The sequence below is a fragment of the Ambystoma mexicanum genome, chromosome 12 (genome assembly GCF_040938575.1).
Source record: "Ambystoma mexicanum isolate Mex_15411 chromosome 12, UKY_AmexF1_1, whole genome shotgun sequence".
NCBI lineage: Eukaryota > Metazoa > Chordata > Amphibia > Caudata > Ambystomatidae > Ambystoma > Ambystoma mexicanum.
The window spans coordinates 569750471-569822559 of NC_090936.1; the positions used below are offsets into that span (position 1 = coordinate 569750471).

Consider the following 72089-nt stretch of genomic DNA (forward strand, 5'->3'; position numbering starts at 1 on the left):
TATTAACATTTTCTGATGATGCTGTTTCCTTCTTCATTACTTTAGTTTCCCTTTATGTGCCTTTGATTTGTATGCATTGTGGATCTTCATATGTATTGTTTGTACTAGCACAAGTGTGTAGTAAGTCTTGAATTGTTAGCTAATTATTACATGTTTAACATTACTCAAAACTCTGATAAGGCAGCATTCATTATTTTACTATCCAAAATTACAAGATTATACATATTGTACTTCTATGTTGCATGCTGCAGCCATTGCCTATGTTTATGTATGATTAGGTTTCTGTATTAAAAACAACACTCCAATACAATGTTGATTAGATGAGTACATTCTTTAATAGATTAAGTATTTCATGATAGGTCTTCCGATCATCCCTGACATCTTGTAACCAACATTATAAACACAACCCCTTGTAGGGACTTTTCATCAAAATTAATTTCATATGTGATGTCATCTTTGATGTCCTAGGTGTTAGTCTTAGCAGTACATGGTGGTGGTGCGATTTATGGTTGCTTAGCTTACCATAACTAGTGAATTTCTGAGGTTTTCTGGTTTTACTTGTAACTATAACGTCCCTTTAACAATGTTTTTTCATTGAATTTTATAGGTTTTTATTAGTGCAACTTAACCATAACACCCCTTTAACAAAGTTTTTTCAGTGAATTTTATAGGTTTTTATTAGTACAACTTAACTATAATGTCCCTTTAACAACGTTTTTTTCAGTGAATTTCATGGGTTTTTACCAGTGCATGCTATTTTCCTACAGCTTACTAATATCATACTTACCCCGATATAGCAATATTTCTGTCCAATTTACAAAGTTTCACCTTAAAACTCCACCATTTCCTACCTACTACCATCATTTTTAACACTTCTATACACTTTTTGCTACATTTTCCACTGTGTTTGCATCCTTTGACGTCCGCGAACTTCTGACGTCAGTGCCACATGACCATGCATTCGCGTCCAGCTTGGTGAGATGTCCGCGAACGCTTCCACCCTTGGCGATCGGGTCCGTGCTTCGAGGACAATTTGGAGCTGCATTTTCTACTGATCTAGGAACTTTCAAGCTAAAAATGTACCCGTGCACAGCTCCTACATCTATTCTTACTCATTATCCATTAGCAATCTAGTACAAAGCATATACTTGCAAGAATATTAGCAAAACAGCTATTATCTTAAAAATGGCATCAGCTATTGCCATTCCTCCTCCTCAAGAGCCATCACCACCACCAGCTGGAGAACCTATACAACATAAAAAGCGCAGTACTTCCAAAGACAATGAAGAGGACCAAGAAGATGAGGTAGAGGAAATACCTACCTCTAGCACCCAGAGAGAATCATATGTGTGCCAGTTCTTTACCACTGTTGGGAATGTACCAAAGGCTAAAGCTACCAAAATGAAGTGCACTGAGTGCAACTTTGTACTCAGTCGCTGACTACCTGGCCAGTACTCTTAGGGGACCACCTCCATGTGCTCCCACACCAAATTCAACCACTGCAATGTTTATGGATCCGATAAGATTTTCCAACATTTCCATTAGTATTTTGTGTTATGCTAATGAGAATAATGCAGCGTTCATCCCCCGTTCCAGGGACTGTAATGGGGGTTAACGGCCCAGCAGCCCAAGTTATCGCCCAAGTCAAGTGAGGGCAGATAACGAGGGCTCCGGACCGTTATTCCCTATTCCAGCCCCTGCAATGGGGATGAAGGCCATTAGCACCCCAGTTTCCCAAAGTGGGATCCTGGGGTGCTAAAAAAAAAGGATTTGTCTTCCTACACTGGGATGCCTGCAGCATCCTGTTGTAGGAAGGGAAATCGTTTTCCAAGATGGCCACCATGGAAGGCCCCTCTTCCTTTTCCATGGCAGCCTGCAGAAGGCGAAGAGAGAACCCTATTACCATGAGCACATTTTTTTTTCCTTTTCAAACCTATCCCACTTTCAAATATGTTTACCATATAGCTGGTCCCAGTTGGACATAGTCACTTTAACCCAATTTGTTGTCCCTCATGGTCATGGCCTGTAGCCAGATTGTCTTGGTCATGACCTTATGCCATGACCCGGACAATCCGGTCACTGCCCATGGCCAAAGGCTATACCTCAGTCACCAAATGTATATCACTATTTTTTGTACCTACATTATGGTACTTCTCAAAAAATAAAACATGGGCACATTTGCAAAACCATGCTTTAAGGTCCTTGGCAATGCTCCTTACACGGGTTTGCCGGAAATCAGCCCATGTTTTATTTTTTCAAAAGTGTCAAAATGCATGTTCATACAATAGTCATATAACTTTGCCCCCACTTGACAACATTCATTCAGAAAACATTCAAGGTTGGGTCTATAAGCTTTCTGAAAACATTTGTCCACATTCGTCAAACCACAACAATCTTTCTGAAAACGTTTCTCTACATTCATCAAACGGCAACAAAGTTATAAGCCATCTGAAAATGTTGAGACGCCCCCCTATGCAGCCGCCTCTTGACAAAATCCCACCAAACTTTATAAAAACATTTATATCTAGATCTAAAATCTTTTTGCAAACTTTTGTGTAGATTCATCAAATGGCACCACATTTATAAGCCTTTACAATATCTTGGGACCCCCTCTAATTTTGCCTCCTCTCGACAGAATCCCACCAGACTTTGCAATAACATTTATATCTAGATTTAAAATCGTTTTGCAAGAGTGGCGACAAAGTTATAAGCCATCCAAAAACTGCTTTTCGCCAACACTGTAATGCAGACATAGGCATAGATGTCCCCGAACATCTGAAGTGTTCAAAAACAATCACAGGACTGTACCCGAACATCCTGACTGTTCGCGGACTTCAGGGATGAAAAACACCAATTTATTTGCTTCTTATGGCCATATCCCATCCCATCCTCATCACCCCTCACCTCACCAGACATTGTTTGATAAATTTGACAAGTGCAATATTGTGTTTTTTAATATGTTTTTACAGCGATGTTCGCGGACAATGGCGTCTGTCCACGAATCCAACATGCCTGATGTTTCCAAAAACTGACGCACTTCCCACTTTTCACCATCCAATCAGTGTGCGCATCAGATGTCAGAGGACATCACGTCGTCCTCTAGGCCATTCGGATGCCCATCGGTGGACTGAACAGGGAAGTGAGTCCGAGGACCGAACCCAGATATCACTATTTTTTTTACCTACTTTTGGGCAGTTTGAACAAAAACTACTGGATGGGGTTACACCAAATTTACAAAAGCAGGCTTTCGGGACCAAGCCACCACTCCTGCCACAAATTTGGTGACAATCCGTCAAGCAGTTAGGGCTGTAGACGTGAGCAAAACATTCTTTCATTGCGTCTATGGAAAAAAATGAAATATTGGGACCCCCCTATAACTTTGCCCCCCTTGACGAAACCTCACTAAACTTCACAGAATCAATCTGACGGGCCATATACATTTTTTGCAAAGTTTGGTAAGGATTCGTCCAGGCGGGGCAAAGTTATAAGCCGCCCAAAAAGTGCTCTTCCTATGGGTTGAGCAACATAACCATAACTACAGGGCCATTACTGATATCTGTGGTGACATGTCTACTAGATTTTTGAAGAGGCTACTCAAAATCTAGTAGTAAAACAGATGCACAAACTAGACACAATGTATTGATATGTATGAACGACACTGCACCTGGACCTGACATGATCAGATATATTACCTCCTATGAATTAAAATCTAAACAAATTCATGAAATTATCAAAAAGCATTGGCATCTTCTGCTGAAAGATACAGATTTGAAAAAGTCACAAAATCCCAGAGCACAGATAACCTACAGACGTGGTAAGAGTATCTGGGATTTGGTCACCCATAGTCATCTTGAAGTTTATAAACAACCTAAACGACCAAATTGGCTTTCAACAGCATATAGGATGCTTTCCATTTGAGCTTGCAGTATTTCTCCACAGGTAATTAAAGACAGTGGCCCTCATTACGACCCTGGCGGAAAGGGGTTTACGCCGGCGTAATGCATGGCGTACCTTTCCGCCAGACTACGAGTTCCCGTAGCGCCATGGCAATTTTTACGGCTGCTTTTCGCAGCCGGAAAAATCCATGGCGCTACGGGACTTGTTGTTAATTACGCCACCGTAATTTACGGTGGCGTAATTAACGCCTTCCCCACTCCCATTATACCCTATGGGGCAAAAATGGGAATGGGGAAGGGTAAATGGGGATTGGGGACTTACCGCCCCGTCAAGGTCGGAATGGGGCGGTAAGTCCGCCAACCCCCATGGCGGAGTTGGCAGCTTTGCGCCATGGACCATGGTGCAAATTGCACCATGGATCTCCGCCAGGGTCGTAATGAGGGCCAGTCACTACAAAGTCAAAGGCACGAACTGGATTCATTACATTACCTCTCGAAATGATTGCAATTCAGATTTTGTGGTTTATGAATCGAAATGCTGCTGTTCAATATATATTGGCAGTACTAAGAGAAAGTTGAAAATACGCATTTTAGAGCTGTTATGTCTAAGGATGACAAATATCCGATGGCCATTCATTTTGCAGAGTTTCACAATCAGAACAAGTCATTGTTGAAATGGATTGGGCTAGCCTCATCCACATAAAGGCAAGAGAGAGTTAACACTTCGCACAAAAGAAACCAGGTTGATATTACGTTTTAATTCTATGATCCCCGTGGGTCCTAATACTAGCGAGGATAGTCCTGCGTTCTTATAGTCTTTACAATGAAGATAGCAACTGTTCGATTTGGAATATCTAATCTGTCTATATTTGTGCATTTATAATTTGCAATGTATATTCATTGTTTTTTCTGTTTCTGTGCATGATTTTACCTCAGGGGGATTTGTCTTGGTGTATTTCAGTGCTCTTTGATGTGCTATTGTGATGTTAAGCAGCCTAAGCGAGTGATTTGTAATTTACTATTATTGGCATCTAATTTGGCCATTCTAAAGAAGCTACTTATCTCGAGTACATTGTCACTGTGACATGATCTCCTGCAAAAGATGTGGACCGTTATTAATTATTATAGTTTGGCCAAATCTAGCAGCAAAGTCAGTTGCATCCCAAAAAATGTTTCAGTCGCACTATGCACTTTAGTCTAATTATTTTATTATTATTATGATGATATTTATTGAGTGCCAACCTAACTTCGAGAAGCAACGGAGCGCTATACAGAGGCATACAACAGTACAGATGCATAACAGAGCACTTTTCAGAGGTAACAACAGAACAAATATACAGTTGGGGCTAAAATACAGAGGGGCACAGAGAAGAGGTACAGCTGTAAAGGGTGGCAGGGAGGTAAGGGGTGGACGGCGTCTTACGAGTCAGGTGATGCGGGGGGCGACGTGATGGCCTAGGTGTTGAGGAGGAGAGACTCCATGAAGAGGTGGGTCTTGAGTTCTTCTGTGAATTGTCAGAGCGTGGGGGGGAGTTGGATCCTGACATGGAGGAGGTTCCATAATCTTGGGACATAGGCAGAGAAGGCTTATTTTCTGGTCATTTCCTTTTTGCAGCGGGCAATTTCAAGAGTGCACGGGTCCTGGCTTCTGGTGGTACGCTGTCCTCCTCATTTTGTATCTTTTGGGAATTTTTGTTGTTATGACAATATTCTTGTACAGTCTGTTATAGCTATATTTTAATTGCACTATGCACTTTACTGGTACGGAGCACTATACACTTTTTAATAGAACACTGTCACTTTACGGGAGTAGTGGCCTTTTTCCCATTTTTTGAAGAAACTACATATTTGCAGTAGAAACATGGGAATTGTAGTCTGTCCAAAATGGGATTTAAAGACTAGTCCTATTTTGTTTGCTATTACCATAACTAAAATGTGGAGTACAGAGAAACGTCTGCGTCATGTTTCCTTGTTTTTATATGTGTAAGGAATAAAATGCCTATTTTTGTTGCTGTTTGTGCCCTGTGATACTTTTTCTTTTCACATACATTATTTGCAAATCGGCTTGCAGTGCCCATCTGATGAGCATTTCATTGTGCTCATTCTTTTGAGGTTTTATATATATATATATATATATATATTATAGGGTGGCAGTAGCCGCCCCTATAGTTAAGGTGAGTCGGAGACGCATAGGAACCCCTCAAAATTCTATTCTTAATAACATTTGATTCGAGGAACAGAATTGGCTGAAATTTCGGAAGTGATTAAAAGTCTGCGGACTCCCCCCCCCTTACTGCAAGGTTTCGTAAGGATTCGCTACAAAATTTAAAAGTTATTAAGCGTCAACGTTTATTTTGTTTCCAAAAAGTGCTGCCTACTTCCCATTCATTTTCCCATAGAGAAAAAAGGTCAATTAATGCCAAAGTGCACAGTCTAAACCGCTGTACGGATTTGGACCAGGTCTGAAACAACTTGGGCACGAAGCGTTTGCTCGCAATCCTTTTGTGGTTTGGGGTTTGGGGTTATTCCATGCAGTGGTTATTTTAAAAAATGACAGAAAAGGGGGTGCCCCTGTACCCACACAAATTATAGTTATATCTCCCATGGTGCATTGCAGGATCATGGCTTTCAAAAATGAAATGACTGCCATCTTGTTTTTCTCTCCATGCGAGAGATATTCGCGGCTATAGCTGAGGTTATGGGAAAATGAAACGCAGTAAAAAGCTGTTTGTAGGTCAAAAAACATAAACATTTCCTCATGGTAGAGGCGGGGGATGGCCAGAGGGCACTGAGTGAAATCTGGGAGTTGGAGGGGGCATAGGGACCGAGTTTGCAATACAAAGCTTTCCGTAGCCTCGGCTATAGCCGCGAATAGCCGACATCTCGATGCAAACTGCGTCACAGAAGCAGCGTGTATTCTGGGGTGAAAGGGAGAGGGCAGAGGAGGCCGTCTGGGGGGTGGTAGGAGCTGGCACAGATGAAGAGGGCAATTGGTAAGGGCCTGGGGGCAGGGAAGCATTTTATTTTCTGCTGTTTTGACGATATTCACTGCTATATTCAAGGCTACAAAAGACTACAGATAGCCGCAGGTATGTGTATTTCGGTGTGCGCGGCTATATTTTTTGGGGTTTCAGTGTTTTATATTTTGTTGAACGTTCTTTGTTTAGGTATAGTCTCGTCGGGGGTGAAAAATCCCTGGTCAGAGACTTGGTAGCTATTGGAGAGTCTTTTTTTATTTTGGATGTGTTTTTTAAGACTTTTGAGCATGTGAGACTTTGGAGAGAAATAGAAGAAAACTGTTTAACAAAATGAATATGAAAAGGAGGAATTGTAGTGTAGTTTTAGATGTACTATAGAATGTATTTCAGGGTGTGTATTTTCAATTGTGGTTTTATATTGTATGGCTCTGGAATGTTAGCCTACCTAGTTTATTGTTACATATTTTTTATTATTTTTCAGTTATTTCATATGTACATGCATTGTTTTGTAGATGATGTCTTGAATGGGTAGTCAAGGGAGGTGCTACATTTGAGGAATGGTAGAAGTTAATCACTGAATACCGGATTACCTGTAATTCTTATTTCTTGTTTTGAGTTGCAGTTTCCCCCGTTTTGTCTAAAAATGAAATTAAAAAAATATATACGTTGCTTTTTATTTTAATTCCCTTTTTTAGATGTTTCATTCTTATGTGTTTTCCTCCCCTGTTCCATCGCCCTCTTTCCGTCCCCCAAGTGGCCCTTTTAAGGGTTGCCTTTTAAGTTAGAAAAACAGATACAATTTAATATAGACTGCAACAATATATTCCAATATCTATTGTAATTTATTTTATGCAGTTTCAGTAATTCAAATCTCCCAATTGTTTGCTTGTTTCCATGGTTACACTATTAATAGGGGAAGATGCTGCATTCAGACATAACATCATTTATAAGTTAGCTCATGAAAACTTTGATTACCTTAATACAAATTTAGGCCGTAGGCTTGGCCATAACAAAGGCTGTGGTCAATTGCCCCCACCAAAGGCCATAGCCAGTGGTCGGTTAGCATTCAAAAATACCAATGTGCATGGTTAAGCAGCAGCCTGTCACTGTTTTAAAATATACAGTAGGCAACGTCGAAAGCTGTAGTCAGTGGCCATGGCTAAGGCCATAGCTAGTGTTTATTAATATGTCAGAATATACAGTCGGCACAGCCAAAGGCCGCTGCCACTGGCTAGTATTGTGTTGAAGAACATGGCTAGTGGCTGGTTAGTGTATATAATATACAGTGAGCACAGTCGAAGGCTTCCATTCAGAATGGGGAGCAATCATACTCCTTTTGCCCAACAATATTGTCGGGTTGGTTTATTATATCATTTGTGCACTGTGCCAGTCTTCATACATTTTAAAAGCCTGTCACTTGCCCCTCGTGACTCCACCCTCAACTGTGCCCCCATCACTCACCGAGACACCCATGGTGAAATCCCAGAGCATTTTTCCATTTCCAGAACTGACGGAAAACATGTGAACAATGCATTGTTAATGGGGCACAGACGTATGAGAAGGAGAAGGCAGAGGGGAGCAGAAGTGCTGATACCTGCCTCCCAAAATGTATCCCCTAGGAGATGCAGACTGCCTCGGGTCACTACACTGATTGGTGAGATTGGACACATAGTGGTAAGAAAATATAGTTCATATCTCTTGACTGAAATTGACCACTGAGGCTGATATTGCTGAGGGTAAATATCACAGACTTGTACCCAGAAGCGGTCTATTAAGACTGATATGCGATATGTGACCGAATGCCAATGCTAGCTACTGTAAATCCTGCTTGTCCCCCATGCACTAGCATTAGACGTGCTTGGGAGTCATGCTTTCCCTCAGCTGCTAAGCCTCTCTCATCAGAGATGGGGTATGGGTTGGTTTTGGATGGACTGCTTTAATCGCTGTATCTTGGGTGGCTGCAAGCCTTTTGACCAATTAGCTTTTAATGATTCAGCGTCCACGTTTCTGGCTCATCACGAACATAAACACACAATGTTCTTCTAGTGGCCTCGCCCTGACTGCACTGGCTGGATGGGCTGTGCAGGAGACCTTCAAAGACCTGGGCATTGAGCACCTAGGTTTGGTTACTTTACATTGCATTGCATTCCCACCGTTCCAGGAACGGGGCTTCTAAAAGGCTATGCTGGGCCAATTGGGCTGCAGCGTTCTATTTCTGCTCTATACAATAGGGGCTGCAGTTGGTGGATCTCGTAATTCACACCTCTAGTTCACAACAAATTAGAAACAAACAACGACTGAGCCCCACACCACCTCCAGGTAAAGAGGTTATTGCATGAAAGTGCAATGCCACCTGGCGAGGCATTCACGCAGACGGTCTTTGAAGTTCATGTGGACAAGGGTTGAGTGTTCTCTGGGCATAAGTAGGACTGTTGGCCTGTGCCTTTTCACTTTATTCACGTATTCCTGGTACAAGCATCATAGTTGGTCATTTAGAGCCTCATTACAATCAAACTCGATTACCATTACCGTAATGGCAATTCTCTGCACCATGCAGAGTTGTTGTTTTCTCCCATTTTGGACTCCACGTGGGTAGGCGGTGGAATTACCTCCTTGGTCGTTACCTCCACCTTCGTTTACAACTTGGCCGATTTTTGTTAAATGGGTGACACAACCCTTAATTGTGCAAAGCGGTAAAAACGGGCAGTATTCTGAAATACCACCTGTTGTACTGTTACCATAGATCTTTTAGTGAGAGGCTTAGGCTCCTGATCCCAGGCTCAGATCTTGTGTTGATTTATTTTATCTATGTGGTCCTGTTACTTCCATCAGCTGGAGTGTATAAAGCAGTGTGCGCAGCATGAGCTCATCCTGCTTTCTTAAGTGTAAGCAGACGTCTGTCTGTCTAAAATCACGTAGGAACGTTGTAGAAGCATAGAGTAAAGATAGGAGCCTCCGCTTAGGCTCAGTTTAGCACATATGGATTCACTCTTGATTGCAGTGTGTCCTAGAGAAATGCCCCCAAGAAATATCACCGCCTCAGCCCTGCAGATTCGCACGTCGGCTCCACCTCGTTGCTAATGTTGATAGTTGCCAGCATGCCTCTCCAGCCCCATGAGCACCCCCGCCATACAGAACGCACGCAACACAGTGTTCTCTGTCCGGGCTCCACGGTCGCACTGGCGATCCGTGGCATGCCCCGTTTATTGCATTCACACCTGGCGGAGTTGTGTCGCTCTGCCGCATGTGTGCCCTTCAAGGGGAAGGCGCCACAACTGCTAGGGGGCAGGCATAATACCAAGCCCATGCATGCTGCTAATCTCTTTCTTTGGTCATCCCGGAACACTCATAGACCATAGCCTCTTACACTCACTGGAATCAAGCTTCAGAGAAACACAGAATGGCCGAGTCTGAAAGGGACATGACGAACATTTATTGTGGGATCATTGCAAGAACGAATGGGTTCCTAAGGGTGCAGTAGAAGGTAGGAGGGAGACAAAGGGACACATGGTGGGGAGGCGGCATAAATGAGGCCTGATTATTGCTGTGATATTTAAGAAACCCCCTTCCTCCAGAGGATCATCGGTGTTCCATGTTGGAGCTTTACACCGCCACTGCCAAGCCAACCTGATTGTTCCCCCTGTCAAACACCACAAAGAATTCACGGATGAAGACGTCTCCCAGGATCCAGAGGTCCCCGGAGTTGGATGGCAGGTTCATGGCCTCGAAGTCACTGATGCAGTAGCCCTGCTGGGTCTGATGGGAAGGGACAGTGAAGAAAGCTGTTAATGGACGTGCAGAATCTCCTTCAAAACCACATTTAGCATTTACATTTACAAAGAAACAAAGGGCCGCATTACAAGTCCGGTGGTATGGGCACTTTTTAGCTGTAACTCCTTTATTGGCACTTTTTGGGGAGTAACGAAATTGCTGGTTATTTTACTGCACGCCAAGTTGGAGGTGAATTGAAGGGTTTATCCCCATTTTAACATTAAATATCATGTTATCTCAAAAACAAGCATTGGCAAAGACAGTCGTTTTGACGTTTATTTCTGGTAAAGGGTGCTAGGAGAAGAGTGCAAATTTGTCAAAGGAGGATGCAATACGGGGCGTGGGTTTGCAAGAAAATGGAAGGAAGGAGAATAGAGCAAGGGAGGAAATGAGTGAGAGAGGGTGCCATCGAAAATGAGCAAGAGGAAATATGAGCGAGAAAGGTTGAGGCTGAGAGGGTACGAAATAGTGTGAGAGGATGGATGAGAGGGGTAGAGAGTAGGGGTGGGGTGGGTGGTTTTGTAGAGAGAGAGTTGGGTGGATGGGCATAGAGGGGGTGGGACATATGGGGGTAGAGAGTGGTGGGTCAGGGCTAGTATAGAAAGGGGTGTAGGGTGGGTGGGGGTAGACAGAGTGGGGGTAGGGTGGGTGAAGGTAGGGCAAGTGGGGGTCGGGTGCGCAGGGGTAGAGAGAGAGCAGTAGGGTCGGTGGAGGCGGCAGAGAAAGTGGAAGTAGGGCAGTTTGGAGTAGAGACAGTGGGCATATGGTGGGTGGTTGGGGTAGCGAGAGTTGGGGTAGGGTAGGTGGGTGGGGATAGAGAGAGTGGGGCTAGAGTGGGTGGGGGTAGAGAGAGTGGGTGGGATAGAGAGAGTGTGCTTTGGTTGGGGAAAGAGAGAATGAGGTAGGGTGGCTGGGTGTAGAGGGAGTGGAGGAAGGCTGGGTTGGTGGGTTTAGAGAGAACGGAAGTAGGGTGGGTGGGGGTAGAGTATGTGAAGGTAGGGTGGGTGTGTGGGGTTTGGAAGAGTGGGGGTAGAGAGAGGCGGAGTAGGGTGGGTGGGTAGAGAGGGTGGGGGTAGGATCAGTAGGGTAGAGAGGGAGGTGGTAGGGTAGGTAGGGTTATAGAGAGTGGGGTTAAGTAGGGGTTATTATTATTTATTATTATAGGGTGGGTGGAGTTAGAGAGAGTGGGAGTAGGGTTGGTGGGATAGAGAGTGTGGGAGGGTGGGTGGTTTGGACGAGTGTGGGGGCAGGGTGGGTGGGGGTGGAGAGTGTGGGGTTGGGCTTGGTGGGTGATGTTAGTTGGTTGGGGGCAAAAAACATGAAGAACAAAGCAGCCTCAGGAGGACTTGTCAAAAGGAGCCCAAACACAACCCAACTAGCACACATAATGGGGGTGGTGTGGCTGAGTGGGAGTAGAGAGATTGGAATTGGGGTGGGTGGGGTAGAGATAGTGGGGGTGGGGGTTTGGGGGTAGAGAGAGCGATGTGGTGTGGGTGGGAATAGAAAGGCAGCCTCAGAAGGACAAAAAACAGATCTGGCCTAAAAGGCAGCTATAAATAGCCCAGTTTTCAGAACAAATAACCCAAAATACCCCAATATGAAATCACTGCGCAGCTCGGAAGTGGAAAGCCCGGCACCTGACTTGCTTCTTAGTAAGCTGCTGACTGGAGCAAATATTGTTAGGGAACTACTCATTGGATAATACAGCTGAGGAATTTGGAAAAAGAGATTTGAGTGATTTGGCAGTTTCATACCATGGCAGTGCCATTGCTATGCCAACCAGATATTCTCAATTAAGAACCGCCATTCTCTCTCTCTCTCTCTTCTGTAACAACGTGTTTGAACATTTTCAGACACAAGCATCACAAAAATGTGCCAAAACAAAAAATCTACATTGAGTCAATGGGACTCCTAAAGTGGGGATTAACATTGCCCTACTACCACTCATAGTATGGCATTAATTCTGCCAGACTGAACAGCAGTAACAGGAAATGAGTTTGGTTGTAACTATGTGAAAGAAATGACAGAATTACCTCCATACTCGTAATGCGCACCAATAGGTCTTCTTGGTACCATTATTAAAGAACCAGTTAAAAAAAAAATCTCTACAGACGGTAACATTTATTTATTGATGAAACATTTTTGGGCTAATTTCGGAAAAAGTGCAAACTGCATGCAAGGGACCACCAACGTTGGTATTTGAGAGCTATGGGGACCCATGCATTTTATTTTCTACGTTTACAAAATGGAGTGGAAACAAGAGAGTTAAAACAGGCCCAATCACCTTTACTCCTTCTTTTTAACTCCAGTTTGTAAAATTATAAATGCTACCTGCAAATTCCACTTTGCAGACAGTGTTTACAGTTGATTGGCAGGCAATCCGCTTGCTTTTAGCAGGTGATAAATGAAGGTGGTTTCAACAGGAGTACATGTTGAACATGTCATGCAGGCATAACAACTGAATACAGTTTGAAGGCAGAGGAGGAAAGCATGACAGACAAGTTCATTCCGATGTGTGCTCTTTCACTGTCACCAAATGGAAAGAAAATGTCCAGGGGAGTAAGGCAAGGTATCATGATGTCATGATATTGCTACGCTGTGAACCATCACATCACGGGATACTGCCTTAGCAGACTTTGTAGACCATGCCAGGATATACATTGTGGGCATGGACATTCCCTCCAGATTGGGTAGGAACCTTATCCTGGCTTCCCTAGGTGACTTGAGGGAAAGCGATTTCGATCAATATTTATCAAGAGTTCATACCAATCAGGGGAATTTATCTGTACATTACCCCAGAGATTCTCAACAGAAAACTGGTCATGGCTGCTGGGGCATTAATGGCCTCCTGTGCCAAGGAGGGGGTGAAACGTTCGTTTTGTTAACGCCTGTTCTTGGACCTCAAGGGGTTTCCAACATCTTCTAAAAGACGAAAGCAGTTGTGTCAACCTTGTTAAACACTGCGTGATTCTTTGGCATGGAACATGTTGATTAGAAGATGTAATAGTGCATGGTTTTCTGACTAATATTCAAAGAGCTTCTGAGGGCATAAAGGGCGGGGGGTGTGGGGTGGGAGTGGGGTGGTGGGGTATTTTGGTTGCAGTACGTTGCATCTGGGCTCTGGAAAGAAAGTTATGGGATGACCTGCAGTACACGTTGTTACAAAGTCGAAAGGAATTGCTATCCTATTGGTAAACGTTTACTGCAATGACTCGGAGGTAAGACAAGAGCTTGTGTTTGACAAGTTGGCTAATGTGTTTTTGTTTAGCTATGAGCTGGGTAATACTGGAAACAGTGTTTTAGCCGGGGATTGTAATGCTGATTGTTTGGGCATTGGGCAGAGGACTGGCAGCAAAGGGAAACCATCAGGAAGGGATCAACATGGGAAACAGGATTGGAATCTAATAATATTAAATGATTATGAGGCGGGTGACTGGGCAACGCAGTATAACTGGCATCGGGAGCAGTTTAAGTCTAGGATTGATTTTATTGTGGTATCGGAAAACCTCTCACAGGATTGTGTGCATTTGGAGATTGGGGATGGAAGGCCTAGTGACAATCAAAGATGATGTTTAATATTTTTGGGCAATGAGGATAGAGTACCGCTTAGCTATGTCCCCGCAGTGGAGGAGACAAAGAGAAAAATGGGTCTTATCTGGACACCAGGAGTTATAAATGAATGTAATTCTAATGCAAGGAGAGAATTGGTTCACTTTCAGATTGAATTAGTTATGGATATGTGTAAGCCCCCATCCCAAAAAAAAATCTCTGTATTTACTAAAACTGCATTGATTTATAAGAAACCTACATTTAATATTAAAGCTACGCGACCGCAGTGATATAACAGAGAGGTTCAAGAATCTAAACAAATTTTAAATCTGAGTGTCAGGTGGATTAAAAAGAGTTACAGAGATGGTGAAGAAAAAGTTATAATTTCCAATTATTTAATCAGGCTAATCTAATAACTGAGTCAGCGTAGGTCAAACCTTATGGACACTTACATGCAGCTCCTAAGAATATCGATAAGGAGATGAGAAAGTTAACATAGAAGGAATGGGCGCTACATCAGGAGATTGTTATACTGATCAAAAACAGTAGAATGCCCAGAGCACTGGGGCCAAATTATCTCCGCAATATGGTTCTAAAAGGAGACCCCTAATGTTGGCAAATTTACTGTATCATTTGCGTAAGTCTGTGCTACATGCAAAAAGAACACCTGCCTCTTGGAAGTTAGCCTATATTGTTCCAGTTTTTAACAAGGGAAGAAGTGTGACCCCTTGAAATATAGACCTATAGCGCTGTTAGACGTGGAGTCTAAGATCTTTGCTTCACATATTTTGCAAGAACTTAAACAGTGAGCCTTGTGTGATGGGATTTTGAAGCCAAATCAAGTAGGCTTCAGGATAGGAGTGGGTACATCACCGGCAGGATGGGTAATCGATCACATCTAAAAATTAACCTGCGAGCAACAGGTCCCCACAATATATGCAGTTAGTATAGATCTTTCCCATGCCTTTGATAAAGTTAAACAGGAAATCCTATAGTTAAACATGGAAAGGTGGGGCCTTCCAATTCATTTACTGAATATTTTGGTATTTTTGCACACTGACACTGCTCTAAGGGTACGACTTAATTTGGCAGGTGACACCACCTGAGAAATTCCAACTTTTCAAGGGCTGCCCCAAGGGTGCATATTAGAGCCTTTTTTATTTAATTTATATTTGGCGGACTTGGATGAAGCTATGAAAGGGGTGTCTTTTGTTCCACCTATAATAAGTGCTGTAACGCTCATTTGGATGACCAATGCAGATGTGTTTGGCTGTACCTGTGTAAGGTTGCAAAGGTTAATCACTACATTTGTGGATTACACAACAATACATTATTTAATTAAAAACACGAATAAGACCAATGTGCTCAAGTTTTCAGCCAGTAAGAGTAAGGCAGAGTTGGTGGCTCTCAGGACGTAAATTGGGAGTTGTGAATGATCTGAAATCTTTACGTTTCAAAATATATGCCCACCGAGTAAGATGGCACTATTAAACCATTTGAAAGATACAGTAAAACATCTGCTTCCTCAAATGAAGCATTTCAATAGAAAGTTTGGCAAATTTTCCTTCTTACCTGTATTAAGATTTTATGAGGGGAACATTTTTCCCTCTTTTATTTACGCTCTGGAGATTCATTGGCAGGGAACGTTATATCTTCCAAAATCTACCCCCATGGCTGATATACGCTTTGAATTGGGTCTAGTTCTCGTAATATGAGAGTACTGTGGAAACGGATTCTATTATGTAATAAATTCTAGAATCCCCCAGGACTCCCTTTAGGAGGTGTTTAAATTGGGAGAGTTGGTATTTGGCAATGCTTATCCGAAGGAGTTCTCGAGGCGCAGGGCTTTGGTTGCAATGTGGTTATGCAGGATACAATTGCCTATAAAAGAAAACCTTTGGAGGGACGGCTGGTGTAAAACTTGCGATGATGTGAGGAGGTACAAAATATTTCCCGATTTGTTAAGTTCTCAAAGAAAGCGGGGGGATGTGGCACCTCTGCTTGTTAGATTTCCTTCATGGAACTTTGGGAGTGCAATGTTTCGGCTGAACCTCTTACCCGCAAAAGACAACTGCTATCTCTACAGAAGGTCAGAGTGTGATAGTATGTTATGTCGTTATTGTACGAGAGATGTTGAAACCATAAAGCATTTGATTTTGTTCTCTATATCTCTGGGTGATCAACGTAGAATTTATTTTGAGAAATGTGTAAAAGATTTAAGGCTCTCTCTCTCTCTAGGAATCTTTGTGGGAACAGGTGCTTTAGTCTACCTCCCTGGCTTTGCGAAAGTCACTACTGCAATGTTTAATTAGAGTAAAATTACTTTAGAGATTATTCTTTCTCTCTATGAGGAGTTGCAATTATATCATATGTCAGGTCTACTAATCTTTTATAATGGCGTGTCACTTGATTTTGTGGGAATGTACAATATGCAATAAATGGTGGGATGTTTTAATTTGATACGGTACTACGTGATGATGTTTTAAATTGATTGCGTAGTATGTGTTACGATGTCTTAAACTGATTATATATTGTAATGAGATGTTTTAAATTTGTTTTTGTAAGGTTTAATGATAAACCAAGTACATAATCAAAAAATAAAAAAATCAAAAAGCAAGGCATAAATGCTGCGTGCCATGCTTTTATTACATAGTTTACTGCTCCTCCCCCTGTGAAATGACACACTGTGTCTCTTAATATCACATAAGTAATACAACACAAGAAGTAGGACTGGCTTCTCCGAGGCCCTGAAATTCAAAATCTTTTCAGGTTTTCAGAATGACCGCCAAATATGTAAGTAGTTTCTGAAGCAGTGTTGAAAGCATAGGAAGTCTGTTATTGGTGTTTGTCAACAAATAACCGTGTCTGCAGAGGCAAAAGAATGACATGGAGAATGAGCGAGAAAAGGGTTGAGAGGTCAGTGTTGAGGAATGTTGACATGGATGGTGAAGGAATCTACCACTTCAAGCTAAATATGCAGCAGGGCCACAAGACCTAGGCAGGGACTGCAGACTCCATCTTGGAACACAGAGAGGGGGATGCTGACAGTGGAGAAAACTCTCACTACCCAAAATATTGACCAAACGTGTAAGACAAACAGCCCCTGATGATGCATGGAAGAAGAGGAAAGGGGGCCCCAAGTCAGTCAGCAAAATGGGGCCCAGAGGAGAGCCCTTCAGTCTCAAACAGTGCGAGCAGAGATGACACAACCAAACCAAGAAAGAAGTATGATGCACTTATTGAAGATATAGAGCACAGAGAGGGGAACCAAGCAGAATAGGGCATACAGAAGCATTGCAACCCAAGAGGTCCCTATTATGGTCAAGAATGACCATGTCTGCTCTCCCTTTTATCACTCACCGTCTATGGCAGGAGTACCCTACCTGCAGCTCGTCAGATGTTTTGGACTACGACTACCATGATCCCTCAATGTTAACTATGCGCCATAAGGCATATGAGTGTTATCCTCCAAAACAACCGTAGCACCAAATGTTGCAGACCCTTGGTCTAGAGAGATCACCTTTTTGAGTGAGTGGAGAACAGTCCAGCCTCCATAAAGAGGTGACTGCTGCAATGTAGTTGAATCGATCAGCTCTGTTGAGTGGGAGTAGACGTGATCTTGAGTCATTTAGAGATTACCTTGCTGTGGGAGAGACGAATGTTACTGGCACTCCACTTTGGATTAAATGAAGTTAGTTCCCTTGAAATACTGGAAAATCTCCATTATCCCTAACGCATATATTTGTCCTTTTTAATTAAAATATAGACCGGGCACCTGTAGGAAAATTAGGGTAGGTCTGAAATGTGTTCAGGAGCAGAGTGAAAGCTTGGAATTTAGGCACGTACCTGGCTGACGTAGGCGCTAGGAGTTAGTGTGTAGTCCATTCCGTTGATGGTAAAGACAATGTTCGCCATGTTGCTGATGGAATTGCAGTTAACAATGTACTAGAGGAAAGGAAAGGAAAATGGAAAGAAAATGAGAACAAAAATAATCTATGGTAAAATGATGGCATCCCTAAAATGCAGAGTTATCTCTGGCAGAGAAGAGAATGATTCCAACACTCCGCTATATGGCAATATTCGTTCTTTAGCGCCCTCACTGGAAAATGATGTTTGGTTCAGCTGATCAGGGAAGAGGATCTTGAGTGAATTACAGGCATTATTAACCAGTAGGCACGTGGAATTGTGGGCCAGCTGGGCAAAACAGAAAGCCCCTGTCGTACTTCTCCCCGCTGCTCTCTTTCCCCCACTCCCACTTACCTTGTTTCTCTTCTAGTGTGTAGGAAGGCGGCTCAGCCACTTCGCCCCTTTGCCCATCTGCCAGCCTCTCAATTTCTTTGTGACGCTGCATTTGTTCTGTCTCAGTGCTGGGTTCTCCGAATGCACCGCCCCTCAGCCCACCCATATCACCTTAGCAATTCTGAATTGAGGGAAGGCACACCTTCCCCCAATCACTGACTTTGATCCTTGGACTCCCGCCCCCACGGGTGCTAAAAGACTTTGAGAAGGGTGGAATTCCTGGGTATTAGGTGCTCAGAGACCTCTTTAAGGCCCTTGCTTCATTTGGGATGGTAAATCAGACTTCCAGGTGCCTAATGGCCGGGAAGACCACCCCCAGTGCACCAAGGCTTAAGCAATGACGCAATGGATCAGCATTGTAAACAAAATGAAGAACTCCAACATATGTTGAGATGAGATTTAGTAGGGGAACTTCTCACATGTCCGCTTAGATGCCTGAAAGAGTCAGGAGATGTGAATACTTGATTGGATTCTGGTCAAAAACAGCAGACTGGTGGCATTAATAACTACAAGAATGTCCTCTTGAGACTGACTGAAGATGATAGATAATAAGAGGGCTAAAGTGAGAAGATAAACATAAGCATTTGCAAGGTTACATCTTGAAATGTGGTAAGTGGTTTAAAGAACGCACATCTCCATTGGAGTCCTGGCTGGCACCGATGTAGTACTGGATGTCTGCAATGGGAGTAGGAGGGCCTGTCAGCCTGGACGTGCCGGTATCCACGATGGCTTGGCAGCTCTGGCTGCAGGCAATCACCTGCCCGTTCATGGAGATGCTGAAAACGAGAGGTAGACATAGCAAGTTACTTAAGTCTTCCACTGTCATACACTCTCATTCAGTGTAAGGTCAGGTACCAGGCTTCTCTTAACAGCTAAAACCCTTGGCCTTTTTGGAAACCACACTGCATCTGAAAATAAGTGGCTCTTCTAATTGGCTTCAGAAATGCCTTGTAGGGATGAGTCCATGGAGGGAGAACCAGGACCACAAGGAGAAGAAACTAACATGCATATTGTGAAACAAGTTAAGGAAATCCATAGAGGAAATGTATAATGAACACAGGAAAGTTGTGTACACAAGGATGATGTCAGTTCGGCAAATATATTGATGCATGGATGAGATATAGGATGTTATGCAATACACAAACTTAACCCATTAAAGCATATTGACCTCATTTATATGGAACCAATATCAACATGTTATCATTATACGGTAAAGGAAACACTGGAACTTAATTATAGAGACATAGTCAACATAAGATATGATGTGTTATTTATAACATGCCTGCACACAAGTGTTTCTAAGTGCGGCGAGACAAGGGACGGAAGAAAGAGGGAGGACAAGACAAATGATCTTATTAGGCCTTGTGTCATTCAGATAGTGCAAGTATGACAACACCAGTACAGGGGGAAGGGAGAGAGGGAAGTACCAGGGAGAGGGAAGGGGGAAGTGCAATCAAGGCAGCATTGCTCTGAGTAAGTGCTGTGAGGGCAGTGTGGCTCTGGGTAAGTACAAGAGGCAGGAGACTGTTGAGGTTCCAGTTACAGATCCTACGTGTGCAATAGGCCCGGAGGCAGTGCAGGGGAGACTGATCATGAAGGAGCCTGGTACCTAGGGAGACTCTGGGGGTAGGCAAGCAGACAGTCTGCACAGCAGACAGGTAGGTGATCAGGGGAGGGAGAGAGAGAAAGCAGAGGAGAAAGGGAAGGTCTTGCAATGCTTCCGGAACTTCAGATGGTCCGGCTTAAGTTAGGGGCAGGGAGGCCATTCCAGAGGAAGGCGCCTGCAGAGGAGAGAGATCTACCCCCCCACTCTCTGCCTAGAGAACTGTTTGGCCATCAGAGAGTTGGAGGAAGCTGAGGAAAGGGCTCAAGAAGGAAGCTATTTTGGAATAGAGAGTTGGATGCTGTGCAGGCCCCGCCCCCAGAAAGCCTTGTGGACGATGCAGAGGGTCTTGAACTTGATCCTTGCAGCCACTGGGAGTCAGTGGAGAGAGTTCAGGGCTGGATAGAGACAGTCCCTGGGCTTGAGCCCAAGGATAAGTCTCACAATCTTGTTCTAGATTAGTTGCAGAGGGGGTGGACAGTAAAGGAAGGTGGCAGGCATATGGAATGACTAAGAAGTAAAGACTATAAGGAGGAAATCATAAGGACAATACATCAGTAGGGGAAACAAGGGCAAAAGATAAGCTATCAATATTATCAATTCAGAGGAATTATCTCATTGCCTTCCTGACCATGGTGCACATTACACTATTACCCTACATGTTTGAGCAAGGATGCCCCTCACGCATCTATCAGACGTTTCTCCGGCTGTTGCTATCTATATCTGTATTCATCATTCTGGACACAGTTTCATATTTTTTCATTCACAGTGGCTGATTATTAGGGCAGCTGGAAAGTTGCACATACCTCTCCACCGTGATCTGCCAGTATCCCTCTGCCGAGAGGGGGACCCAGTTTAGGCTGCCAGTATAATAGGAGGAGTCAACGCCTCCAAAGATCACCACACTTCCAGACTGATCATCACTAAAGGAAAGATAGGGCAGTGTTAGTCACAGACATCAATGTTTTTCATCGCAGGGATAACAGGACTATATTTCAGTGGTGTGATCTAAACAAAGATGGTCTCAGCCTACGTCAACACCTGGATGGATTAGAACTGGTGATGCCATTGTATGCAGGTTCATGTGTGGCATAGGATCTCTGATGGACAGGGTAGAAGGGCTCTCCATTTCAAATGAGCACTATGGGAGAAACGAATTTCAAGTGATAGGAATGCACAACAATTGCCTAGATTCATAGCCATCAGCTCTTACCAGTACACCTTACCTCACTAACTTGCCAGAGTCTGATCTAGAAGTAATACGTTCTCAACACTGCCCCTTACCATATGTCACAGCCATGATTGAGATTTATGTCCAATAGTTTGCATGTATAGCTGTAAATCCCCAAAAAAGCACCATGCATCCCATCATTTTCAGAAGATGCAATTCCAGCCATAAAGGCCCATCAACATGACCTCCTCATCTCTCAGAGATGGGAATAGCACTCTGTTTCACAGATTATATTCCCACTTCCCAATTTTTCCTAAAACTAGGACTCACGGCAGCAACCCAAGAAACCTTTTCCCCTACTTTTGAGATTGTATTCAAGGTCTCGATTCTCCCAGTGCTAGGGTTAGGGATGGTAAACGATGACTCCCAGCTCTGAGCTCTTATTCCACATCCCCTTTCTCTGCTAGACCTAGGTTAGAGTCGGGGAACAGTGGCACCAAGACATGCAGTCTTATTCCAGATCTCATTCCTCTGCCAGAGCATTGGTTAGAGATGGGGAACCCTCACACTCATCCCAAACTCTTATGCCAGATCTTACGTCTCTTCCAGAACTATGGTTAGAGATAGGGTTCCCTGGCCCCAGTCTTGGCAGCTAATCTCTGAATCCCACTCCTTTCATAAAGTTGCAGGTGGAGAACATGGTCTTCTGACTCCAAACAGAGAGCTCTTATCCAAGATGTCATCCCTTTCCCAGAATTAAGGTTAGTAGTCTTGAACAGTCTCTCACAGTCCTTTGCTCGGACATATATATATACACATGAATACTTTCTCACAGCTAGAGTTGGAGCTCAAGGGCAAGGACTCCCAGGACAGAACTACAATCCCAAACCACAGACTAAGTTCTCAGAGCTCTGGTTAGAAATCAAGGGCATTTACTCTCAACATTCTTTCAAATGTCAGTTTCTCATTCCTTTCCTACATCTATCCTGCAACATTGCAACTACAGAAATAGGGGGATTACACTCAAATCCCAAATTCAGCCTTCATTTTCCATGCAGTTCTAGATACTTTCCCACCCTTCTGCCATCCTGGCTAAGGTTCAGATAACTAGCCTTCCATACATTCCATGCATATTGAGACAATGGATTTCTGTCAACCTGTCACTAATAGAACCTACTTTAGTAGAATCCGTACTTCCATTACCTGTCCACTTCCACCTCCATCCCTTCATGAAAACTTCTTTACAGGCCCAAATCTTTGGGCTGACACATCTAGTCAGCTGGCAAGGTAAAACACACCATTCTCTTCCTACAGGAATGTTTTCTTATAAACTATTGGGTTGAAAGTCTCCAAACTAAAAGGGCCCACTTGAGCACCTCTCAAGCCATCATGCAACTATACACTATATATTTCCTGGACTACTCACCTCCATGCCTATTTAAAGCTCATAATGTTAAAAGTAGGATCTTTTTAAAACCATCTACACATTAATTTATGTTTGTTCTGATGATGCTATTCTATAAGCAAGCACAGATTAAAGACTTGCATCCATGCTACCACACACATTCTCCCATACCATCATTTCCCTTAAAACCTGCTTGCATCATTTCACTAATCCAGTCTATCTTCATTACTTTTATTTATTTTGCTGATGCTATTTGGTTCCATGTGATCATAACAAATCAAAAAATAGTGAATGAAATAATACAGAAAAAATTATCAAGTCTTTTTAAATGGGTTTCCCCAAAACCTGCATTACCCCAATGCTTTTAACCCCACTCTATAAGCCCTTACCCCAACCACATATATTTATTTTTCCTTATTTTTTTGGTATTATTTCATTCTGCCCCCCCCCCCCCCCATATAATCACTGCATAGCGTGTTATTTCTACCCCTTCACCCCCCACATTCTACTTTTTTCCCATCAACGGACTAAGGTACGGAGCTACCCTGTCAAGGTCACAAAACGTCCGGTCCTAGACAAGGCTAGGTGCCAGGGTTGTGAAGGGCACGGTACTAATACAATTTAACGTAATTTAACATCCAGGGCAGCAGTCCGCTAATTCTGACCACACGCCTTGCACTGCAACCCCTGCACTCAATTGTTTAAAAGAGCTGTGACTGGAACTCTTACATTCAGAACCAAAACCACGAGCGCTTAAATCATATCTTACCCTTTTCTAAGAGCCTGGATTGGAACTCGGAGCTACTCCTTGGTGGACTGAGACTCTCGATTACCCCTTGGCACCAGGACCTCAGAGGCTTCCCTTGTTGCTTGGAATGTTTTACTTGTTTAATTATTCAAAATCCATGCTTACCTGACCTCTGGGACACCTAAGCATGAGACTTGTAAGCTTATTGTGTAATCCTGCACAGGGGTAGTGCCCCAACCATGAGCACCTATCTCCAAATACCACCATTGGCCAGGTTTAGGGTTACAGTGTAGGAGCTTTGAATGCCAGCCAATGATCACAGATCTTCATACTTTTCTCCAATTTAGGGCTGGAGCTCGGGGACAGTGGCCTGCAACCCTAATTGCATGCCTTCACCAGAGCAATGGGAATATCCCAAATGTCATTCCTTTCTGAAACCTAGGATCATAGCTAAGGGTCTGTGACTCCTATATCTAGTCTCATTATTTATTCTGACTGCATGAGTCCCCACTCCCAGTCTCAGCCTCTATTACTGATTTCACTTCTTTAGCAAAGCTGAAGTTCAAACCTGACGATCCTGATTCCTAGCCCATCCCGATATCTCACTCCTTATCCGGGGTTAGTGCTGGTGAATTCAGACTGCTTACACTGGGTTCTTTTCATTGGACTTGCCATCACTCCTTGAGCTAAAATAACAGCGGAAGAATTAGCTCCCAGTCCAAATAGGTAATTCTCCCAGAGCTGAGACAAGACTACACTTATTCACAGCAAGAGATTACAGCAACATATAGTGGCATCCTTGCAGCTATGAGTGTAAACTGCAGGTATTCTGGCTGGGAGCATGAGATCTCACCAGTAGGCCTTGCCACTCACAGAATTATATCTAGAAATTATATCTCCCAGTCCTGAACACTTCTCTCCTCTCCCAGAATACTACTATTGCAATGCCGAAACTAAGCCATTCCTAATTAGAGACCCCCGCTTCCCAAATACCCCTGGAATTACAATCCAGGTGTTCCGAAGAAGGCCCTGCTCTCACTACTATGCCTCACGGCTCCTATTTTACATTTAAATCAACACGGTCATCATTCCCAGACATAGGCTCTCACTACTAGAGCTCGACTATTTTATTACTGTTGATACATTTTAGAGTGTTACTCCCAGCTCTAGTTGTAGAAATGTGTATCCTATCACTTCCAAAGTTAAAATTACAGAAAAGGACTGTTAGCATCAGACTGCCTATCTCTCAGAAAATGTTGTTGAAACATAGGAGTCAGGATCCTTCCCGCTAATCTCTTCCAACTATATCATTTCTCCTTTATAGAGCTGGGGGTAAGACCTATTTTCAAAAATCTAGCAACAAGTTCTAACTCCTAGGTACCTCATTTTTACAAAAGACTTGAAATTAGTGCACCAAATCAGTACTACGCCGTCACATGTCATCCACAGTGCTGCGATTTGGGTCTATCAATGAAACCACACCCCTGCAATAATTCCTTAGCATCATCATCAAAAACCTTCGATATATCACAAATGTTTCAACATATAGATCAGCTGGGTCACCGTTCTCTGTAACCATTCAAAACACTCACGAGCTTAAGTAGACTGAGAAGACCTCCTGGGGCACCAGCCCTTGATTAATCATGTTATCAAACACTGGAGTTGCTCCGGAGGAAGCGATGTTGGGATAGGCTAGACCCAGGATCCCATCGAAGGGAGACGAGTACAGGAAGGTGCCAGGCTCCGTCTCGCTCAAACCAAAGATCTGGTTTGTATCCTCAATGCCGGCAACCTAAACAGGAGTGGTGGAGATAGCTTAAGACCTGCATTTTTCACCATTATGATAATAATTGTAAATAATTAAAGCAATATGGTAAAACTGTTACATGTGGGCAAAACCTAATATATTTTATAATACAAGTTTCCCAAAGAGAAAGAGAGAAACCATTCTAATGTGTGTAAGCATTATTTACTTGATGACACACATCAAAAAGGATCATTTACCAGCATAAAAAAACAATGGAGAAGCTGGAAACTGCTGAAGCTCTCGAATCCTCAAAAGCAACATTTCAATTGTTGGTAAGTGTTATCAAAGATTTGGAAGCCTTGCCTTCCTCTGGAGGAGACAAGAGATGTTCTACCCTTGAGTGTGAATCTCACCTTCCCATCTTTTTAATCCCAATGGAACAGTGCAGTTAGGTCCAAATCAGCAATGTACATAGAATTCAAGGTACTAATGGTTATGCTTGCATTCATGTGCCTCTACATCCCTACTAAACAAAATGAGCCAACTTGTGTGGCTGGTAGTATTGATAACAGCCTTTACTTACTTGGATCCCTTGCGAGGTCTTACCCATGATCATTCTACTGTCTCTGTTGGAGACTTTGTTTGCATTTATCCTTTCTGGCTCACCAGAAGAAGATGGCTCAGAATCCGGCAGTTGACAGCATTGATGAGCATGTGCTTCTCTTCCCTGGACTACCATAGGTATAGGGACTCTCTGAACTACCATGGGTATAGGGTGAGGGCTTGAGCGGATATATTTGGATCACTCTTCTCTGGATCAGCATAAGGACATTGCTAAGGATATTATGGTTGAGAACATGGATGGTTGGGCTTCCATTTACCTTCTCCATGACTACAAAAAACCTTTTGTATTTGATGGTTTGAAGGTTATCTGTGTTTGGGATTATTTCTAACCCATTGTAGTTGCAGATATTGACGTTGTTCAGGAACATACATGGAGACATTTGAGGCTTCAAATATTGGTACTTGGCTTTTTGACACTTTCCTGGATAACCAGTGGGAGATTGATCATGCTATGGTGGCTGAGAGAATTACTACAATGGTTTGCTTTTAGTTTCTTCTGAAGGGCAACAAACACTGTTGAATTTCATGCACAAGACACTGCAATGTATTCGGATTGATTTTGAGCTTCTCAGATACATCAGAGAACGATTTGCTGAATTTGGATGACTGGTATTATTGATGCTTGGGACTATAACTCATACATAGGGAGTTTTCTCAGGTTCAGATATTGATTTTTGGTTGGAATTGTTGTTATATTAGCCTTGGGCACCAACTGGAATTTTCTAGGCCTGGATCATTGATTCTGCTCAGAGTTGGAAGTCTTTTAGCACAAGTTTGTACCTCCAGAGGTAGATACCTTGAATGTGAAAATCCCAATCAACAATTGTTTCAACTTATTAACTACATGTGTAATGTGGTTAACATGTAAGAATGTCACAAGATTAATTTGTTAGTTGTTAAATGTAGAATGTTACATAAATCTTGGTTCAGCAATTTTATTATTTTGCAAGGTATGCAAAATAATATAGTTGCCCTCATCATTTCATAAGAAAACATTGTTCTGCATAAGATGTTTGCTCAAGATACTTGCAAATGATACATCTTAATGCAAAATAGTATGTTGATATGCTGGTCTTGCTCAAAGATGTTGGCAGGTGTTTCAATTGCAACACACATTTCAATAAACAAGCATTCCATCTCCCTCAGGGCGAAATTTGACTGATATTGGTTTTGCCGAGGAGTTCCCCCAGAGGTTAAAGATGACAGGGGAGATATGGAGCCTCGTGGAACTCTGCTGGTTAGTGGGCAGCGCTGGCATCTGTTGGGGGCCCATCTGGATAAATTGGTCTCTGTTGGAGAGGTGGGGGGGTGAACTATTGCAAGACTGTTCTGTCGAAGCCCAATGCATGCAGTGAGGATGTTGAGGAGGCTTCATAGGCAGCAGTAATAAAGATGCCGAGCGTTTGAGAAGGATGAGTAAGCAGACATCCCCTTCATCCAGGATGTGACGAGCAGCATCCATAACTTGGATGGCGACAGTCAATGTGATGCATCTTAGTCAGAAACTGGATTGGTTGCCCTAAAGGTGATTTTGCTGAGTGACTCTTTTGTGCAACTGGATGGTAATGGTGTTCCCAATCTCTTTGCTGAGAAACTCTAGATGCATGATGGGGTGATAGTTGACTGAGTCATCTGGGTCACATGTGGGTTTCTTCAACTGGGAGAACATATGTCCCATAATTGAGCATTCTGGCAATATACCTTGTGCATCGACGACATTGAGAAATGGTGTGAGTGATTCGTCTGCGATGACCTTCGCAGTGCTGTCAAAAGGCTGTTCAGGTAATTCATTATGACATCAGTTGTTTTAAGTATCTTGTTTTTGTCAAATGGGTGGCATACCTGTATGGCCACTTGTATCAAATGGGTTCAAAATCCTTCACTCGCGCCACAATCTAAAATCACTACTTGAATGGCATTGACATTTACACTGCTCTTAGCAATAGAGTGCTTACAAAGCACCCTAAACAAATCAGGATCACATATTCTACATGCAAAAACGGTTACTAATCCACAAAGGAGCGGGCAACTCTAAAATCCTCGTTTTGTGTGAAGTCTCTGATTTCAAAAACACACATTAATTGCTAGATAAGATGCCAGGACCCGACCTTAGTTACCTCCTAGTCTTATTAAAACTGTGGTGATCGCAGAACGATAGTCACCAACCACACCAACTGAAAACGGTAAATGGAAGCAAAGAACTTGTGTCAAACATGATCATTTCGATGACCTCTGTCTCCCTTACCAGTGTTTGATTGCATGAAATGTACCTTCTAGCATTCTCACAGGCTCAGCTGCCAGAACTCTACCGAACCAATGCTCTCTTCTTTGGCAGACACTGGTCCGATACATTTACCAACTTTACAAGTCTGTGCTTCAGGATCGGCCCACCACCATTTCTACCCGGCACCTCTGGCCGGCCTTACCTGGACGGTGTCGTAGCCTAAGAACCCTGTCATACTGCCAGTGCCATACTGGATGGAGACACTCTGACTGGTGGACTGGAAGGTGGACGACTGCTGAGGGTTGAACCGCTGGTGGTTTGCTGTGAAAGAAACAGATAAAGGATACAGAGAATGAGGTGGTCCGTCACATTGAAAGGAAGATCTTGTATATGACTCTGCGCCGCCCTCTTGCATGTTCTGAATTATTCAGTCAATAAATGTTTTTCACAGGTCTGAACAGTTAGTTACCTCTTTGAGAACCTTCAATGGACATGATTCTCTGAGTATTTTAAGGGGCGGGGAGAGCGAATTTACAGTATCTCCATGGATAGATGGGTTTATATGGTTGGATGGATGAGCAGATAGGGGGTTAGAATAGATGGATTGGTTTGCATGGATGGTTGAATGAAAGGATGCATTAATTCACAAGAAAAGCACACTAAAAGCATTAAAGTGTTTCTAGGCTTCACTAAATGACCAAACCTGTTAAAAACACTTTTAGAAATAGGAAGTACCCACGAGGTTGCACCAGAATCCCCATGGCATTTAAACACTCTAATAGCTGGTTGGCAAGCCAATGACAGTGCCAGGTCCAAGTCTGGGGAGTGCAAAACTATCTGATGCTAATTTCCAGATCCAGACTGGGCTGTGTTGTTCCATCGTTCCCGGGATTCCATGGGCAAGTGAAGGGGAACAACTGGCTCATAAAAATAGATGCTGGCATGTGTGCACCCTGCGCGGCAGCCAAAAACAATACAGAATGCTATCAACTGTATCATCACCCAACTTGGTACTCATGTAAGTGACCTCCTAAGAATGAAAGACAGAGCTTCGAGCAGTCTACCCAGTCAAAGGTGGATGATAAATCAACTGATGCTATAAATATGCTGAATTTCTGTGTCCCCCTTCATTCTATCTTGAAATTCCCTGATCACCGCCCCACTGAATGGCACCGCCAGAAACCCGTTTGGAATCTGTCCAGTCTCCCTGAGGACATAGCCGTGTCCTCGAGGTAACGTAATACGAGAGAAGCAAAAATGTTGCTCTCTATGTCCAAAAGTGAGATATGTCTATAGTTTCTTGGGTCTCATTTGCCCCCTTTCTTAAATATGGATACTACATAAGAGGACTGCCAGGATACAGCAATCACATTGCTATCCAATATGCTTACAAACAAAAAAGAGAGGAGCATTGACTAAGTGTTCGGGTCACTCTTTAAGAGGTCATTCGTAATTCCACTTGGATCCCGTACCCCTGAGGCCTTTAACTTCTTTATTATTTTCCTTATTGAACTGACTCCACTCCAAGCTTGTATTTAAAGGGTGTGCCTTGTATCTGGTAATTCTTTACAATCCCTGATTGAACTACATTTGATGAGTAAAGTGACTCAATATGATTGACCCACGCACTCTCTGACACAGTGTTCAGCTGAATAATGGACTATGTTTGTTCTAATGTATTTACTGTTGCCCAGAAAGTGCGGGTATCTTTGTTGATCAAGATTCTGAGCATACTTTCGGCATCCCTCTGTTCTAAAGTTGCTCTAATCTGTTTGCAGATGTTTCTATATCCTTGTTTTAGTAATCAGGATTTGTTATTTTCTTCAATGTGATCCCCCTTACTTTTCTCTATCAGTCTTAATTTGTTTTGCAGCTCCCTTATCTTCAACACCAAATGATCACTGTATTTATGAGTTGGGGAGGTTTTTCCTTCCTTCCCTGATGGTTTCCCCTGAATGAGGGTCATCTGGGCAAAGTTGTGTAGTGTTTCTGAATAATTGCGAACTCCAAGACACTCCCTTTTCCTCTCATACGAGGTAAGGTCATCAACCTCAACATGCCTTGATTGAATCTAGCCATGTTCCTCATTGGCCATTTCAGTCTATTACTACCAATATTAGCAATGAGATCTTTTAGGAATCTTGTTCCCGCTGCTGTGTAGGTTATCTCAAACCTTGTGCACACCATGCTATGGTCACTCCAAGTATTCGGCATCACTTCGAAGTCTGAACAGACATTAAAGAGTGCATTATCTGCAAAGACATAATCGAGTACCGAAATACTGGTTCCTCTCTGCCATGTATGCTTAAGCTTCCCCGACACTATGTTGGACTTATTTATCATGTTAAGACCTAAGGACATCATCAACGCCACCCATTTTAAACATGCCAATGCATTAAAGTCAAGAGGGTTGGAACTGAAAATAACATTGTGTATGTCTTCAACCGGAAGGGAATCAGGGCAGTTTGCATTTAGATCGCCTGCCACCCCTGTGAGGCTGCTCTCGGACAGTTTCCACATTCTTCAATTTGGCACAGGAAAATAACTAGATCTGCCACCCCCCTGTGCCAATAAATATCTATTTAAATAAAGTTTGGAAGTGAATTTGTAGTCTTTAATTCTACTGCTAGAATCCTAAAGGGCATCTGATCAATCTGTACTGCCCCCAATCATTGTTCTCTACTAATTGGGGTCATTAAGCCACCAGAGGGCCTTCCCACCTCTCCAGCCCTTGCTGCTTGAAAGAACGTCTCATGACCCTCTATAGCAGGACATAAAGACAACCAAGTTTCCTGGAGGAATATACTTGAATTACAAGTTAATCTGTCCCAAGCCTCTTTATTACAGTGCAAATGAACGAAGCTACGGGAATTCCATAAAACAAGGCTCAGACTAATTTCTGATAGCCCAGACCCTTAGATTTGTCATTTATTTCCCTGATATCCGCTTGCCTGCGTTTTCACAGTATTTACATAAATTACATCTTTGTCCATGATCCCTGTAGTAGGGACTTACAACACAATCATTGGGGACCATACTGGCCCTTTCTCTGTTGTTCTTACAGCAACCGTTTTCCCCATCGTTCAGAACATTCTTTGGGACCCACCCATTCACAGGAGCCTTCAACACTGTCATTCTTTCTATTGTAATGCCCACGGCTTTAGGTTTACTGCTCTGCAAGGACTGATCCCATAACCAAAATTGAGTGGATGTAGATTACACATATGTTTGATTGAGGATACCTAGGAAAGTGAATCCTCTCCATATCTGGGAGGAAATTGTTCTTAGAGTTGAGATCTCGGAAAAGATGGTCAGCACATTCCATCTGTTCAAGCACACCTCTACCCCACAATCCTGAATACAAGACAATGCAACTTTTTTATCGTCCAGGTGTGTTTCAGGCGTAGAATGAATGCCTCGATGAATACAGGGGAGATTGTCCATCTACTAGCGGGAGAAATGGGTGTCATAATTACACGATGGACCTCCAGAGTCCGTAGGCATCCATCTCATATCTTGAACACCCTCTGGGGCTTTCGGCGGGTGCAAAAAAGGACCTCTTGGAGGGTGGGAGTAATTTTCTCTTTCACTTCTCCAGACTTGGTGGTCTTGTAGAGACGGCCCCATTTAACCAACAACTTCTCTGCTCGAAGCCTAGTAGCCATCTATGGCAGGATGATGTCTCCCGTTTTCTTGAATAGAGCTGGTTGGAATGTTCGGCCACTTGTCCTTCAGTGTGGTCCTTATGAGGTTTTCGTGTTGGGACGTCTCAATATAGCAACCATTGCCTGAAGCTCCTCCATATTTTATCGGCCAATAAAGATTTTCATACAGGCCATCCATGTTGACCTTTGGGTTGGCATGGGGGGTGTTAGATTTACAATGTCCTCCTCTGGCCTGTATTTATTGCCCCCTTTAGTTGTTTTTGTAGATCTGACTGGCTCGACTATTGTGTGGATTATTGGTGCTTCTTGTGCTCCGAAGTCACTGCCACCTTAACAGTGGCAGACCATATTTCTCCCTCTGGGCCGCGTTGTTGCAACTTCTCCAACTCGACTACTTTATTGCTTGAAGTATTGTTCGTGGACACTCTTTGATGATCTGGTAATATGTTACTTTGTTGGTTGCTGGTGAGGACCTTAAGTGGTAAGTGACTTTCAGTCACTGTATCCGACTGGACTCCTATATCTTTCTTGGGCAGTTTTTCCCCTGTTGGCATCATATGGACCCCTGTAGGATCTACAGATTTTTTTCCCTTCAAGATAGATTCCCGCCTTCAAGCAGCTTGTATCCTCTGTCAGGTGGTCCCCCTCCTGTTGCATCTGAATGTTTCTCTTTGTTTTGCAAGTAGGCCCATGAAAAAGTTCCTCAATGGGCAGATTTTGCAAAAAGTTCATTGAGGAAGCATTTTTCCTTGTTATGTGCCTTTGAATTTTTTGACTTGTATTTCTCCTGCAGGGCCCGTTGCACTTGCTGCAGGTTTACTCCAATAGGATTTATTACTGGTCTCTCCACATCAATCGTTGATGGTTCAATGTCATGGAGCGATTTTTTAGGAGGAAGGATTAAAGGCTCTACCGCCCCTCTTTTGGGACCTGCATCGTCCTCTGAGGAGTCTATAACGATCGGGTGTTGGAAATGTTGAGGGGGCATGGGGAGCATTACCGGAAGAGCTAATGTTACTGGACACATCAAATACCCCCTGATATCCAGTTTTCGTGCAATGGAGTCCTAATAGTTTGTGTGGCCCTTTACCTCTTCGTAAATTGTATCATATAGTGCGACGAAGGAACTTAGCACCATATTCAGTTCTGAGATTGTGGGCGAAGCCGTTCGTCCGCTTCCAACAATGTATGATGTAACTTTGGCCCATCGTTGGATGTGTTACAGGCTTTTTGTTCCTGTAGTTGTTGGTCAATTCTAGATTTGTCCAGTATATTTGTCAGGTCAGTGGGTGAACCAAAGACAGATGCCCCACGAAATTGCTGTGTCTCATTCGGCCCGCTCTCAAACTCAGGGGCTTGGGCCAGGACTGCGGCCATTGAATTGGCGAAATCTATCAAACATAGATCGTTCATGTGAGAATGATCAATTCCCGCCATTGCTTTCAAACCTACCACGGGTCTCGCCACAGTGCTTGAAAATGATTTTTTAAAGAAGTCACTAATCAATTGACTGCTTATGGGTGAGCCCATGGGAATTGTTCCCTTGATCCTTTGATGAAAAATCGGAGGAAGAGGGAGATCTGCAGCCGCTCATTCCCCTTTCGTCCAATACAACCCATTCCTTCAGGGCAGAGTTTGTGTCTGCAACTGCTGTTTACGACCTCCTTCAGAACTTGATGTAATGACTTCCTCAATCATGTCCTCCTGTCGTGACACACAGGTCCCGGGGTAGTATTGCCCACTCCGATTGGTTTCCTGCTCTCCAAGGGAGAGACTCATATTTCTGGGCAAACTCTCAGCATTTCCCTTGGGCTCCCTGACTCCTCAAGCCCATGCATGACGCATGTCTGAATGACCCGGGATCTCGAGGAATGGCTTTTTGTTCTTACAGCAGTTTTGCCCGTGTTACCTATTTACTGTATTCAGGGATATGGGCAAATGTCACAGGCTTTGCGGTTGGGGAGACGCTGAGGGAAGCCTGTCAGTAAGAAGCCAGATAGGGTCTGTACGAAAATTCATTCAAGGTACTCACATGAGCGTGGAAGGGTCCTTACCTGGCCTGGCCTGACTGCCGTGTACCACGTACCACTTCGACTTATCAGCACTTTGCGGCCACTTCACAAGTCCCGCAAGGTTTTGTTGAAGTTGAGGTTGGTGGGGCAGAGTCAAGAGTCCGGACTACGTGTAGCACAAAAAGTCAGCAAAACAAGCAAACAAAGATGAACGTCCCACAGAGAACGCAGACCGTTTCAATTTAGCAGCACTTTGCAGCTGCTTTGCGGGTCTCGCAAGGTTTTGTTGAATTGAGGTTGGTGGGACGGAGTTAAGAGTCCAGATTCGGTGTAGCACAACAAGTCAACAAAACAAGCAAACAAAGATGAACGTCCCACAGAGACCGCAGACTGCTTCCACTTAGCAGCACTTTGCAGCTGCTTCGCGGGTCCTGCAAGGTTTTGTCGAAGTTGAAGTTGGTGGGGCAGAGTCAAGAGTCCAGACTCGGTGTAGCACAAAAAGTCAGAAAAACAATCATAGAAAGATTAACTTCCCGCAGAGACTGCAGACTGCTTCCACTTAGCAGCACTTTGCCCACAAGTGCCTATCCAACTCTGCCCCCATTTACCTCTCCCAAAGACTAAAAAAAAATCACAATCTTCAAGACCGACTCGCACCTCCTACACTCACCATATTATTACCCCAAGATTCAGAGTCATTGTCTTCAAGAACTGGAACTCTCTACCCCTAGCTCTGAGATCAGAGCAATCCTATTGGTCCTTTCGTAAACACGTCACGACACTGCCAGTCTCACAGGGCCCCTTGCTGGATTGATCTGTGTCACCTAATCTTGTAACTAGCGCCTTGATGCCCATGGGTTTAGTGTGCTCTTTAAATGCATAAATACATTTAAAAAAATCTGCATTGGCAGGAGCTGGGAGAGCAGCTTTAAACCCATCGCCAGCCTTGCATGAAATCAAGACATGTTCTTATACATGCATGTTTTAGCTCATGTTTAAAAGGCAAACGCGGGGGCATAGGATTCCGTCTTAGGAAACAGAACACAAGCATTCTCACATGCACGCTACCATTCACAGCTGAAGCTTCATGGCAGCTCATAAACACACATAAAGCTAATGAAACCCTTTTGGAACAGAGGTGTGTGTGTTTAAATGAAAATGTGTAGAGGGGTGATGAGGGGCAGCTTCTTTGTAAAATGGTAGACACATTGAAGCGTTCTGGAGACATTTTAACATTCCCTTGACTACAATTACCAACGCAAGGAAAATGCACATTTTAAAGTTACTTGAAATTACTTCATCCCCTCTTCATTAAATACGGTAATTCGAATTTTGCTTATTAAAGATTCCCACTCGTAAATTGTCCTATGTGTAAAAAGTCAACCAGCCCTGCTTGTTCCTGGAATTTTGCAACATGTCGGTTTTTTTTCTCATTTGCACATCTGGAAAACTACAATTCCCAGAATTCACAGAAAACAAGAGGACTGGATGGTCTCCTCGTCCACGGCAAGGGGAACCTTGAGAGCTATGCAGGATTTAAGTGCAAACATTATTCTTATTTTTTGGAGGCTTGGAAGAAGGTCCTAAAATGTTTCAGCCTAATTTTCATTAGAGTGCTGTTTTACAGAGCTACTAAGTGTCCCTGTGCATGTATGACTCGGACATCTTGTCTTTTTTTTTCCTTTGGACTGAAACATTTGTACTTTTGATTTTCATATGTTAACTTTAAGACTACAAGTCTCACACGCAAAGAAAAACACAGAGCCTGGATGGCGTTTTTAGGCATTTGTACTGAAACTTATTTTGAAACGGGGATACAACCTTCCCACATGAGGGTCTCTTGAGCTCATGTGAGAAGAAAAGATTTGCAGCAAAGTTCACCCTATCAAGGAATGTGTGGGAACTGATTTATTATATATACTGCACATGAAGTACTTTTTATTCAGTAGATCACAGAAGTGCGCTAGATTTTGGGGCAGTTCCATAGGGTTTTCAGGATTTCGATTCTCAAAAATATAATTTGACTTGACTCACATCATTTGTTCAAGAGAGTGAGTTGGAATTAAAATGTAAGTCTCACCTAAATGAAGATTATTATGGTTTAAGGCTTTTTGTAGCATAAATATGCCACCAAATATACAGGGAAAAACACATGGGGCCACATTATGAGTTTTGGGGTAAATTGGAGGCATGCCCATTTAACGCCAATATTGTTTACCATTACCTCCACGTGGTCCCATGCAATTACCACTGGATTATGAATACTGGTATGGTGGTACAAATCCTAATTTTTGGAGTCCATAAAACTCCGTTTGGATTTTTAGTGGGTTTACAGTGAGCACGAATTCTGCAAGGGAAATCTGTGGCTTTTTGGCCTTGAAAAGGAGAATTGAATTCCAGTGCCATGCTGCACTTCAAATTCAAACTCGGAATGTGGCTGCACAGTAAATGCAGCAGTAATATCCAATGCTGGCCAAAATATTGCAGTGTCTAGTTCTGTGCTTTCCGACCTGCCTTCTGAAAGGTAATAGCTTAATAGCAGCTATAAACCAGCTCTCGATGTAATAAAACTGACTTAATCAAATGTACCTTCAGCCAACTTGATTTGTAAACATTGTGTGTCCTTGCCACAGTTCCTTGCACTGAATTCATGTTACAAACAAGTATTGGCAAAGCCAACAGTTTTGGCTCTTGTATAAACTCATACAGGCTTGTATACCCTCAAGACAGAACTTGCACACAGGGCAGAAAAACAGGAAAAGGGCCTTCTCTTGGTGGGTCTTTGCCTTCTGGAACACCGTCCCGATGACATTCCGGATTGTGCTAACGCTCTTGCAATTCCTGAAGGAACTCGAGATCATACTCTTCAGTTAACACCTAGTAGTATACTTGCATTCCCGCATCACCTTTAACCCTTATGGCTATGAAATCTGTGCCACATATTGTAACACCATTTACCACGTATGTTAACCTCAAACACATGTACAATGAGCTATTCTTTCCTAGCTAGGTTTGCACTATATAAAATCAAATACATACAAATCCATATAGGTATTAGTTAGGCATTTACTAGGCACGGCAGGAATATGCCCAGCTACTGCACAATTTTCCAGCGTATGACATTTTATGGTCAACTAGCACAATTATGGCAGTGCCTGAAAAATATGGATCCCATGCCTTCACAAAAGCCAAAACTGTTAGCTTTGCCAAAGTATGTATTTCAAGATCCCGGCTGCAAAGGTCAGGCAGCCCTGGTCCGTGAGTGCTTGCTGGGAAGTGACGGATGTATCATCAAAGTGATTCTGATGACCTTGATATTTTTCATTACAGCAACTGCTATGGCATTCATTTCCCCTACTGTTGAACGCAGCCAATGATAAGAATATCACTGGTGGAAAGGATATCATGGGCCTCATTATGACATTGCTGATCTGGAAACAAGGGTGCCGGGTAAGCTTACTGGCAACCTTGTTTCCGGACCGGAAAATTACAAGTTTGCCTGCCGGGGCCACTGCGCCTGACAGTTCTCACCCTGCCAGGCGCAGGTGCCACAGTACGCAGACTCTTCACGGAAGCGGCAGCACCGTTAGCAGAAGCGCTTCTGTCTCCCCACTCCCAGAGAGTCCTACAGGACTCTATGGGAATGGGGAGTTATGAGATCCGGCACCTGACTTCCCACGCCTCCAGGTTTGTAATGTCCCGGCGGCACCGGGAAGTCAGGCGCCAGTAAAATATTACGAATCTGGCGGCAATTCGCCGGTAACTTACCCACCCTGTACTTAAGGTCAGAAATCATTGCCTACCGGCCATGTCCATGTTTTTAAACCAACCAGATGTGAATGGCCGACTAAAGGCAAGAGAACCATTGAGGCAACAATCACTAAAATCTGCAGCAGGTGCAAGGTTACTTTGGGCAAGATTAGATCACCACTCAAACTATGCTTATTGAACGGTAGACGTCAGTTGCCATAAATGCCCAGAGAACCCTTGGCCTACAGTGAGCTGTTAGTAGTGCAAGCAATCGGTCAAAGGCTGGCCCTTACTGCCAGACTCGTAATGAGGCCCATTGTCCTACATTTTCTACAGTGTAATAAATGCACCTGGCGGTACATTTTTAACACCAGTCTTAAAAAAAAAATGCCACCGGTGATTCATGTAAATTTCAGGTGCTAGAAGGGGTGCCCTATAAAACAATGCACTCTTCACTTTGAGGGAGCTGCTTTTGGATTTGGCAGATTGCAAGACCAGTTGAGAGCTGATCTTATTTCCATTGTCAATTATCACCATTTGAAGAAGTATTGTTTTATTGTGGAGAGGGTTGGTGATGGTATTGACCACGAGCTGTAAATCTGCCACCGGCTTCAAATTACTGAGAGGATTTCACCCTAATTTCTTGCTATGAAGCCTATGACCCTCTAAAGGGAAGTGTGCCTGCACAGTTTGCATGTGTTAGTCGCTGGTTCTTCGTGTCTGTTATCAAGTAACGTTTATTGATATGCCAACTACTCTCACACCGGCTAACCCCAGAGTGGGGGATTCACAACCTTCCTACCTCGTGGGCAGGATATAGTAGATAAACAAAAGGAAGGTGATACAGTAAATGTCCTGGGTTCACTTTCACAGGAAAGACAAGGAAAGGGTCCTCACATATATCAGACCAGACACGTGATTCTTTATCATATGAAAAACCTTCTCAATTGTATTGCAAAATCTTACACACAATATTTCTATAAAACCCTAAAAATGAATGGATAACACCATAATCTACTACAAAAATATTAAAAGATAGCAGCATGTATACACAAATTCTACAATACAAATGCCTGATAGATAAGAAGTGACCCTGGTGTGCAGGTGCCCCAGTCGACGGAAGCTATCGGCATGAGTGTGCAATCCTGGTTTCTCCCTGGTTGTCATGGGATCATGAAGCTATCATCACTGGTGCTGTGGGTAGTTCCCACATCTATTACTGTAATGCCCAGTATGAGGGACCACGCCAGTAGTCCATCTACTAATTGTACATTTGCACTGTGCACTGATCAATGGGTTTCGTAAGTGTGGCCATGTATCAAGACCGAGGCAGACTCTCCAACAGCTCCCTGTTACCCATGGAGTGCCCTTCAAAATCAGGTAATGGCCTTCAAAGCTCTGCATCAGCTTGCCCACCCTATACCCAAGGTCAGAAATCATTGCCTACCAGCCACGTCGATGTCTTTAAACCCACCAGATGTGAATTGCTGACCAAAGGCAGGAGAACCATTGAGGCAGCAATCACAAAGATCTGGACTAGGTGCAAGGTTACTTAGGCTAAGATTAGATCACCACTCAAGCTATGCTTCTGGAAGGGAAGAAGTCAGTTACCACAAATGCCCAGAGAGCCCTTGGCCTACAGTGAACTATGTTAGTGGTGCAAGCAACCGGTCAAAGGCTGGCCCTACACCGCACGGGATTAAAGGAAGGGAATTAAGGATGGCTTGGTTAGGGCCTTGCATAGCCTTGTGATTAAGGGTAGATTACGGGGGCATGTGAGATCTGGATATGACACAGAGGGATATGTAGCAATAGAATTAGTATTAAAGCAAATATGTATAAAGTACCACAGTCCTGGAGTACTAGTGGGGACACCGAGGGGGACCTAGAGATTAGTTGACGAGAGTAAAAGGTTAAAGATTAATGAAGAGAAATATGATTACAACCGTGCACGTGATAGCTTGATAATGTGTGCATCTGCGCGGAGGCATTGCTACAGCATGCAGGGTTTGACCAATACTTACAGCAGGCAGGACTCGAGCAGTAGACAGACGGGACCCAGAGGTTTGCTGAGCCAGTGTCAAAGATGACAGTAAATGATTGAGGCGGGGTCCCAATGTAGATAGTCCCAAAGTACTCAATCTAGCATCAATCAAAACAAAACATTAGCACTTGTTACACAAAGATATAAAAAAAACACCTTGGCCCAGCACAAGTAAATGCAGTGTGAAGTTGTGAACAGGCAAGGTGGTATGCATGACAGCGGATTTATGGAGTGCAGTGAGATGGAGTATGCATTTATAAGGATGTTCTGCCCTGCAGAGGTTTGGGCTGATGACTTGGTCTGACGACAGAGAACGGGCAACTCCTTCAGTGCAGTTCTGAGTGAATGGAGCCAGGCATGCCAAGGCTGGTAAGGCTCTGAGATCCTATTACTTACTCACATCTATGCATTGTGGGTAAGGGATACGAGACCACCTTTTTGTGTATTGGCAGCTCCCCAGCAGTTAAGATGAAGTTCACAGGCAAGTCCCAGCAGCACCAATGTCTCCCCATCTCAAGAAATATGCTGATCTATGTGTCATATGAGTGTGGCTCGGGATGTTCCTATGAGTAACCATCAGGTCTGCCAACCCAGTTCTATCTGGCACCTTCACGATTGTATGAGATTCCAGGGATGATATGGGCAATGTTTAGTAAATGGACACCATGGGCAGGTGCTCACATGTGCCATGGTAGCAGTGTTGCCCTAAAAAGGCTTGGAAAAGTGAGATCCAAAGAATCGTAGATATGATTAAGGTAGGCATAAGGGATAGAAAGGAATCTGTGTGAGCAAGGAATGCAGTCAGGCACTCACATTAATGTACTTTTTCACCATTTGACTGACTGCCTAGAGGGGGTTCTATGTGATAACAGAGAATACATAACAGAGAATGCTTTTTCACCAAAAACAATAACAGTGAAAACATATCGATTTTTTGGGGGGTGGGGGGTGCCCCCCAATCCCTTTGTTTCTCTATGTGCTTAAACAAAGCCCAACCCCATTGCCACCCATGTTACCCCCTTCAACCACCCCACATACCTATTTTAAAAAATGTTTGATGTTTTTTTCTCTGTTTTGGTTTCTCTCGTACAGCATTTGCTGTAATTGTATCCTCTATTATCACTGGATACCCTAGAGGGCAATGCTCCAGAAGTTTCTGCTAGCCATGCTGTACGATTTAAGTAAACCTTGGCCATGAAGTTTGGTTTGGGCAAAGGAGTGTGTGTTGGTGAATAGTGATTGTGGGCAAGTCCTTACATCAAAGTAGCCATTGCTGGTGTGAGGTCTAGAATAGATTTTCTGGCCAAATTGAACTTTGTGTGGGGTATAATGTGAAGTAATCAAGTGCAGGTGCCCACACGTATAGAGATGTGGATATGCTCAGTGCATGCCTAGAGAAAGGCCCTGTAGTGAGTGGTCAGTCTGAAATGTTTATGGTTAACCTGGGCCTCTGGAGTTCAGTTAAGTTGTAATTGGGGGTAGGACTAGGGCACATGTTGGATAGAGGGTAGGGGCTAAGGTTATGTTTACCATTAATGATGGATTGTGGGTTAGGTGAAAGCAAGTACTTGCATTCAAATCACCCACCACCAGGATTCACCCATTCTCATGCTTCAGCACCACTTCATCAATAACATGGCACACCTTCTCTACAAGTACCTCCACTGCTGATATTCCACTGTGCCAGTATATATTGACTACCAATATCTTGAGGGCACTATCCCCAGAGATAAGGTCCACTCCTAAAGCCCCAAAGTGGAGACCCTCCATAGTCGTGCCACTCAGGCCCAGATTGTTTTCTATAGCGGTCAGCAGGCCCCCAGAGGGCCTCCCCCCCACTACTACCTTTGGCATGTTGGTTATATATCTTATAACCATCTAATATGGGAGTTGAAGTCATCCATGTCTCCTGTAAACAAATACAATTAGCCTCCCTTAGTTTGGCCCTCTAGTATTCCACGATTTCAGACACAAGTTGATATTTTTATTTTCCCCTCCTGGAGGGTTGATGATCTGCTTATGGTACCAACTTCTGCCACAGGTTTGAGATTACTGCGCGAGGCCTCTGTGGGCAATCTGATGGGCAATGAGGGGGGTAAAGTGCGACCTAACCCTGAGAATGTAATGGGAAAAGAAATTGACTGGTCCGCAGTAATCTCAACCCTGTGGCAGAAATTGTTGTAAGTCTTCAAAGTACTTGTGATATATCTAGATGCCCTTTTGGTCAACACGTATTTCATCCAGCAGGCCTTTCCAGGATGACAGAACGAGCTTGAATAAACCCTCATATAGGGGATGCTATCATGGGGAAATTGGTGCAAGTCATAACTGAAGTCAACAAAGTTATATCACTGAGGAAGTACAATTGTGCTCTATTTAAGAGAAATATGAATGTTGTGGAGAATCCTGACAAGAACCTCAGCTAGTGGACCATTTGGAAAAGATGCCTGGCAGGAGAGACTACATGAGGGGATTTGTGTGAGCCAAAAAGGGGATGTTCCTGGCAGTATAGTAAACCAGGATATCCAGAGTTTTCAGTTGAACATTCCTGACAGGGGAGTACACCAGGAAATTCAAGGTTGTGTTGAAAATGAGTTTAGTTCTATTAAGCCTTTGTTAAAAGTTGAACATTTTACTTTGCCATCCTAAACAAACTATAAAAGACGTTCTTTAAATATATTGTGACTTGTGTTACAGAACACATATTTGCTCTGCCATCATAAAGATTGTGAAAGACTTTACTCCGATATAATTCAAACTGTATGGTAGAAAAAACATTTTGCTTTGCCATCTTGGGGAGAATATCAGTTAAAGAGACATTGTCATTACCTTTATTTGAACTTTGATGAAACAGAGCATTTCAAAATACTTGTTCCTGAACAGTTCAGGGGAAGGGACGCTAGAACCTGTAGACAAGAATTGCTTTGTGGAAATTGTATATATATATATATGGTTTTTACAATTTGGTGGAAGCGAAGGCAGACATTCTATTGTCCCTTTTCCACATTTTGTATGTTAGTGTGAGGGATAGAGGTATTTTGGACACAAGGTCAATTTGCTTTAACTTTGGTTTCATATGTAGGGGCATCCTCTTTTGGTTAGGGCGAGATTGGCCTTTTTCCAACCCCATATTCTTCTTAATAAGCATGGATACTGTTGAGAACACTACTGCTTTGTAACCGCCCTTCATTGCTGATCCCTCACAGTAGCCATAGTTTGCATTCTGCCTAATAGTGTAAGGTAGCCATATTTAGCATTTAGCCTAATTGTGTAAAGTAGCCTTACCTTTCTTTTAGCCATTTTGTGTTAGTAAGCCATACCTCGCATTTAGCCTAATTGTGTAAGGTAGCCATATTTTACATTTAGCTTAACTGTGAGGTAGATTTGTGAAATGCAGCCATGTGTCACATTAAGTTAAATTTGTGAAGATAAGTCACGTGTCACATTTAGATTTGTGAACATTAGCCATGCGTCACACTTAGATATATCTGTGAAATTAGCCAGGAGCCACAGTTATATAGATTGTGAAGATTAGTCATGCGTCACATTGGATAGAATTGGTATGCAGTGATTATATCGAATAGGAAATAACAAATGCAATTTTAGCGAAAATAAATACAGAATGCTAAATATATATGGGTGGGGGTAAGGGGTTAAAAGGTGTGTGGTCGGATTCAGGGGTGTGGTTCTAGATGGGGTTAGAAGCATGGGTAAACAGGGTGTTTGGGAGGGAGGTAAAATTGCATTTGTTATTTCTCAATTCGTTATAATCACATGTAACTGTTCGACTTGTGTAGATTACCACCTAGAAGAACTTAGAGAGTAGCCAATGTACTACCCACCTTGCTCCACTCCAACACACCACCCAATTACGATACACTACCACTGGGATAGCCAAATTATACACAAACACACACCCAACTTAAGTAAGACTCACATAAAACAAACAATCCCTGACACTGGACCTTGCCCATATGGATACAACAATCAAGAGCACACAGCCACAACCTCAAATACCTGCCAATCCACACATAAAACACACTGACACACCCCAACATAACAAACACTCACATAGAAAACAACCCTTATTGGGCCTTATCTGTACAGATACAACAAGCCAGTGCACACAATCAACCATCTGCAAGTCAACACACACAGATGCTAGTTTCACCTGGTTCTGGATTTATCCTATCACTCTACCCTCACTAACCAACCCTGTCCTCTTTCTTGCAGAGCCACATATGCGCGGCTGGAGACTGCCCGTGGGTGGCAGCAGTGTGCACAGTATAAATCAACATAACATAGCATATTATAACAGCTACGGTTTTATTTCAAGTTAATAATTGAATTCCCAGGCATTGCTATAGCACTGGGTCTTTTGGTTGTAGCACCGGAGAGAAGCTCAGGGGCTACAACCAAAAGTCTAGCTAGCCCTGAGTCCTGACAGTCCCAACCTTAGAGTAGCCCCACATATTTTCCAAACCTAGCAACACCCCTGATTGGATGGGTATACGTTTGGTTGATTACAGGTGGCTACTGTTGGTTGGCATTGATTTACTCTTTGATTGGATCAGGACGTGGAGGTATTTGCTGGGAGAACTGTAATGGTTTCAGTTTTGACTAGAGAAAGGGCCAAGGGCTGATTGAGTGTTTCGTGAGAGAGTATTACACACCCATGTATTTCTGTAGAGCAGGTTCACAGCTTGCATGAGGCTTAGGAGGGTAGTACTATTTGCTAGTTTGGAAATGTGTTTAGGGTTGTGAAAGTGTTGCATGAAAGTAAATTCCAAATAGGTACTCACATCCATGTAGTTCTGGAGAGGCTGACCCGCTTCCTGTGCGAGGCTTGGATAGTACTTGCTTGCTGGATTGTAAGGATGGCTCTTTAGGAAGTCTTGGAGCAAGCCATTTTCTTCCAGGTGTTTCCTTAAGGACTTCCCTTTCCTGAGAGGTAGCCTTAAGAATGAGAGAAGAAATAAAGTAACCAAAGGAAGAGTTCAGAAAGAAAGACCAGAGGAACATTGAAGGAGAATACATTTGGATTCAAAGCCACAAAAAGGAGACACACAAAGTAGGAGATTATATAATAGTTAGAGATAAAAAAGGAGGGAGGGGGCATATAAGGAATAGATTAGATGAAACAGAGTGAGAGAGAAATAAATGAAAAGAAAGAAGGAGCCAAAGACGCAGGGCGAAAGGAAATAGAACGAGAGCGCGTGCAAGATATACAGGAAGATAGGGAGAGAGAAAGAGAGAAAGAGAGAGAGAAGAAGGAAAGAGGGAGAGAGAAAGCAAAAGGAGAAGAGAGGGGTATATAAACAGGAAAATGAAGTGGGGAAACAAGATGAGGAGAGAGCAAGAGAGATAGAGCAGAAAAAGGAAGTAGAGTGGGAAATAGAGATGAAAAGGGAAATTGTGACAAAACGAGGAAAACAAGTTGGAGAAACAGGACAGAGGAAGAGACAGACAGAGAGGGAAAAGGGAGAGCAAGAGAGGGGTTGGGAGAGAGAGAGAGAGAGACAAAGAGAGAGAGACAAAGAGAGAGAGAGAGTGGGAGAGAGGGAAGACCTAAATATAACAAGCGAGTGAAAGATTTGAGAGAAAAAAAAGGTGAAAGCACCAGGGCAGTGGGGAAAGTGCTCCAGAAAGATGCAAGTGGAAATTAATATGAAGTATGAGAGAATGAGCAATACCAAACAAAATGAAGGGGCATGTGAGACTGAGAAGGAGAAGGAAAGTAAAAAGAAAAGCCATAGAGAAAAATTCACATAAAAGAAAGGAGAAGCAGGGAGGCATCCGCATCCCTGGTCTACACTCCCCCTCACCACTCAGCCATAGCCAACATCTCGGTTCCAAAGCCGAGACTCCCAGCCCTGAACTGTCATAACTATACCTGAGCTGTTTCCTGGAGTTAGAAAGAGATTTTATGGATTTTTGGGCTTCAGCCGAGCACTCATCATTTGTCAAAATCTGTACCGAGAACTTAAATTGGGACACAATATCATTCAACCCTGCCCTCTGTGAAGGCATCATGGAGTAAGACACAGACAACAGACTTAACAATCAAACAAAAGATATTTATTATCTTAAATATCAGGATGGTTGAAGGCCTAACTTGCCCTATGCTAAGGTAGGATTTCCCTGCCTGAACGAAACTAAGGAAAGCCTGAGTCAAAGAGTTCAATTTAAAAGTCTGTCTGTGTCCAAAACCTATCTTTTCCCTACAACTGAAGCTAAACAATGTGTAGGGATTTCAATATTGAAAGTAATAGTGATCAACATACATTTCTGAGCTTCATCCCCCTCTTAGCTTCTTCTCCAGCTCCCCCTATAGCAACAAAGTTCAAAAGCAAAAGGGTCTTGAGGCTTCGTTCTCAAGACAAGATTCACAGTTTACACAATGTCTTTAGATTCACACAGTTCCGGACTCATTGGTCTAGGTGCAGTTGTCAGACTGCACGGTCCACCATTCACAGGTTGCACAACCAGGATCTCTAGAGTCCTCAGCCCCCAAAGGTTTTTCCAGGCGTATCCCTGTGTATAGAGTTGTATTCTTGTAGTCTCTCTTGTTTGGCCTCTGGCTTGTGTGCAGTATTCACACTGCTTTGGTTTCTTCTGATTGGCCCCTTGGCTCGGCCCCAAAGTGTCACACACCTCGTGCCAGTCTTTGGCCTTGCCACACTGCAATTATCTGTACAGTTCACTTTATGGTGGTCCTGCTCATGTTCCACCTTTCTATAACACTTTTCCACACTTGCACTCTTGCCTATGAGCTGGTTTCCCATGGGCACTTTCTCTTTGGCTCTCTTCTGCTTTTCCCATTAAAATTCAAATCCATATTCAATATGTGAAAGTGAAAGGCTGCATTCAGTTCGAAACCCAACAAATATTCACTTTCCTTATTTTCAAGGTTTTATTCAGTTTGATGTTCAATGTGCATTTGTTATACTTGATTTCACGTTTTTCTTCACTTTGATGTTTAAATATGCCCTCGGTGTGTTTTCCAGTTTGGTATTCAATAGATATGCATTGTTTAAAGTTTTCCTTCAATTTGGTATTCAATATGCACTCAATATGGTTTATTTCAAGTTGTTATTTAGTTTGGTATTCAATAAATGTTCATTATGCTTAATTTCAGCTGTCCATGCAGTTCGGTAACTGGAATGCATTCATTCTCCACTTGCAGCTTGCTTAGGAACGCCCCGGGCAACAAGTGCCTCTCCCTGGCACTTTCCGGTACTTGGCGGCATTCCTGAATGGCTCCCCGCTGCTTCTTTCTTCCTTGTAGGTCAGCGGACCAACTCCTGCAAGCCCCACATGCATACCAGGGCCCACTTCTCGCACACTGGAGGCTCCACTTCCTCCATAGAGATGCAGACGGTGTTCTCCTTCCTCCTGCACAGTTCAGCAACATGGAGGCTCCCTCTTTGGGCTGCTGGCCAGCGTCCTGGCTCCTCCAAAGGTCCCACCATGGCTGCCTCCTCCTGGGAAGGGTCCCTGCCGGTCTCCTCCCCACAGGTCTCCCTGCTTCTCTCCTTCTTCTGAATACCATTCTGTGGCTCTCATTTAATTCACCTGCAAACCCCTAACAGGTTGCAGGTGTAAACCCTTCATTAGGTCTGCCTGGATTTTATTAAGGGGACATGCCTGACTCTCACCATACTCTGCAGGCATCTTCCTCACCCCAGTACCAGAGTGGTAAAATGTAGGTGTAGTGTTCATTACTATAAGTCTCCTCTTCCTCATCCCAGTACCCATCCAACTGTCAAATGTGGAGAATTGAAGAATTGAAGGGCGAGATTTTGCAATAATCCATAAAGGTCGGGGTGGGTTAGATTGGTCATCAATAGGGAAAGAGGGACACTATGTCTCGCCTGCGGGTGCCCCACTCCCACTCTCCAAGGTCCCTCCACCCAGGTGATCCTCACTCGCTTCTCCACCCCCAGGGTCGGGATCCAAGAGTGATGGCCTTACCCTGGCCACCTGAGAAGAGGACTGAGGGGGAGTAGATGTGAGGACACCCTCAGGTTTCTCACACCGCTGAGCCCTGGTCAACATCTGTAGCCCAAAACTAGGATAAGTGCACATGATCTCTAACCTACATCCCTGAACTGTATCCCCTAGTCAACCCTCTGTCATAGATTACAACACAACAGCCTTAACCTACAGTCCTGAACTCAGAACCCTAGTCAACACCTCTCTCCCATAACAAGGGTTACAAAATAGAAGATTTCCATCTACAGTACTAAGCTCTGAACCCCAGTCAAAACATTAATACCAGATTGGCGCACATGAGTTCTGGCCTATAATCCTGAACTCTGAATCCTCGCCTAAACCTCATTCCAATAACCAGAATTAAAACACAGTAGCCCAGACGTTCAGTCCTAAACTCTGAACAAAAGTCAACATTGTGTATCCTAGAACTATGATTAGTGGACAGAAGCCTTGACTTGCACCTCTGAGATCTGACCCTCCTCCACACCTCTACCTCATAGAAGGGGCACAGATCGCAAGATACTACTCCCTTGTCTCCTGGTGAACAGATCTAACCTGCAGCTGGGAGTAAATACCAAGAACCTGCAACATTTCCTTTTACTTAAAGTAATCCTGTGAGCTAGGAATAGGGCCAGAAACCTTCAACTCTGAGCTCTGACCTGGGCAACACTCCAACCCCAGAAGAAAAATAATATGGACAGGAGCCTTTAACCGTGAACACTGGTCCCTAGTCACTACCTCTAGCCAAATGCTGGGATTAGACCCCAACCCCAACATTCAGACGTGGTCCTCAACCATTATTCCGTCAGTTAAATGTATAATTAATCAGAGGTAGTACATCAAAGCGTGTGTTATATATACAATGCACAACATCAATTTACAGCTAAATAAGATCTAAGTGATGAGACTGTATATAATCTCATAAAAGAATTTAAACAGTTACACAAAACCAACACTTTTGAAGGAAAAGGAGTAGTGTATGCAGCAATGTGTGCAACTCCCTTGGATGAATGACTATAATGTGTATAGACATCACATTAGAACATCAGATATTGGTACTGAAAATGAATGACGTATAAATAGCTATTCATTTGTCGAACTGGCAACCTGATCCTAACCAGTCCTATGTTATATTACATTACTTGATGTTGGTCAAGTACTAAAGTACCACAGATGTGGCCCTGTAGTACTGAGTAGCCATTTGGTAGTGCGTTGTGGCACCTAGTGGATAATTATATACCTCTGCATCCTCTATCGCAGACACCTTGCCATGTGTTTAGTCCTCAGTCTCGCCTGATCATTGCACTACAAGGCTAATGATCTCTATCCAAGTTAATCAGCACGTGTATTCCAAGTAAAGGCGATGGTCCAGATGTTCTCATTTCCTGCCTCATCTGCCACCAAACGTCCTTCGTGATCACCTGGAGGTCAAGAATTAACCCAGAGGAAATGGACGCAAGTCACATGGCATACCAACTCAAGCCTTTCTCTACCTGAAGTTGCATCATTCTCTTGCAGGCACCTGATAGATCACCAATCAATAGATAAGTAAAAGAATAGCCAGCTCCTCTCTTTTGCAGAGGCAGAATTACACAGATACGTACGTAAAGATTGGACAGGACCCTACTCCACAGATTGCCAAGATCATCAAAAACAACACTAGACAAAGCATTTGAAACAGGTTTGATTTCTGACAAAACAAGAAAATATATGACCCAGGAATTTCCGATTACTCCGGTGTTCTATGGACTTCCAAAGATCCACAAGAATTTACAAATGCCTCCATTAAGACCAATTGTCGCAGGCACGGATAGCATATTCAACCCACTTGCAATTTACCTGGAGAAAACCTTACAACCACTGGTACAAGCCACCACAACGTACCTAAAGGATACAACTGATTTTTTAAACAATTTAAATAATTTACCGGAAATCAAAGAGGACGACACACTAGTGTCTTTTGATGTCCAGAGTCTCTACACGTCAATACCCCACCACGATGGACTGGAAGCTTTGGAATGGACATTAATGAATACTGATAACTGTAAAGCGAATAAAGTACTCATATTGGAGTTGAGTAAAATTATTCTAGTTAATAACTATTTCAGATATGGAAACCAATTTTACTTACAAGCGGCAGGAACCTCCATGGGGTCATCTATGGCCCCCGCGTATGCCAACCTATTCATGTAATACCTAGAAATGACCCTCATATTACCTGAGCCAAGATGGAAAACACACCTGATTATATGGAAAAGATTCATAGACGACATCTTTATGATCTGGAGGGGAACAAAAAGTGAGGTGGAAGAGTTTTTGGAATATCTAAACTCCATACATGACAGAATTAAATTCACTATGGAGGTGGGCACACCCAGACTACATTTCCTAGATGTAGAATTGGAAATTGGAGCAACAGGCATAACAATGAATATATACCACAAGAAAACGGATGTCAACAATTCTCTACATTTCTTGAGTCACCATCCTGAACATTTACGTAACAACCTACCATACAGCCAATTTCTTCGTTTGAAATGGATCATTTCTTCTCCAACCACATTGGAAGAAGCCAACCTGGCTATGACCGCCAAATACAAGAAAAGAGGCTACCCAGCAAACATTATTGAGGTAGCTAGAGAGAAAACGGAAAGAATATCACGAACTGAACTACTAATTCCGAAAGGGAAACCAGAAGGATTTCCCTTTATTTATGCGTTACGATACTCAGGACAAAGTCATCATATCACAAGGATGATCAAGAAAAATTGGAGGATAATTGGAATGGATCCACAGTTGAAGAGACTGTTCCCCAAGCCCCCAATTATAGCCTACAAAAGGGGACGCAATTTCAAGGACACATTAGTTAAAGCTGAAAGACCACCCATGAAGAAACAATCCACTTTGAAACCAAGAAAGTCAGGGACGTTTGCATGTTTGAACTGTGGTCATTGTAATAACATAATGAGAGGTACACATGTGAGACATCCATATAATGGAACTAAAATCAAGCTAAGAGACTATGCCACATGTGACACTAAGTCGGTGATCTATGGATTGAGTTGCCCTTGTGGCATTTTTTACGTAGGACAGACGAACAGAAAAGTCAAAGAAAGATGGCATGAACATAAAAGTAACATCAGAACCAAAAACATAAAGTCACCAGTGGCACGTCATTTCGACGAGAAGAAACACAGTGTAGCTCAATTGAAGGTAATAGTCCTAGAAGTAGTCAAAAAAGCAACAAAGGGAGGGAATCATACCAAAAGGTTGAAACAGAGAGAAATCTATTGGGTAGACAGGCTGAGTAGCTTAGCCCCTAGGGAAGACTACAACTTGGGAGTATTTTTGTGAATATTGTTGTGAATGTTGTGGATGAATCTTCTAAGCACAGTATTGAATTGAGCTGGAAGAGGGATGCAACATGCATTGCATAAATAACGTTAAGAAGAAATCAGAATGTGAGCACACCTTTTCATCCAATAATTACCTACATATTAAATATATGAACTATGAAGGTACGAGATCAGGGGAATGCACAGTACAAAAAGATTTTATGAATCAGGAGATGAGTATATAGTTGGACATTAGAGAATTTAAGACTAAAGTACATTAACATATATCACCTAACGCCTAGTGGAATCTTCTATTTTTCATTCCGGTAACCGGCGAGATTAGTCACAGTTTTCTACACGGAATACACTTTCAATTCAGATCATATTGACAGTGAAGCATCATGATTTAGACATCCATAGTCACCATCACCTCTATAAGCTGGTGACACATATGAATATCAACTTGTTGATACTTATTTAGACTATACGAGCGTGACGTCATCACGCCGCCGCGTGATGTCACCACGCATACGCGTCATCACCGTGAGCTTACATAAACAAAAGCGGACATTTTGCGGATCTCTTCTACCGCGGCAGCTTAGCAAGATTAGGAGAACGAACTGAGGTAAGTACTAAAATGCCCTAAAACTATGGGGAATTCAGAACCATATGCACAGAACCATTGACGACTTAATAGACTGGAGCATGAGTTCTAAACTTAATGAAGAAGTAATTCCATATTAATTCTCTACAGATTCACCATCGGGTGTAAAGTTAACCCACTTAACTGGGAGGACAATTTGAATACCCCTTACTGGAACAAGGACATATATCATCGGATTATGGTACCGGTTGATCTCCTGAACAAAAATCTTCTCTTTAGAACATTGATTGAAGAATACTGACGTAGGAGAGAGGCATCTGAGCACCCATTGGTGCATCAGCTGAGGACAGCGAACAGGTAACTCTTGAACCATTGGTACTACACCATGACTCTCATTATCCACATATGGGTTTTTATCACACAAACCTTTCTGGAAGTGTAAATAATAGTAGGTTCATCCTTATATTTATTCTTTTAACTTTACAGGCCGATTTCACTAGCATAACAGAAACAGTTACTTTATTTACTTATTTGTTGTAGATGTGATAACTGCACATGAAAAAGGATAGACAACTCCTGAAGAAGGGGATAGAATACCCCGAAACGCGTAGAGACACATAATCTAATATTGGATGTTCAATAAGAAGTATTATTGAAAGGAATGAAAAACGATCTGATATTAATGATTTGAATTTGTTTATCCATACTATGTTGAAACAAAACATAAGTCAAAAGCTAATACCAATTTCGAAATGCACTTTGTTTGAATAGTAATGAAGATTGGAAAAGAATGTTCGTTTTACTATAAATTGATTGATGAAATACATCACAAGATTGTTTGACACTATATTTTTTTTTAAATTTACGTTTATAATAAGGTTTGAACCTACAAAAAACATATTACTTTTTGGTTGTATTTACAATAAACATTGGGTGTGCAGGGGACGGGAGAGATCCACAAGGTTGTGGACATCTGTTGTATTGTATCTTAGTACCACAACCCAGTGCCAGGGTTGTTTTGTCTCCCCCGCACCCCATTATAGTACATATAGAAAATTTAAAGATTGAAAGTTACTGAATCTATTGGGAGTGCACTAGGACTATCTAGATTTGGTTGAGAGGTAGAATTACAGCCCAAAAGTCCTCAGCCCTAGACTGCTCCACTGACAGTCAGTGTTTTCTGACTTCCAACCTTGAGACGCCACCCCAAATTATGTCATGATATGTTAAGGTAATTTGTAGACCACAATGTCACTAATATGTTGGTCTTGTGGCACTGATCATCATGCTTTCCATAGACAGTTGTGGATTACTTGGCCAGATGAGTTTATTTGATATTACTAGAGATTGTACAGCTAGGTCTTTAAAGCCTTTCAAAATGGCTGTCTCTCTGAGACGAAGAGGCAAGGATCAACAGAAGCAGTGAGCTATGGTGGAAAGGGCACTGCCACTCGAGTTTCCATGAAGCTGGCTCTACCTATCAGACGTGTGGCCACTTCTCTACACAGGTAGGTTCTGAACATATAACATACCTGTACATAACGGCACAAGAGTGTGCTTTTCTGCTGTGGGGGTTGGGTTAAAAGAGACTGCAGGCATGCGACGCGTTGCCGACCAGTCTTAGTGAAATCTTAAAAGCATCAATGGTAAGGTTGTGCACTTCTTCCTCCTCCCACATGTGTGAGGAAGGGGCCAGCATCCCCTATTGCGTAATGGGGGATGGAGCTACACTTCACACATTTGCAATGCCTTGTGGGCCCTCTGATTAGATGCCGTCTACATCAAAAGAAAAAATAGAATCCAATAATGGCTTTGTTTCTGGTGCAGCGTTACAGTGTGAGCTAGTTCTGTAATTAGCTGGAGGATTAGCAGAATCGTGAAGGCTGGTGAGCACTGTCTCATACCATACATACTTCTATTGAAGGTTGTAATGCTACAAGGGGAGTAAATAACAGGGCAGTAAATAAGCACCAAAAGGTGGCCCTCCTGACCACACATTCCTTTAAGATAATCGATAAGCAGTTGCCCAGAAGTGTTACGCCATTATGTACGCCTTATGTACACAACGTGACCTTTACTGTCTCTTGCAATTGTTAATTGTGCTCAGGGGCCCTGACTTCCAGGCCACAATTGTGCATACTCGCCCACTGCCTTGTCCCCAGAATTCATAATACTCACTTCACCAGACACTCCGAAAGTGCTGCTAGCGCTAGAAGCAGAAGCCACTTCATGGTTCTTTCTTCAGCTCACAGCTTGTGGGAAGTTGCAAGACCTTGGACCCCGCCTGCACTGCAGCGAGGGATGCTAGAGCCTTATATACTGTGTGGTGTGGCTTTCCCTCGAGCGACCTTCACAGCATAGATAAGACAGTCTGGCAAGTACTCAGGAACATTGGGATCTGGGCTTTTCGCCTTGTGGAAAGTTTACATCCTGTAGGGTTATCTCCAGATTCTTAAGGTGGCGTGTACGGTAGATACCGTCCCAGGAGTCCAGATATCAAAAAGGAGAAACAAGGTACTTAAGTCGTGAGATTTTGCCAAAACAAATTCTGAAGGTAGTGCTGGAAGCAGATCAATTTTCACATTAAGATTCTAGCTTCAAAGTGAGTTTCTGTCAAGAACACAACATTTCGCCATAAAAAATAAAATTGCCTTTCTATCCAAGAGATGTTGTTTACAAAAAAAGTGTATGTATTGGGAGTGGATAGGAGGGATTAGTGCCTTTACTCTTGACCTTTCCACTATGTGTTTTACAACAGTGGCAGTGACATGGCCCTGTCGAGGGGGGAGAGGGCCCCCTCTCAGCCTGGAGGTGGAAGGGCCCCAGTCCCTGCCCCCCCACCTTCATATGTGCATTGTTGCATGTGGAAGCTTTCCCTGTCAATCACCCAATGCCTGTCGTACCCTATTCTGGCCAGTTTTCAATTTCTCTCGCTTCAGTACCGCCTGCACCAGGAGGCTCCGCAAAAGATGGAACTTGCCACAATCTGCATAAGGAAACTGCCAGCTTCACAAATGAGACAGAAATGCCAGTGATGGTCCAGAGAACTATTCCTACATTTAAACAAGACTCACGCACCTCTGCAATGGCTACATGGTCACTGAAACCGACATTAAAGAGACTAAGTGGAGCTCTAGGAGCAGAAGGGGTGGGGCTAAGTGGAGAAATAGAAGGATGTCATTGGCCCGAAGAAACAGGTGAGCAAATGCACCAATGGAAGGAGGAGGGAAAGACCCCACAGGAAGTCAGGGGTTTGAAAACCATACAGGATATAGAAGGAGCGAGCAGTGGGAGATAGAAGGAGCGAGTAGTGTTTGTGTGTGGACAGGTGGAGTGGAGGCAGACAGAGAGAACAGATGAAAGAAGGACAGTGGATCAGAGCATTGTAGAGGCTGTTTTGGAGATTGTTGCAGGTGAATTGAAGGTGGTGAGAGGGAGCGGTACCTAAGTGTAAGAGTGCATGAATGGTGTGAAATAGAGAGGGAACAGAGAAGGAGAGAAAGGAGAGAGAGGGAGTGGAGTAAGGAAGAGGGAGGAGTGGAGAGCAAGGAGAAGGAACATCAGGAAAAGGAATGCAAGAGTTTGAAAGCCCAGAGCGAGAGCAACGGGATGTTTGGAACGTAACCAGACCACATTACAGAACACATCCAGGGGATTTGTCAGAATAGGTTCCCCCTAGAAGACTCCCAGAGGGATTACAATAGAAAGGGCTCAGACCTTCAGGCTATCACCCCAGACAGAGTTACATAGTAGGTTTTACAGAGCTCTAGTTGCCTACTTGGGATACAGGGAAGTCTCGGCTATGGAGGTGGGAAGGCCATGGAAGAAGAGATGCAGAGGAATATAGTTACCCACTAGTTGCCACAATGCACTACCAAATGGCCACTCAGCACTACAGGGCCAAATCTGTGGTACTTGAGTACTTGACCAATATAAAGTAATGTATTATAACATAGGATTGGTTAGGATCAGGTTGCAAGTTCGACAAATGGATAGCTATTTATAGGTAATTTATTTTCAGTACCAATACCTGATGTTGTAATGTGCAATCCTTGTTATGGGAGAGAGGTGTTGACTAGGGTTCTGAGTTCAGGACTGTAGGTTAAGGCTGTTGTGTTGTAATCTATGACAGAGGGTTCACTAGGGGATACAGTTCAGGGATGTAGGTTAGAGATCATGTGCACTAATCCTAGTTTTGGGCTACAGACGTTGACCAGGTCTCAGAGGTGTGAGACACCTGGGGGCGTCCTCACATCTACTCCCCCTCGGTCCTCTTCTTAGGAGGCCAGGGAAAGGCCATCACTCTTGGATCCCGACCGTAGGGGTGGAGAAGCGAGGGAGGATCACCTGGGTGGAGGGTCAATCAGAGATTTGGAGTGGGCACCCGTAGATCGAAACATGGTATACCTCTTTGCCTATTGATGGCACATTTAACCCTCCCCGGACCTTTATGGATTTTTGCCAAACCTCTCCCTTCAATTCTCCACATTTGATAGTTGAAAGTACTGGGATGAGGAAGAGGAGACTGAGACTAATGAACACTCACCTACATTTTACCACTCTGATTCTGGGATGAAGAAGATGCCTGCAGAGTATGGTGAGAGGCATGTCCACTTAATAAACGTCAGGCAAACCTAATGAAAGGTTTACAACTGCAACCTGTTAGGGGTTTGCAGGTGTATAAAATGAGTGTTGGCCCTTATTGTGCCACATTTTTACTTCATACCGTGAAGATTCTGAATTATTTGAGTTATAACAAATAAAAGCCTTGAACCATACTCTGAAGTCCAGGTGTTCTTAAGTCCATCTTTGACAATATGGAAAAATGTAAATGTCTCTGACAGTTTATGACTGTGAGAGATAAATACAATGGATTTCTATGGAATCCATATGTTTTACCAGGTGCTGGAGCCAGGCAGATTCCTAGGAGTGAATTGGTTTTCCACCAACATGAAAATATATGCTGCTGGCAAACCAAGTGGATTCGACAAGCAGAGCTGGAGAAGCAGGTGCAAGTGTTAAAGGTGCTCCACTCTACAACTTCAACAGTTCTGACATGTTAAGTCTAAAGGTAGTCTAGAACTAATGAGGACAATGGTGCACTTAGTATTATGCATTTAGGCCAATTCTCCTGGCTTCCCGCCATTCCCCCTCATGTGACATTGGTGTAACAGGACTGGGATCTAGAGCAACCAGGCATGTGTCTCATCAGCATCCCACGGATCCAAATAACAAAGCCAGTGATGCATCTACACTGAATTGGAAGAATATGGTTCACAAGACAACAGAATGCAGTGCCTACCACTGGGCTGCTCCTTATCCCAAGCTCACCACCAAGAGTGGTCTACCTTTATCCTTTTCATGATTTATTCGAGGAATTGTAGGGCACTGCATAAACCTAAAGATACCTCTAGGTGCTGCATACTCACCCTAAGGACAAAATACCTTCAATATATATGTATTTTTTTACTCCATTACAAGAATCACGTCAACATAGTTAATTGAAAAGAATCTGGTGATTCAATTTTTTATTCTTTACAATAAAACGGTGCAATATTAACGAGGAAGCCAGATCCACATGCTGTAACAAATCAAGGCCAATGCATTTGAGATTGCAGTCCATCGTCAGTGCCAAATCTGAAGATCATACAACATTCAAACGAAAAAAGAAAAAAAGGAAAAACAAACATTAATATATGCATTAATATATACATATCCTCAACTAAAATTGAATGTTAGTACTGCTTTAGAACTGAATCAACTAGTTAGAACACTACCTGTATCCACTTGCAATGCAACACAAATCAGCAATAGATAAAGGAACGTTCACAATAGAAACCTGAAATGTAAACAAATGTAGGTATAGCAGATTAATATGCACATGCATCAGTCATCCACTGGGTACACACAATTTCAGGATATGCAATACCTGCTTGCTAGTTAGAGCTTGCCAGATCTCCAATAATATGCATCAAAGCAGGCTATTTGTTGTAATCAGTTTAGGGCATAGTATGAGTAAACAAAGAAAAACAAGAAAACGAGCAGGTCAGCAATATATTGTAAAATTTCACATTACTTCAAATTAAGGTTCAAAACAGTACGCCTCTGCTTACCCATTTAAACATGATCCTGTGCGGACATGTGGACATGAGCTTTAGAGTGTTGTCAATGGAATTTTTTGCTAGAACACAGTATTTGTATACTGGGTAGCTCACGAAACAGACGTCATGTGGTGACGTTACCCTATGATGTCACTACGCAAAAGTAATGAGGTCATAGACTGTGCTCGGGAGCACCATGTAGGTAAACAAACACCTGGGGCTGTGAGAATCCTCATTAATCTTAGTCACATTCTGTGAAACATCATAGTAATGGAAGCTCACTAATGGAGTAAATCAATTATAGTCTCACAAAACTGCTTATAAAAGAAATATGAATAAGCACTCCTAGAATAGACAATGGAACTGCAATAAGAATGTTGCTGGGTATTGGATGTTGCTAGATGCAGCTTGTGTTCAAATTTCAGAAGGAAAAAATAGTGCCATAACTACAACTATCTATTGTATAGAAACAATCTCCTAAAAAATACAAAATTGGGACCATGTGAGATACATAATTAATGTCATATGATGTTGCTATCATAAAACAACTAAGTATGGAACAATCGGAAACAAAATAAACAGACTGTAAATTGTACAAAGGATACTGGGTGCTGCCTCTATCTGCAGCCATACATATATGCAAAACCTCTCACATGGAAGATAAACTCACAGTGCAAGATATCCCACAATTTCAACATGTACAGAAAGCATGCGAGATTCAATTCCTCATGCATCCTCCTGGGAATAGTGCATCCAGTCTGTCTGTCCAAAACATGTTTCTCCTGTCCAAACAATTCTTCAAGTCCCTGTGTGTCCTTGTACTGACCACTTCCACAACCTGAAACTTGATCTGGGTGATCTGGTGCTTGTGTCTTTCAAAATGATGAGCCACAGCTGAGTTCTGATTCTTGGTCTGAATATTCAAACGACGTTCATTCCACCTATATTTGGCTGCTCTTGATGATTGTCCAATGTAGCAAATGCCAGAAGAGCATCTAACAATATATTATGTTTGCTGTACCACAAGTAGCATAACAGTGAAGACTAATTATTTCCCATGAACATGGATGGAATATCACATCTCAGCTAGTTACATAACAACAGTTTGAGCAATGAAGCCTTGGAAAGTTCCCTGTCCTGTTAGAGTTTCTGGTGCCCCTTTTCTCAGTATCTGTTGTCAGCAAGTTTCCGACCTCTGGTGTAAGAAAACATGGGTAAATCTGGAAATAAGTCTTTAATGTAGCTATCACTCTGTAAAATCTCTGATCTCCCCTTTATACAATTTGAGAACCTACGGCTCTCTATTCTTTGTTTTTGGACTACTCATCAATATGAATTCCTGGGATAAGGTAGCTACCTTCGCCATAGCTGTTGAGATTTCATTAGTAGGATAACCCCTATCTTCACATTTTTTTGCCCTTTTTCTGAGTTCAATTTCACATTGTCGGTAACAATTCTTTTAACCCTTAGTAGTTGGTTGTAAGGAAGGTGTTCAATAATACTTGGTGGTTGAAAGCTCAACCTATGTAATACAATGTTCCTATCCATTGGTTATTGAAAAATGTTTGTCATTAGACCCCCCTCTGTAGGGAGGATATGAACATCCCAAAAATGTATCCCTGGATTGGCTACTTCTGAGGTAAATTGGATCTGCTGATCTATGTTGTTAAGGTAGTCAGAAACGTTGTTTAAATCATTCAAAGATCCATTCCAAAGGCCAAAAATATCATATATGTACCTCCCCCAGTACACCAGATATTTGTGCCAAATCAGGATGATTGAGCAAATAGTTTCAAATTTCAACATAAAACAATTAGCACATGCTGGAGCCATAGAGACTCCCATCGGTGTTACGGATAGCTTTAGTTAGAACTGTTTCTCATAGCTAAAGAATTTGTTTTGTGAAATACAATTCAATAGTGTTAGAAGATATTCTTTGGATGCACCTATTACAGTGTCTTGCTGTAACAATATACTCTCGACTGCTTCTATTCCTTGATCATGCGGGATAGAGGATTATAGGCTATTTACATCTATCGTAAATACTATGCTATTAGCCTGTGTAGTTTGTCTACTGAGGCTGAGAAAATGGGTTGTGTCTATGATGTATGCAGTTGATTGCTGTACCAGTGGTTTAAGGGAAAAATAAATGTAAACACCTAACCCATCAATTACTGCCACTATGGGTATTCCTGGAGGGTCAATCAATCTTTTGTGTATTTTTGCCAGTAAATAAAACATGGGTATGTATATTCAAAAGAAATAGTTTTATGTTATCATTGATCATCTCTTCTGCCTCACCGCTTGTCAATAAACCTTTCTGATTAGTAAGAATCTCTGCTGTAGGATTCCTGTCCTATGTCATGTAGGTAGTAGAGTAAGTACTTTGTTGCATACATTATTTATGATAATGAAAAGTATTCAGGATGACAAGAGCTCCCCCTTTGTCTGCTGGTCTGATTGTAATGTTATGGTCAGTATGTCGTGATTTAAGCAAACATCTCATATTTGTTCAGATTGTGATGTCTGGTTCGTTTATGTTAGAATTTAGACAAATCTTTAAGAACCATTTTTTCAAAAATGTCAATAGATGGTACAGTGATAGGTGGAATATATCTACTTTAATGTTCAAATTCAGTAAATTTTGTATCAGAAGTGAAAGCTGAAGACATTGTTGTTAGGTAATTCAATGAAAAACACCCATAACGTAAGCTTGCAAGTACATTTATACTGATCTTTTTTGGTGTTGAACAAATTAGATCTGGATATCGGTACAAAATTCACTCCTTTTTGTAAGACTGCATCTTCTGCTTTAGTCAATTGTCTCTGAGACAGGTTAACCACTATGTTTTCTTGTTCCATAGATTAGTCTTCACTTTGCTGATTGGTCTGTTTTCTCCTCCCCTTCTTGTCCTTTTTCTTTTTCTCTTGTTTCTAAAAAGACACCACTGTTCCTAATCTTGGTCTGTCTTGGCCTGTAGTGCTGGTACTCAGTGTAATGTTGTCCCTCTGTTCCATTGAATCTTCTGAATCTACACTCGATAGATTCGATGAACTACTATGGGTTTCCCATCGTGTATTATGTGTATTGCATTTGTTTTTCAATATATCCATCCACAAGTGCATCAGGTAATTGAGATAATCAAAAGTATCTCACTTACATTTTTGAATTTATTTTGTTCCTATTCCATTTTGTGTGATTTCTGCCATCCTAGTGCCTTGGATGGTTTTGGATGGTTACTTACTGTAGAGCTCCATATACTAACCGGAATAAGGCTTTGAAACTAAAAGAAGGATTAATAATCATCAAGTGGTGCCCATTATATACCCTTGGTTCTTATCCCCAAAATTGGTCACAAACCTCTAGATGAGACCATAGTGTTGATGGGTTTGGTGGTGTACCAGAAAGATTCCCCTGGCTCTAGTATTTGGACCTGGGGTTACCTTACAAAATCGAGATCAGCATGCTATCCTTAGCTTCTATGGCTCACCTACTGGCACTGGTGATCAAATGATCAATATTAACTAGAGAGACAGGCTAGACAAGAATAGGGGGTAAAACATGAATACTATGAACAAAAGGATATTCAAGTCTGTATATATCAGGAAACTGTTCATTATATTTAATGAAAGGCAGCCAAAAAGTAGGTGCAGTTGGAAGTGAGTAATGTAGTGGAGCAGTCTTTAAGTGGAGCTCTTAGGTTTTGATCCTATTAGTTATGGTCTACCACAAGCTCCTAGCTCAACCCGGTCATTAGAATATAAATGTACCTTACGTTGCCCCCAGAGGCACTGCCAGACATGCACCACTCAACTGTTAACTCTAGAAAGTATTGGGGAAGGTAGGCAGGCTTCAGATTGTCTAAGCGGGAGACCAGCCCTGATAATATGCAGAACCCATTGTAAAGTATGTGCACTTTGGTTAGTATAGGGTCAACATTGGAGAGCTTGTTTCACTGCCCTTTTGACACCCTTTTGTAGGTGAATCAAAATTTGAGAGCTTCACAGTCAGTTATTTTTAGCAGTTTCCAACCAGAACCAACCAACGAGTGGGTCCAGAAGAGGGCAGAGATCAGTAATGGTGGTTCCTGGGGTTTCAGTTCTCCAGAGGCCATGCAAGTGCAGCTGGGATAGATTCTTCCATCAAGCAGGACCATGCACGGTCACCAATTCAACAATGGTATTCCAAACCTCCCATTTTAACTTCACCATAGAGAAAGACATTGTTGGCAAAAGGAATGGTTGTGAAAGTTAGGATTGGGGAATAGGAAATGAAAAAACAATACTGGAAAAAGCAGGGGATGGAAGGAAATGTGGAAGGCGGGAGGGGTGTTGAACGCAGGCGGAGGGGATTATTGGGGAGACACCCCACATTTTTAAAAATAGTAACAGAAAATTCTCATTAAGGAAAAAGGAAACTGTAAAGGGTTATTTATAACGTGCTTAATACCCAGAGGTTTCTAAGCGCAGACCCGGGGATTGACCCTGTGTTGCTCAGCGTCGTCTTGCTTCCAAGGTGAACGCTTTGACGCTGAGCTATCCTCCCGAGACCAAGAAATGAAGGGCGAATATAGCCTATTCTCATTAAAGGAAGATTTCAGTTTTTGGCATTTACCCAGCAGGACACCTGTAGAACCAATGGAAGAGAAGATTAGCTGAAAAGGGAGAGGAACTGATGAAGCTCTGGTGCACTTGGTGGAAGGTGTTGCTAGTGACAATCCATGGCATTTCAGGTAGGAGAAGCACTCCACATAATATTAGAGTTCACTTGCAGTTCTTGAAGAGCAGTTGTAGCTTTAGGTCTTTTTCACCCACGGGCTTTGAATGCTGTCAGTTGCTGGTGTGCTCTATGGCTGGTTCTCTTGCTTCTTCATGTCAGGTCTATGCAGGGACTGCTGTGAGGCGTACTGTGAGCATGGGGCTTTTGGGTACTTGCAACTCTGCAGGTCATGCTTGGTCAAGGGAAGGGAGCACCATGTTTGGTCTTACTTTGATGCCCAGTACAGCAGGCACTTGGCCAAAGCTGGCTCCTGGCTGGTAGCAGGTTCAGGTAGGATAGGTTGTCTTCTTCCATGCTTTCGGATGTAGCCCCATGTGCTACAAGGTCAGGGAGCAGGCCCTCCACCTTTATCATGAATCTGGGCTGGGCAGAGATTCTAGGCCCCAGTTACAGTGCTGCATCAATCAATCCATCAGGTGCATAGATTGGTGGCCAACCGATCTATGCATGGTTCCGCATAAGGTTTAGCTTTCTGTCAAATAGCATTCCCAATCTGATCACGGGTGGGCTTGACAACTGGACCGTCACTCTTCGAGGCAGGGAGCCCCCAAGACAATAAATGGCCACATCTTTAGCTCCTCAACTGAACTGTATGAACAAGGACTGGATTTTACATGGGTTCCCCATAGGGACACCAACTGGGTACAGTTGGCTGTACCCATAAAAATCACAAAGTGGTTGTCACCAACCACAGCAGCCTGCACAGAAAACCAAGCAAGGGGACTTTCTTAGGCAAAATAGAGTGCAGGATGTACCCAGACTTTGGGCGGCTGCCGGGTCCCTCAGGGGGGCACACTATGTGTTCAGTTCTCTTATGATGTCTCAGATGAAGACTCATCAGGCAAATATTTTGGTAAACCTGTAAGGAAAGAGGCATCATGCCACAGTGGAAGAATGGGACTTTCAGTCTCACATGGTGTGACATTGTTATGGCTGCTTTCCTCTCTCCTAATGAATCCTTAATGAATCCCAACATCACTGCTTCTAAACATGTCCCATTGTTTAGCCATTCAGTTGTCCCTTAATGTGATTATCTGATGACCCTGCTAGTTTGCCTAAACACTGCAAATCTAAACCCATGTTGTGTTTGATAAGTGCATTATCCCTAGGGTGTATTTTGCAATGAAAGAGCTCCGGTTCATCTGCAAATAGACATGCTATGCTTAGCACCTCTTCTGCAATATAACTAATTAATGCAAAGGCCTGCTCTGTTTTACCAAGAATATGCCAACAATGACACCCTGTGAATAATAATCTGCCGTGCACATGGCACTTTCACCGGAATATGTTTATATACATTTGTTGTTAACCAACCGAAATTGGTACTCATTTAACAACCTATGAAGGGTGAAATGCTGAGTTGACCTTGTTAAGGTTTCTGACTTAAATATCACATGCAGATCTCAGGACCGAGCGCTTAACATACTGAGCTACCCTACTGTCAATTCCTGCTTGTTACTATGTATGCTATTTCACATATCTCAAATTTGCCATCACTCCTCCACTTCCCAATCCAATGTACGGGAATGGCCCCACTCGCAAAGCTATCCAGCTAGTTTGCAGGTCTTCTGTGTGGCACAGTATAGCATACATTACTCACTTCTAGGCAGCAGCCCTTCATCCCTCGGCCTCAGCCCAACTGAAAGACTTCTATACGGTATATCAGAGATGCCCCTTCCCTTATCAAGGAACTGACTCTTTCAACACTGTTCATCTGTACCTTCCTTTCTGTGATTACATTGCCTTCTCCATTTCTGATGTGTCACTGGATGTCCTGCAGAGTCCATCCTACTCCTGTATCATACTTTTCCGGGATGGAATGGTATTTTCCTTTCTCCAGCACTTGGGAATCCACCGTATTGCTAAAGATCAACTCATCAAAGTTCTTAGTTGTGTGGCTAACTTTTCCCCAAGTTCCGTCACTCGCCCATGATCTATCGCAATAGGCGTCTTTGCTATATCCACCTTGACAGTGAAGCTCTCTTCTTTTGTAAATGGTGCACATCCAGCTCCTTACTTCCTTTTGTTCTGCAGCGCATCTGGTACTTCGTAATTGCTTCCTGCTTTTTATACTAAATAAAGGTACCTGCTTTCCACCTCCGCTTTTGCCGTGGTCATTCTCTAGATAGTTCTTCCTTCTCCTTTGTTATTGCTCGGCGCACTTAATGGGGGTAAGTGCCCATCCCGCCTGCCAACCTGCAGTTAATTATGTAGTTCTCCCGCTACCCGATGCATTATTTATTTCTCCCGCTCCCCATTGCATTATTTATTTATTTCTCCTGTTCCCCGCTGTAATATTTATTTATTTCTCCTGTTCCCACATCGTATTTTTTATTTCCCTGCTTCCGGATCTCCATCCTTCCCAACCCCCTCCCCTGTCCTCTTCCCTCCCCACTCCTGCTTACCCGGCCCGTGATTGGCTGCTTCCTCCATGAGTTGGCCCTCTTTAAAGAGGACCTCAGAACAGCCTTGCCTCGGGCAGCTGGCGAAGGGCCAAAGGCAATGGCCCTTTCCCTGTTTGCCCCTGTTCGCCCATGGACACCGGACCTTACACCCTACAGCTACATTCCAGGTAAGGTGGTATGGGCAGGGAGTACAGTCTTTCCTGTGGTCTGGTAAAACTCTGCCACACCTCATTACTATTACTTGTGCTTAGCCTGATGTAGACCCACACAGTACACTCTCTTGTTCGAGAATGCGTTGAACTCAGAATGATCCTGAGGGTAGGCTGTGTATGGCACTTGAAGTGTGGAGGGTTTTGACCCATGTGGAATCATTAGACGGGGTGAATGTGGGGATTAAGCTGTCGCTGCCCATCATTTTGCCCCAGAACAAAAATAAATCGTTGGAGTGGGTAAAGATGGGGATGCGCTGTCGCCGCCCATCATTTCATCCCAGAATCCAGGAGAGCTGCGCAGTTGTGCGCACACCAAAATGGTTACCTAACTTGCCACCCACCAGTGTAAAGAAAGGTCTTTGTTGACAAAATCCACTGTTACTGATGTCAAAAAGTTGCTGAAATCGTGACTCATTGGACCACTTTAAAGATTCAACCCTTTTTGTGGGGTTCCACATAACCATCTTACTATAAGGAGCCCCATCAAAACAATGTTAAGCAAGGATTTACTACCATGTAAGAACCATTCCTGTTTAGAATGCATTAATCCAAGAAAATCCCAAAGTTGCATGCAGTGCCAACAAAATTCCGATGGTGGCGCTGGCGGTCTAAACTCTGACAGGAGAATTGAGTGCAGTTGCTGACAAAGGGATTTGACTCAGCTGACTTCAAAGGCTGCATTTTAATTAAAAATTAGCCACATGCTGTTCCCAGAGGCCTGAAGCCTGGGAAACCCTATCACCTCCAGAGCTTCACACTAGGAGTTAGAATCTCACATGACATTTTGATTGATAGAAGGCAGACTGGCTGGGAGCTTCCCAGAGACCACACAAAGGACCCTTTCCTCTGAAAGGAATATGTTAATCCTGAAATGTTTGCTGTCAACAAAGATCTGCCAGCCAGCAGAGATCTGTGACTGACCCACCCAAGTCTTGGAGGCGGACCTCAACACTCTGAGGACTGAATTGAAAGGAAAATATATATTTTACAAAAACACTGATAACTCTTTGTAATCAAATGACAGAAATGTATAACTTTGAGAGCATTAATTTAAAAAATGTACCTTTAATTCAAGGCCAAACTCGAATTTGTGTGATGTTCTGGGGCAAAACCCCATTGTTTATTAATATTACAGACTCCCTGTTTCAGCTAGACAAACGAAAATGCATTGGTATGTGGGTAGATATGTGAGGAACAGTTGTATAAAATTTAATGAAGATCCAATGTTGTTCAGCACATGAAAAAGTGCTAGAAGTTGCCATTTGTGAATGCAAGCTCCTAGAAACAGCAGATTTGGACAGAGACATGGCTAAATTCAGCCACACCATGTATATGTAATTTCAAGCAACTGTGTAACTCTGAAGTATGTATTTTGATCATATATAGATTTGGGTGCACAGATGATAAGGGACGTTCTTCAAGAGATCATAAATGGCTGACATCACTCTGACACAACTTAGTTCGCCAATCAGGGGACGAATGAAAGTTTGACCAATTAGAAGCTGAGAGAGAGGTAGGGTCAGTGATGCTAGAACACACCCACATTCTAAACACATAAAAGCAGACAGACAGGACAGAGAGGGACCTTCCAAATCCATCTGCAGCGGGACGCTCTGCCGGAAAAATCCATACTTACCTTCATCAACCTACAGAAAGCCAAACTAGAGACTTCAATCTATCCAGACCAGAGAGAAAGCAGTGCTGTACTAAGAGACCAGACCAGAGAGAAAGCAGTGCTGTACTAAGCGACCAGACCAGAGAGACCCAGACCAGCAGAGAGAGTGACCAGAGCCCAGTCTAAAACCCTGACCAGATCCGTGATGAGGCCCATTTCACTCAAGAATATAGTGTGAGTACCTAGAAAACTGTGCAGAACCAATCTCTTAGTTAAAATAATATAATTCAATCTATTTAATCTAAGTAGAACTGCCTCCTAACTGTCACCTGTCATTTGTAAAGCTGTCACTTGTCATTTTCTAGTCGCAAGCTGCACTTGTCTTTTTGAACTTTAAAATTTCAAATCTGAAAAACGACCTTCACAAAATCGCTCATATCTCTGCAACCGTTTGTGCTAGAGACTTGCAATAACTTTTATTTGAAAGCTTAGAATCTTAGCTTTGAATCGCACCTAGAACCGCATTCCTACCCCTTATAGTTTTACCGCAATCGCGGAACACGCATCCGCGAATTTTACCGCGATTTGCAATTTCTTCACATGTAAAAACTGCTGCTGTTTGCTTTCCATTTGCCAGAAATTCGTTTGACCTGCTAACTATCCCTGCATCATTGCTAGTGTGAGCCTGGACTAATATTAACTAGATACCACTCACCCTGAACCTCTGAAAGGGAATTAAAAGCGTTTCCAGCATATTTCTCATTCATTGCCAGCACATATCAAAGCAATTTGGGCTTGTGTTTTCAAAACTCCTATCTGTTTTCTGTTGTCTAAGCTTGCTGGATTGAACTGATTACATTGATTGCATTTCTGAGAACTGTGTGCTTTCCTCCCATTTCCTTGCATTGCATAAAGAGGGGGGGAGTGAATAGCCAGAGAAAAGTGATTACATTGTTTGGTTGAAATCATATTGCGTATTTTCTGTACTGCATTCATTGAATATTGCATCCACCTGAGCTTACATAAAGCATCCTCTACCACATTATACTTTTGTTCCTATTTACCAGTGTGCTATCTTATCCATTTCATGTCAACTCATTAGTGATTATAAAGAAGTGTGCTAGTGACAGATTCTCCATTGTTAATCTTTATCATATCAGATTAAGGGTGATATTCAATTATTAATTTATTATAAAGTGGGATATATATACCTATTGTTTAAATTATCAAATAAACCTTTTAACTTGCAAAACAGAACTACTTCTTGGCTCAGTGGGGTCAGGGGGATTCCAAGAGAGGGGTGTTATATAGGGGTAGTCATCCAGAACGCATGAACTGGACCTAAAGATATATCAATAAGGGTTTTCATTCAGTATTATAGACTAGGCGTTGACTTAGCTGTAGTGTTGAATTGAATCCTCTTACAAATTGGGGGCTCGAGCCGAGACGTTGGGTTAGATTTACCATTGTGCAGCTTAATACAGTGTGCTAACTGACGGGATACATACATCCGGTCGGATCACCACGCTGCATTACGCTGTGAAGCATTCCTCAAAAGGGACACTCCAAGAAAAGTTCTGTTCTGCAAAACTAAAATACTAACTTCTGTAAGTCAGGACAGAGACCAATCTCTAGAATGACGACCTTGGTAGATATGAAAATAGCCAGAGAGCACTTCTTACACAAACTATTTGTGAGAGGTGAATGGACTCACCAGGACCAAACAGTCTGGTTGCAGGCCATCACGCAACAGGTCACTGAAACAGGGTCAGATATATATAGAGATCAGGGTCCATTACACGTGGCCCTGAGTGAACTATATATGGCTCCTAAGGCCAAAGATGAGCACGACAAGATTGTTAGGATAGCGGCATATTTATATTTATACATGGGAGCCATACAGAATAAATGTGCTGAAGGCCATGATCTGGCAAAAAGGCAACAGATGGCGTTAGAGAAGGCCCAATCTGATCTGGACTCTTCTGAGCAAAGGCTGCACAGAAGCCAGGAGTCAGAAAATGAGACCAGACAGTACATCACTAAAATAAAGGAGGATATGGATGTGCTGCAAAAGGAAAAGTCAGAACAGGATACCAGATTTCTGGCCTTGCAGAAGGAACACCAAGAAGGTTTGGACTCCCTACTGCAAAGCCAGAAAAAGCTGGAGCAACAGCTAGACTTCAATAGGGCATGTGCTGAGCAGGTAGTCACCCTGCAAGGCCACCTAGATAGAGTGAAGGAGGAGAGCAATAAACTGATTCTGAAAGACCTGGATACCCAGGCAGAGTTTGATCAGGAGCGCCAGAAAGCTGGTGCCTTCCAAAGGCAAAGGGACGACCTGGCGGCACAAATGCAGGCTCTTAGTCAGGAAAGAGACGCCTTAGGCCAGGAAGTCTGCCATTTAAAAAGAAAAATGGAAGAAAATCACCTGGCCCACCAGGGGCTGGGTGACCTCCAAAAAGAAAACCAGAACTTGGTAGAGCACACCAGAAGGGTGGAGGATGCTCTAGCAAGAAAGGAGCAGGCCAATAGGGACATTGCCCAGGAGGTAACCCTCCTGCAGCAAAGACTGGCCCAGTTCTCCAGGACCAATCAGGAAACACAGAGAGAGAATGAAGCTCTCTGCCAGCACAATGATAGGCTCCAACAGCAGGTAGCGATGCAGGAGAGACTGATAGAGTCGAGTAAGGCCTTAACAGAGGAACTGAAAGCACAAATGCAGGCTCTTGCATTGCAACAGGGAGCAGGGGCGGATAGAGATGAGGTCCGCTGGGAAAGAGAGACTCCTGACCATAACCGCAGGAGCCCTAACCCCAGGGGCCTTCATCTCCCCCAGTCCCTGGACTCTACCACCCCCATGTCCCCTGGCGCACATGAGCACAGGGCCGCAGGGATGGCAGATTACTATCCAGCTAAGAGTATGGGGCTCATAGGCCAGTACCACTCAGGAATGGAGGGGTGGGCATCCGGGTATGGGCACCCAAGTACAGTACAGTTCAATGGGGAACCCCAGGAGAGTAGGCCCATTAAGGGCATCCTGAAAACCACTGCCCAGTTAGGTCAGTGGAGGGGGTACCCATCAAATCCTGGCAGCAAGGAGGAATCTGAAGACTCCTCTGAACTGCGCAGGACACAGGAGACCAGGTCCCCACATTCTGCCAGCCATTCCCAGGCTCGCAGAATCCGGGAAAACCTGGAAGAACAGACGGGAACCTGTGGGAGCAGTGCCTCTGAGTCCGAGGAAGAATGGACAAGGGTTACCCGAACCAAAAAGGCCAATAAGGCAAAAAGGGCCTTGCTTAAGGACCCCTTAAAGCAGGTTAAGGCGATCAGGAGTGTCATCACGCCTTACCATAAGAACGCTAAGTATTCTGTTTGGGAGCACTTAGAGTTGTTTGAGCAAATGATGGAGACTTTCCATTTGAAGGACAGCCAAAGCTGCATTCAATATGTAAAGTGGACTTTCTCCCCGGAATACTCCAGTTTCTTTGCGGGGCTGGAGGACCAAAATCATTCAAGATGGTCCACCTATAAGGCGGCCATCTTGAAACATTTTTCTGTTCACAGAAATCCTCAAGAAGCTCGCAAGGCAGCCTACAATTTACAATGTGGGGAGGATCAGGCCCCACAAGAATTTGTGCAGGAACTGAAACGTGCTTTTGCGCAAACCACCAGAAGGGTGCGCACAGATAGTAGAGAGTTTATCAATACGTTTTTCCATGCCTTGCCCAAATATATCATGACCCAGCTCGTGAGGGATTTTCACGAGAAAAGATCTTTAGACTGGGTCATTGAACAGGCTACCCGGATCTATGAGGTGCAGAAGCCCATAGAAAATAAAAGCAATGCCCAGAAAAACCCCAAAGCCAACAGCACCCCTGCTGCTGCCAAGGTGGCAGAGGTAAAGGTCACCCCCGTTTTGGATTTGGAGATGGGGGGGCCTAAAAACCTACCTGCACCTAATAATGCTAGGCCCAGAAGGTCCTCGGGCCAGTCACAGACAGGGAGCCAGGGAGGCAGCCCCACAAATGGGGTCCCTCGCTCTCCTGATTATGTAAGTCCCCGTTACAAGGGAAATCGACCCATCCTGGGTTATGTGTGGACTCCTCCAGCCCAAGGGGGGGGATCCAGACAAGCACCTAACCCAGGGAACTTCCCTCCAAACTTCCCACAGGAGGGCAGAAATTTACCAAACCCTGGGCAGAACTTTTTCCCCAGATATCCACCCGACTTTCAGCCCCAAAACCATCCATCCTTCTTTCCCCAATTCCCTGAGCCCAGACCACTGAATCCGGGAGAGGGGAGGCCAAGGGTGGAGGGGTACCCAAATCTTCCCAACCCGGGGTATTACCAGAGGAGGGACAGCTACCCTTCCCGGGATCAGCCCAGGGGAGAAAACAGGGCCCCGTATCAGCCTGAGCGGGTTTCCCAGTTAGAGCGCCAGGTTCAAAACATGGCGCGGGATATGGGTCATATACTGAGGGCGCAGCAGAACCCTCAGATCAGCATGCCGGCGCAGAACGCAACCAACTCTGGACCTGGTGCTCCAGAACAATGACGGGGGCAGCACCCCGATAACGCACCGGTTCCCAGGGAGGAGGCACAAGGGGAAGGGGGGTGTAAAGCCTTGGAGGAAGCTTCCTTCCTCACTTGTAAACAGCCCCTGGAAACCCAGGAACCGGAAACAAAATCTCTTGCCCCGGAAAGTCTGCCTCCTAAGGAGCAGAGGGGGGTAGGAGAAACAAAAGACCCAAACAGACTCAGTTTGAGGAGGAGGTACAGATCTTCCAATTTGAGGGAGAGGGATCCTCAGAGGATCCTGGGAAAAGGATCTTCTCCTTCAGAGAGGGGGGAACTCCTTCCAAAGAAAAATGGGTCCCTAGGGATGCAAATCCAGACTGGGGAGATGTGGAGACTGAGCTACCGCCGCCCACCATCTCATCCCAGAACCAACAGCAAGAAAATCCCCTGGTTCAAACCCATCCTGGTGACTGCCTCCAAAAAGGGGGGGGCAGCCCAGAACCGGAACCAGGGGAACCCACAATGGCTCTGATCTCCAGTTGCCAACTTTTTCTTTCAGATTCCCAAGACTCTCCACAGAATTCCGCCCAAATCTCTTCGCTAGCAATGTCCAAAACCAGAAAGTTAGCCCACCAGTTGTCCAAAAATGTACATTATCTGTGCCCCCTTGAGGAGAAGGAGGGAAGATATTATGCCCCGGTACAAGTACAGGGACAGGGTACAATTTTGGCACTGGTGGACACTGGATCTCAAGCTACCCTTCTGTCCAGAAGGGCCTTTGATGAACTGAATGCAGGAAGGGGAGAGAATTACCAAATTCCTCTCACCTCTCTTCCTGGACAACTGCAGAACTTTGACGGGAAGGAAATTCCCGTCGAGGGGACGGCAGACTTGGACATTAAAATTGGGCGACATAAGTTGAAACACCCGGTCATAGTTGTGACCCCAGAGGGCACCCCTTGTTTACTAGGGAATAACCTCCTGAGAAGGTTGTCACCCCTAATAGATTGTGTAAACAAGGTCCTCTGGACCCAG

The 72089-nt window shown here is 43.4% G+C and overlaps 1 protein-coding gene across 1 annotated transcript; it reads right to left on the reverse strand.

The window, feature by feature from the left end:
* Positions 1–10318: 10318 nt before the first annotated feature.
* LOC138513017 (pepsin A-like) lies at positions 10319–53651 on the reverse strand. The gene is made up of 9 exons (XM_069627732.1): positions 53599–53651; positions 44289–44442; positions 39467–39584; positions 28218–28336; positions 25013–25212; positions 20903–21019; positions 19125–19269; positions 18035–18139; positions 10319–10621 (listed from the first exon to the last, which is right to left on the reverse strand). The coding sequence occupies exons 1-9, from the start codon at positions 53649–53651 to the stop codon at positions 10478–10480; spliced, it is 1155 nt and encodes a 384-aa protein (XP_069483833.1). The 3' UTR covers positions 10319–10477.
* Positions 53652–72089: the final 18438 nt, after the last annotated feature.

Bases quoted from the DNA above. Each gene is read 5' to 3' on its own strand.
- LOC138513017 (XM_069627732.1), bottom strand. From the start codon at position 53,651: ATGAAGTGGCTTCTGCTTCTAGCGCTAGCAGCACTTTCGGAGTGTCTG. The intron at 39,585-44,288 runs GTGAGTACCTAT...GATTGATGCTAG, and splicing joins CTCTCCAGAACTACATGGAT to ATTGAGTACTTTGGGACTAT. The intron at 25,213-28,217 runs GTAAGGCCGGCC...ACTCCTGTTTAG, and splicing joins TAGGCTACGACACCGTCCAG to GTTGCCGGCATTGAGGATAC.